Source organism: Salvia hispanica, chromosome 1 (genome assembly GCF_029641045.1).
Source record: "Salvia hispanica isolate PSC_SH4W2 chromosome 1, Shi_PSC_v1, whole genome shotgun sequence".
In the NCBI taxonomy this organism is placed as follows: domain Eukaryota; kingdom Viridiplantae; phylum Streptophyta; class Magnoliopsida; order Lamiales; family Lamiaceae; genus Salvia; species Salvia hispanica.
This window is the reverse complement of record NC_142692.1, coordinates 48778189-48836295: the sequence shown is the minus strand read 5'-3', so window position 1 is coordinate 48836295 and position 58107 is coordinate 48778189. Positions and strand designations below refer to the sequence as shown.

At 36.2% G+C, this 58107-nt stretch overlaps 5 protein-coding genes across 5 annotated transcripts; 2 read left to right on the top strand and 3 right to left on the bottom strand.

Annotated features, from left to right (window-relative positions):
* The first annotated feature begins 10100 nt into the window (after nt 1–10100).
* Nucleotides 10101–14151, top strand: LOC125223117 (ATP-citrate synthase alpha chain protein 2). The gene is made up of 12 exons (XM_048126106.2): nt 10101–10351; nt 10973–11149; nt 11231–11392; nt 11488–11568; nt 11765–11816; nt 12113–12227; nt 12320–12401; nt 12882–12977; nt 13118–13219; nt 13313–13429; nt 13513–13629; nt 13902–14151. The coding sequence occupies exons 1-12, from the start codon at nt 10253–10255 to the stop codon at nt 13965–13967; spliced, it is 1266 nt and encodes a 421-aa protein (XP_047982063.1). The 5' UTR covers nt 10101–10252; the 3' UTR covers nt 13968–14151.
* A 9540-nt stretch (nt 14152–23691) lies between these two features.
* On the top strand, nt 23692–25992 carry LOC125222860 (S-adenosylmethionine synthase 2-like). Its single transcript, XM_048125707.2, has 2 exons — nt 23692–23839; nt 24539–25992. The coding sequence occupies exons 1-2, from the start codon at nt 23708–23710 to the stop codon at nt 25709–25711; spliced, it is 1305 nt and encodes a 434-aa protein (XP_047981664.2). The 5' UTR covers nt 23692–23707; the 3' UTR covers nt 25712–25992.
* A 201-nt stretch (nt 25993–26193) lies between these two features.
* On the bottom strand, nt 26194–27943 carry LOC125219822 (anaphase-promoting complex subunit 11 RING-H2 finger protein). The gene is made up of 3 exons (XM_089062147.1): nt 27930–27943; nt 27635–27753; nt 26194–26493 (listed from the first exon to the last, which is right to left on the bottom strand). Exons 1-3 carry the CDS (start codon nt 27941–27943, stop codon nt 26378–26380), a joined length of 249 nt encoding a protein of 82 aa, XP_088918273.1. The 3' UTR covers nt 26194–26377.
* A 3798-nt stretch (nt 27944–31741) lies between these two features.
* Nucleotides 31742–40348, bottom strand: LOC148934037 (pleiotropic drug resistance protein 3-like). The gene is made up of 24 exons (XM_089063182.1): nt 39958–40348; nt 39748–39871; nt 39020–39105; nt 38098–38182; nt 37654–37813; nt 37503–37579; nt 37120–37173; nt 36945–37035; nt 36493–36794; nt 36131–36412; nt 35698–36011; nt 35372–35532; nt 35157–35260; nt 34853–35006; nt 34647–34784; nt 34465–34538; nt 34036–34368; nt 33651–33941; nt 33479–33562; nt 33234–33367; nt 32856–33083; nt 32524–32695; nt 32194–32448; nt 31742–32113 (listed from the first exon to the last, which is right to left on the bottom strand). The coding sequence occupies exons 1-24, from the start codon at nt 40305–40307 to the stop codon at nt 31847–31849; spliced, it is 4320 nt and encodes a 1439-aa protein (XP_088919308.1). The 5' UTR covers nt 40308–40348; the 3' UTR covers nt 31742–31846.
* An 8887-nt stretch (nt 40349–49235) lies between these two features.
* LOC125222560 (pleiotropic drug resistance protein 3-like) lies at nt 49236–57848 on the bottom strand. Its single transcript, XM_048125240.2, has 24 exons — nt 57437–57848; nt 57227–57350; nt 56522–56607; nt 55600–55684; nt 55156–55315; nt 55005–55081; nt 54622–54675; nt 54446–54536; nt 53994–54295; nt 53632–53913; nt 53199–53512; nt 52873–53033; nt 52658–52761; nt 52354–52507; nt 52148–52285; nt 51966–52039; nt 51537–51869; nt 51152–51442; nt 50980–51063; nt 50735–50868; nt 50357–50584; nt 50018–50189; nt 49688–49942; nt 49236–49607 (listed from the first exon to the last, which is right to left on the bottom strand). Exons 1-24 carry the CDS (start codon nt 57790–57792, stop codon nt 49341–49343), a joined length of 4326 nt encoding a protein of 1441 aa, XP_047981197.2. The 5' UTR covers nt 57793–57848; the 3' UTR covers nt 49236–49340.
* Between the last annotated feature and the right edge of the window lie 259 nt (nt 57849–58107).

Genomic DNA, 58107 nt, shown 5'->3' with positions numbered 1-58107 from the left:
TGAGGCTCAACCTTTGCAGGATATGTCATTTTTGCAGACGAAGGGAAATCTGGAGGTGAGGAAAGGTCCGGAAAGGATGGAAATTGAAAATGTAAGTGCTAAATGGGCAAAGTTAACAGAGATAAATCTGGAGGAGCAGCTTCTGGGTGGGAAGTTTTTATATGGGGAATTTCCTCCTCTTAATAAAGAGGCTTTTAAAAATGGAAAGAACAAGAAGGTGCCTCCCATGGTTGTGCAGAAGGGTAAGGAAACACAAGAAGGAGGAGAGGTGCAGGGAGAGGTGCCTAAGGTAACCAGACCCCCCGTGGCTCATCAAAATGTTAAGGCAGGGGATCCTAGAGGCAAAAATGGGGTTATGTATAGGCAGTTTGCTGATATCCTTAAGGCCGGTGAGAAGGAGCCGATTTTCTTTGAGCCAGAGAAGATAAGGAGGATGGGTATTGTAGAAGAATCTTCGGGACTTCCCTCTATCTATTTCTCTGGATCTGACACAGCCTTCCTAGCGGAGAAGCTTGGCATGCGGTGGTAGAAAAGTTCTCACACTCAATTCCTTCAGGACATCAAATTCAGAATGCTTTACAAGGAATGAAATTTTCAGGGGAGTTCTCTTGGAGCTATATTAATGCAAAACATATTCTGGTCCAGTTTAAGCTTCTTGCAGACTATGCCAAACTTCTCAATGGTCCGAATGACAGGCCGGTTTGGTTTATAGATAGACACCCCATGAGAATATTCAAATGGACTCCAGACTTTGATCCATTTTTTGAGTCACCTATAGCTCCTGTCTGGTGTAATCTGGTGGGTCTTCCAATTCACCTGTTTGAAAGGTCAGCGTTGTTTGCCATTGGAGGGCTGCTTGGAACCCCAATCCAGGTTGATTATGCCACAATCTCTCAAAAACGGCTTTCCTTTGCAAGGATATGTATTGAAATTGACATCTCAAAAGCTCCTCCAGAGGAAATTGTAATAGATATTCAAGGGAGAGAAATACGGCAAAAAGTCAAGTGGGATACTTTATTGTGATGAGTGTAAACATGTGGGGCATTCGAGGGAGACATGTTATGCCAATGGTAATAAGGAGAAGATGGCTAGGAGGAATTATAACAACCATTATGCTAAATGGCGACATCCGAAAGAGAAGGAGAAGGTGGAAAAAGAAAGGCAGTCGGTTGCGGAGGTAGAGGTTGCTGGGCCTCAACCTCCTCCGGGGGCCTTGGTGGTCATGAAGGACATGGGAGAAGGGGCTGCTGTTGAAGCAATGGAAGTTCAGAGGGAGGAGGTAGGGAGTGCTCAAGAGTTTGGTTTGGAAGATGCTGGCTTCGAGTTTGTTGGGGGTAAAAAGGGGAGTTCTGGAGGGTTCAGAGGTAGGTGTCAGGGCAGGGGTTTGGGGAGGTCCCTCTCCTTTGATAGAGGCAGGGGTGGGAGAGGGGGAGGCAGAGGGGATTATAGTTCTGGTAGGTTTGATGCTCTGATTGCCCTGTCTGGAAAGGAGGTGGGGGGATCTTCTGGGGCAATGGGGCAGAGTTCATTCTCAAATCCTATGTTCTGCAAAATGCTTCCTAATGGGGACTTTGAGGATAAGGTATATGAAGATGAGAAAGATTGGGAACCGGATGATGATCAGGGTGAGAATGAGGAAGAGGAGAGTGGCAGCCTGCAGGATAAAAGAGAGGCTGATCCAAGTGGCCTCTTGAGTCAGTCTAATGAAAGTCTACATGGAAAGGAGGTGGGGGAATCTTCTGGGGCAATGGGGCAGAGTTCATTCTCAAATCCTATGTTCCGCAAAATGCTTCCTAATGGGGACTTTGAGGATGAGGTGTATGAAGATGAGAAAGATTGAGAACCGGATGATGATCAGGGTGAGAATGAGGAAGAGGAGAGTGGCAGCCTGCAGGATAAAAGAGAGGCTGATCCAAGTGGCCTCTTGAGTCAGTCTGATGAAAGTCTACACGAAAAGGATGTGGGGGAATCTTCTGGGGCAATGGGGCCGAGTTCATTCTCAAATCCTATGTTCCGCAAAATGCTTCCTAATGGGGACTTTGAGGATGAGGTGTATGAAGATGAGAAAGATTGAGAACCGGATGATGATCAGGGTGAGAATGAGGAAGAGGAGAGTGACAGCCTGCAGGATAAAAGAGAGGCTGATCCAAGTGGCCTCTTGAGTCAGTCTGATGAAAGTCTACAGAAGAATGGGAGGTTTGAGCCCTCCGGGGAGTCCATGGTTTCCTAATGTCGTGCAACATATTAATATGGAATGCTCGAGGTGTTGCGAATAAGGGCACACAGAGCACCATCAAATTCTTGATCAAAGCTCACAAGATTTCGATCATGGCTATTATTGAGCCACTTATAAAACCAAAACCAGATTTTTTTAGCAGAATGTTTGGGCTTCAGTTCAAAGGAGTTAATGAGAATGGACAAATTTGGCTTTTTGCAGAGAATGGAATGGAGATTGATGGCTTGGATATTTCGGAGCAGGTCCTTCATGGCCGCATAACTTCTGAGCTCTTCCCGGTTCCTTTTCATATCTCAGTGGTGTATGGGAAATGTACGAGAGAAGGAAGATTTCCTCTGTGGGATAAGCTCAGGGATCTCTCTGTAAAAATGGAAGGGCTCCCGTGGCTGGTGGGAGGAGATTTTAATGTTTTCCAGAGGAGGAGAGGCAAGGTTCTAATAAAAACAGGACAAGAGAGATGGTGGATTTCGCCAATGCTTTATGCGACTGCCAACTCCTGGACCTTGATGCAGATGGAGCAAAGTTCACTTGGGCGAGAGGGAGTATTTTGGAGAAATTGGATAGAGCTTTGATTGGGGAGGGTTGACAGGATCTCTTTTCTTCAACAAGGGTTACTAATCTGCCTAGGGTGATGTCAGACCATGGCCCGTTGCTCACCCAATGCAAGTTGCCACGCCCTCCTACCCGACCATCGTTTAGATTCCAGAACATGTGGGTCAGACACTACTCCTTTTTGAGTAAGGTGGAGGAGAGTTGGACTGAGTCTACGGGGGAGAAGGGTATGTTGAACCTACAACTGAAACTAGGTCGGGTTAAAAAGTGCTTGAAGTGGTGGAATAAGAATGTTTTTGGGAATATTTTTGAAAAGATAAAGATGGCTGATCTCGCAGCCCAGGAGGCTCTTAAAAAGTTTGAACAAGATCAGTCACCCCTCTCTAAGGAGGAGATGAACAGGACAGCAGAGCTAGTGCTTTCTTTGAGAATGGAGGAGGACTACTGGAAGCAGAAGGCGACTATTCGTTGGACGGTTGAGGGAGAGAGAAATACTAAATTCTTTCAAGGATGGGTCAAGCAAGAGAGGGCAAGGTCTAGAATCCATGCGATTGAGGAGGAGGGAAGGATCATAACAAACAATGAGGAGTTATGTGCTTTGGCTGTCAGGTTCTTCAAAAATTTGCTAACGTCGAATATTGAACACCTGCAGGAACCGGAGTTGGAGCTTTTGGCGTCTCTGCCCCCTAATTTTGATTTGGAGGTGTTGGACAGCCTCCCCACGAAACAAGAAGTAAAGAAGGTTGTGTTTGGAATAAGTGCGGACAGTGCTTCAAGGCCGGACGGTTTTTCATCCCTGTTCTTTCAAACCTGCTGGGATATTGTGGGCTCGTACGTTACTGAAGTAGTTATTGATTTCTTCCAAGGATCTCACATGCCTAGCGGATTGGCGGCAACCATGATTGTTTTGATTCCTAAGAAGAAAAGCCCATCCAGTTGGTCTGAGTTCAGACCGATAAGCTTATGCAACGTCTCTAATAAAATTATCTCAAAGTTGCTGGCAATGAGGATGGCGCCCCTTCTCCCTGATCTTACCTCTCCAAATCAAAGTGGCATTATAAAAGGTCGTCTGTTGAGTGATAATGTCTTGTTGGCTCAGGAATTGTTCCATGAGTTATGGAAGAGCAATCCTTCTCCAAATCTGGCGCTTAAATTAGATATGGCTAAGGCATATGATCGCATTCAGTGGCCTTTCTTGCTAAAGGTGTTAAAGCAGATGGGATTCTCGGAGTTGTGGTTGGGAATGATTGAGAGATGTATAAATCCATGTTGGTTTTCCATTCTTATAAATGGATCCCCAGCTGGCTTTTTCAAATCCACAAGGGGGCTTCGGCAAGCTGACCCTTTATCTCCCTCGCTCTTTATTTTGGCGGCTGACTATCTTTCTAGAATTCTTGATCGTCTTATTCAGGGAAACAAGAGCATGAGATATTGTACGGCTAGATACACAATGGAGATATCTCATTTGGCCTATGCGGATGATGTTATCATCTTTACTCAAGCTAGGAGGGCCTCTTTAAGGAAGCTTAAGAGATGTCTTACTCACTATGAGGAAGTATCAGGTCAAAAGATCAATGAAGCAAAGAGCTACTTCTACATCGATAAGAAACATTTGGGGTGGGCAGAAGATGTGGCCACGGTTGGAGGATTCCAGCAAGGTAGCCTCCCCTGAACCTATCTCGGAGTTCCCATTTTTCGTGGCAGGAAGAAATCTAACATGTTTATGTTCATACGGGATAAGATATCCCAGAAAATTCTTAGTTGGTGCCACAGACACCTCTCCTTTGGGGGACGGCTTACCTTGGTGAAGAGCATTCTGGAAGCAATCCCGGTTCACATCTTTCAAGTTCTTGAGCCAACGAAGGGTGTTCTTCGAATGCTGGAGCAAGTCCTGGCCAGATATTTTTGGGGCTCCTGTAATACAACCAGGGAAACTCATTGGATTAAGTGGGCAGATGCTTGTAGGCCCACATCAGAAGGGGGCTTGGGATTGAGGAGTATGGCAGATTCTGTGGAAGCCTATAGCTTCAAACTGTGGTGGAGATTCCGGGAACAAAAGTCTTTATGGGCGCAATATATGTATAAAAAATACTGGTCAATCTCTGCCGCCTTAAATATTTACAGATCGAGTAGATTCAGTCCAGTTTGGAGAAGGATGTTCGGAGCCGGGATCAAATGCCAAAGCTATATCAGGTGGATGTTAGGTTCTGGTAAGATCAGCTTTTGGGATGATACTTGGTTGGAGGATCAGCCAATCAGCACCTTTTGTGCAAAAGCTGGGTCTCCTCAGTTTGCAAGAGTTTGGGAGTTATGGTCAGATTCTGGATGGAAGGAAGATGATGTTCTGGACCTGATGGATGAATGGGGTGTGCCAGGGGAGGTGAGTAAGAGAATTCTAGATACTCTGATTAACCTGGGGACAGAGGATATCAGTTGATGGTCCTTGACGCCGCATGGGAATTTCACAGTCTCCTCGGCCTGGGAGCTGGTTAGAAACAGAGGGGAGGAGTTGGAAGTGTATGGATTTATCTGGGGAGGAAACATTAGCCCCACAATATCTGTTTTTCTCTGGAGACTTCTTGCTAACCGGATCCCGGTTGATGTGAAAGTTCAATGGAGGGGAGTGTCTCTTGCCTCAAAATGTCGTTGTTGCTCTAAACCAAGTATGGAAACAAGAATGCATCTTTTTGTGAATGGTGAAGCAGCTTCTACTGTGTGGGATCACTTCTCAAGGTGGTTTCTGATGGTGCTGGCAGCGGAAGCGGGCGCATAAATAACAATCACATAATAATCAGATCTATTTAGCCGATTATTTAGACAAAATCTATTCGCGTAATTATCACATGTATCATGCTCATAACTTGAATAAATCATGCTTTAAGAATATTGAAACCTAAAACATGCTTTTCTACGGAGTAGATAAATACCTAATTAATTCTCCAAAGAATTGAAGATGGCTAGCTTCTTCTCCACGTGATGCTTTGGGTACTAAACCACAAATCTTCTCTCTGGTTCCCGAACTGTATCCCAATATCAGTGTGGGCTGATCTTACTAGAATACTAGGACTTAAATAAAGAAGACAGAAGAAATCCTTTTTGGAATAGGAGAGGAATTCGAAAATCCCTACAGCTGGAGAAGCTGTAATTTTTGAAAATTTCAACAAAATAAAAATTGTGTTTTCTGTCTCCTTTATTCTCCTATTTATATTAAGTTCTTTTTGGGCCCAGACAGGGATCTATGGAAGGTTTTGGATATGGGCTCATCCAATTTACTTTTTACTAATTAAATTGAACCCACAATTTAATATAAGTTATAATTGGAATATTACGAGCAGCCACTACAGAAGTAATATTGAACTCTCCCCATCCAAATCCGAAATTACAAGTAATCCGGGTTTCCGTTTAACTTTCATTTCCCGTGCTTAAGATTAAAATGTCCATTAATTAATTAATGTCTGCTACTGACGTAATTAATTAACTTCTTATTAATTCCAAGAGTGGACTTAGCATGAAACACTTATTTATTATTCATAGAGTAATCAAACTCCAACTAGCTAGGTTCCGAATAATAAAACCTTGTTTCGCGCTCCTCTTGAGGACATTATCAAACGAGACTCTCCTCGTGCACGATTCAATATAATAGCAATCCTAGCACCGCTAGATATTGATCACCACTACCCAATATATCAGGATAATTGGGTTACGGAAAACCCGCACCATTTGATAAGTCAAAGTAGTGCATAATCAACACCGTATGCTCAATGCTAACCTACATTGATTAAGAAACAAATATTATCAAGACCTCGCCTTTCAGTAGATAGCCCAAGGCAAGTCTTGCTGTTAGATCCGTTCAGTGCTATACCACACCAATGTCATCTTATTTCAGTAAGGCTTAGAAATATGCGGACTGACATTGCAACCTTTCTCGATGGATAGTCAAATTCCATCTAGGTTGTGAAATTCATCTTTTTCTTTGTTTAGAACTGACCGTGTTACCTTAAAGTGGACGACGCCCACAACAGGTCTACTAAAACAAAGACTTAGACTTTGTTAGGTTAACTTATACATTTAAACATGCATTAACATCCATTAAATGTAAAACATAACAACATTATGACAAAAATAATCTGTTTTATTCCTTGGAAAATAAAATAAGAGTTTTATAGTATTCAATCACTCGAAACGTGATTTCTAGTATACAAACTCTAACAGTTTCCTCAAGCTCTGGCTCTTGACAGGGGAGGGCAGAATTTGGAGCGTCGTTTGAGATGGTGGCAAAGGCACACAGTTAGCAGAAACAAACGTCATATCTGTGTTTTGATTCCTTGTGTGATTGTCTGGTATATTTGGACAGAAAGAAATGAATGTGTTCATCTTGATAAGGTCTTCAAAGTGGAAAATGTCTGTCAAAGGATTGTTAACTACTTGAGGAACCTGGTTTTGGCAGGTCGCCTTGGTCAGGATCAGTGGGTGGAATGTGACCCGAGAGTTGATTTCATGAATAAGCATATTAGAAATTAAAAGGGGAAAAGGGTGGAGAAGGTTGTATGGAAGCCCCCCGACTTATCTTGGGTTAAACTCAATTCTGATGGTACTTTCGAGGAGGCATCAGGTAGAGCAGGGGGGGGGGGGGGGAGGGAGTGTGAGGGATCACCCGGGGGAACCTATTGAGGCTTCAGGCTCTGGGTTCGAAGCGGAACTTAAAGCTCTTCTTGAAGGCGTGATAATCGCCAAGTCACACAGCAACAATATGTGGTTGGAGACAGATGTGGAAAGAATCAGTCTGATGCTGGGGAAGAGACAGTTGGGCCCGGCTGATACAAGACATATTATGGCGAGGATTGAGATGGAGCTTAGAGGAGTTCAATGGAGGATATCCCACATCCGAAGAGAAGGCAATAAGGTAGCAGATTTCCTGGCTTTAAAAGGGAAGGAGGCTCGGATGCTGGAGAGGTTTGAGGGGAGCGCAATCCTGTGCGGGCAAGAGCCTTGGCTAGGCTGGATCAGCTGGGTATGCCCAGCTTTAGTTTTTGAGATTTGTCAGCCTTTTGTCTTGTGTTTTTCCCGCTTTGTTTGATTTGGTGGTCGTTTGTAATGGTTGTTTATGGGCTTTCCACTTTTGGAAATGGTCTATGTATAAACCTTGATTTCATGATATATATGGGATGAGGGACCTACTCAACCCTCCACCGTGAAGGTGTTCTTTTTTTTCTTTTTAAAAAAAAAAAAAAAAAACCTCTCAATCTTTACAAAAATAATCCTAACTTAGAAAATCGCTGTCATTTTCGAGCATATTGATGAAGTCTCTTTAACATGAACTAAGGGTAAAATCTTTCTATTATCTCTCCATTTTTGTTCATATAGACAATAGTCATTTGCTCATTCACCGAGCAATCTCGAGACTCATCAACCATTATGGAAAATAATTCATCACCAAGTTTCTTTCGACTGCACATGCATTAATCCATTCTTTTTGAATTGATGGAGCAATCATTTGATTATTTTCAGGAGCATTTACCGATACAACTTGACCAACTTCATCAATCCTTAAACTACACACATATAATAACTCTAGAAAGTTGCCCCTATTTGAAGAAGTTGATGTCTCATCATATCCTCTAAAAGCCAAACCTTAATTCAAAAGGAAGCGAATAACATCAAGAGTTGCAGTCAAACGAATCCTATACTCCTTCTCTTGTTTTGAATAAAAGATGTTAAATTATCTTTCGAAAAATTAATTTAGTCGTACATTGCACGTGGATGGATACTAGTACAACCATAAACCTCATAAACGTATCCCCATAGGATCTTAACCAATCCTAAACCTCCCCTAAACATTTCATTCATATATGACATCTTAACCAAAATCCTAAATCTCTAAACCTTTTCCTCATACCCGAATAGGTACCATCAACACTCAGATGATTGCTTTTATTGGATGTATGTTTAACATGTTCCATGAGAGATAGACCTTGTTTCTCAACAAATATCACTAACCACATTGGCTAGGGTTTCTCCATTGATTATCACACTACAAACTTTGGTTTTGATGTAACAAACGCATGTACAACGTGTCCTCTATTTGTCGAGTACATACTCACAGCTTTTCTCTTTCAAGGATCTTCTAGAAAATACTTTGCTTATGATGTAATATGTGAATTTTTTTTTTGCCAAATTAAGTAAAAAATACTACCTACGTCCAAAAAAAATGGACCAGTTTTACCATTTTTGGCCATCCACCAAAATTAGACCAATTTCTAAATATGAAAATTTTTAAACGAGATATTGGTCTCTAAAATCATGAACTTTGCCCAAAATTTGGTATTTCCCATGAACTTTAAAATTGGTTTAGAATATCACAAACTTTGTATTTTGTTTTGTATTTCCCAAACTGGCCCAAATAAGATATTTTCATCAAAATCTTATTTTAAGTGGGCAACCGTGATGCATTTTATGGTATTTTAAACCACTTTTTAAGTTCATAACAAGTAGGATAAAAAGTCACGTAGAAAACGAGGTTGATTTGATTGTGTCAAATATGATAATAAAAAAAAACCTCATAAATTAGTCAAATATGATGATAGACATGCAGTGGTAAATATCAAACAAAACAAAGTTTGTAATATTCTAAACCAATTTTAAAATTTATGGAAAATACCAAATTTTTGGGTAAATTTCATGGTTTTAGAGACTAATATTCCAATTTTAAACATATAGATACTACTAATAATATGGACCTCGCAATCCATCAACACTACTTCTCTATTAACTTTTTCCGTTCTCTCTTTATTTATCAATTGCACATTAGAACTCATGTCATATGATTATTTTTTTTGGATGTAGTATAATTTTTTCTGCAAACAAGAACTCAAAAGTTTCGATAAAAAAAAAATATATATCACCATAATTGGAATATGACTAATGATATCAACTGATACTATCGTCGTCGGTTGTTTAAAGAAAAACAATTAATCTATGAAGAATACAACATGACATATGGATGGATCATAAAATCACTTGACACAAGGGAACAAAAAAAATAATATTGATAGAAGACATATATTCTATATTTTGTATAAAAATATAGTATCAAATTAGATTATTAACATAGACTTTGTATAGTACTAAATTTTAATATGAACAAATATAAAAATTTTATGGAAGAAAAACTGTATTACTATGGATAGTATAGACATTGTAAAATGAAGTGATTTCTATAAATTCTATTCTCTGTATTTTGAAAGGACAAAAATAAATTTATATGGATCCCAACAACTATTTATTCCCCAACAACTATTTATTCCCCAACAACTTGAGCTCTCTTGGCTTCCACTCCTCTCACCTAACATCTCACTATTTTCGGTCTAGCCGAGGCATCTCCCTTTCGGAGAGAATTTCTATATCTTCACCAGATCTCTCTCCCCCTCTCACTCTGCGTAAACTAGTTCTCGAATTAGGTCTGAGATGGCGAGAAAGAAGATCAGAGAGTACGACTCCAAGAGACTGCTGAAAGAGCATTTGAAGAGATTATGTGGTATTGACCTTCAGATATGCTCTGCTCAGGTATACACAAAAATTGTACTCTACTTATCATCTCAATTGTATCCTATGTTTTGTTTGAAATGGAATTACCTAGGAATGGATCGGATCCTTGCTCTGTTTATTCGGAATTCTTTTACTTAGGGGTTTTGATCCGTACCTATATATTTGTGTTTCAGAAAATTGTGAATCGCGATTTTTGATTCACTGGTCCCTTTAGTATGCTGTGATCACTGTGCTGTCACTTTATTCTGCATTAGATCAGGGATATGACTTATGAGAGTTGTTGGATGTGTGAGATGATGGACTTATTTATGAGTTTCGCACATTAGATCATGAATCTGTGATGAATTACTGGATAAACATTGACAAAACACATGAACACATCATTACGGATAACAAGAATTCTACAACTTGTCTCATGTTTCCTCTGTTTCCTTCCAAATGAAGATGATTCTGGATTTTAGTTGTTGCGGATGCCATATGGTCTGCTATAAGATTTTAAGCTCTGTGAAGTTACTAATATGCTGTGTTGTTATTCCCTTTTATGCTAGCGTTGTGTTTCCGCATTAGTCACACAAGTGTTTTTTTGCTTTGATCTCAGTACATGTCTAGTTGTGCTGATGACTATGTACTTTCCCTCAGGTAACACAGTCAACAGACTTTTCTGAATTAACGAACAAAGAACCATGGCTATCATCGACAAAGTTGGTTGTGAAACCTGACATGTTGTTCGGGAAACGTGGCAAGAGTGGTCTTGTAGCCTTAAACATGGATCTTGCTCAAGTAGCTGCATTTGTCAAAGAGCGCCTTGGTGTTGAGGTGACAGAAAAATCTAATAGATTGCTCTATTAGTATTAGTTATGCTACATTGGAAGCTTACTTGATTTTCATTTTTCCCAGGTTGAGATGAGTGGTTGCAAAGCCCCTATAACCACCTTCATTGTTGAACCTTTCGTACCTCATGATCAAGAGTATTACCTTTCTATAGTATCTGATAGGTTAGGATCCACCATTAGCTTCTCAGAATGTGGGGGCATTGAAATTGAAGAGAACTGGGACAAGGTAGACAGCTGCAACATGGTTTTGTTTGGTTCCCTACTTTCGAAATTATCATGGTGTATGCAACAATAGACACCAACTAATCTATTGTTCTGCAGGTCAAAACAATATCCCTCCCAACTGAAAAACCAATGACCTTGGATGTATGTGCTCCATTGATTGCTACACTGCCATTAGAGGTAGACATCTGAATCACCTTGTCTCTTTATTTGGTGTGAGATATCCTATATTAATTTGTTTATAATTATATAATATTTTAATTTTTTTCATCTTCTGATGAAGTGATGGTGTATAACCCAACCTTTTCATAATGAAGTGATACTATCCTATATTTTCATGTCCTCTTGATACTAAATTCTTCATCATTTGTTTCAGGTCCGGGGAAAGATTGGAAATTTTATAACTGGCGTCTTCTCTGTATTTCAAGGTATTACACTCATAATGGAACTGATTGTTAGTTTAATAGCACACTTCAACTTCATCAGTTGTTTTCGTACTACTACGACTTTGAATTATGAAAAGATCAAGTAGTTGGAACTATTCATCAAGGATAGAGAAACACGTCATTCAATTTCTCTTCATCCCTGTCCCTCAGCCGATACCATACCTCATCCCTTGTCTTCTGCTCTGTTATCTTTGTATTGATGCAATTGAAGCATATGATTTTTATCTTTTGATTTTTTAACCGGGTAAGTTGACATCGATCCTATTTATTATCCACAGATCTGGATTTTAGTTTTCTTGAGATGAACCCATTTACACTAGTGAATGGGGAGCCTTTTCCTTTAGATATGAGAGGCGAGTTGGATGACACAGCTGCTTTCAAAAACTTCAAAAAGTATGTTGATGCATGGTTCTCATAGCATGATTCAAATTACTTTGTTGCTAGAATATAAAGCTCATCTCTTTATAAATTATGATTTGTTTCAGGTGGGGTAACATCGAGTTTCCTCTACCTTTTGGAAGAGTTCTCAGTCCAACAGAGAGTTTCATTCACTCACTAGATGAGAAGGTAAATGCCCCCACCTATTGTGCTCCAAAGGTCATTCCATGTGCTAAAACTAGAAATGAGAAAGAAAGAACCTCATTTTTAGACCATTGGTTCAGTAATGATTGTTTTGTGGTTCTTTATTAAATAAACAATGAGCATGATCATTCACACTTAGATAGTTGAAAGAGAGTAGGATTTTTCTGCCCTGCCATCCCCAGGGTTCATCTATGTTGTGGCCTTGGCTAATGGTCATAGCTTTGCCTGTTTATTAACATGCTTCCCTCTGGATAATTGGAATATAACTTCAAAGATATATTATGGTCTTGTTGTACTTCAAGTTAAATATATGATCTTAAATCAACTTCATAGCTGTTAGAATAACAAAAGTGATCCTTGTTTCTGAAGCTTCGGTTCTGTATTGTGACTTGTGAACCTATATGTACATGTACTTGGCACATTTCATTGCTAATCTTCTCACCTGTATTCTTTATCCTGTTATAGACCAGTGCATCTTTGAAATTTACTGTCTTGAATCCAAAAGGACGTATTTGGACAATGGTTGCTGGAGGTGGTGCAAGTGTAATATATGCCGATACAGTAAGTATTCCAGATTTATCTTCACTGATGCCCATCCAAGTAACCAACCAAGCAAAAACCAAATTTTGCATTACGTTCTCTTATGTTCCATATTGTTTGAGAATACTTATTGATTTCTACTTGAAATTTCCCCAAAAAAGGTTGGAGATCTGGGCTATGCATCTGAGCTTGGTAACTATGCTGAGTATAGTGGAGCTCCAAATGAAGAAGAAGTTTTGCAATATGCCAGAGTTGTTATTGATGTGAGAACTATGATTTGCGTTCAAGTACTCCACGTCTCAACATTTCTCCCTATATACTTTTCTAACATAATTCTCTGTCATTGCTGCTTGCAGTGTGCCACAGCTGACCCAGATGGCCGCAAGAGAGCTCTTCTAATTGGAGGTGGCATTGCCAACTTCACTGATGTTGCTGCTACATTCAATGGAATTATCAGAGCTCTGAAAGAGAAGGTACTCAAACTGTTTTTTTGTTTAGGATGACATTCTGATTTTTACTCTTGAGGATGACATAAATTTACCCATCAATTGAGCAGGAATCAAAACTCAAAGCGGCTAGAATGCACCTTTATGTTCGTAGAGGTGGCCCCAACTACCAAACTGGTTTGGCTAGAATGAGGACTTTGGGAGAAGAACTCGGAGTTCCCATTGAGGTATGAAATCACATTTCTCCTATCCCATATTCATTCTATTTGACTTGTCATGCCTTCTTTTCTTACTGCGGTTATTCTCTACCTTCAAACGTCTGAGTTACTAGTTCATAGAAAACTTTGAAATTTAATTATTCTCTCTTCATTTAAGTCATTTGCATTTCCTATTGCTAGTTTATTTTGATCTGAGTAAGCTAGCAAATTGAATACTAAATGTGATTGAAATAGAGTCTCGAATAACATCTATCTGGGCTCTATGGTTAATACTGGTTTAGGTTTATGGGCCTGAGGCTACAATGACTGGGATTTGCAAGCAAGCTATCGAATGCATCATGTCGTAGCCACAACGACTCTCTGCTCTCTATCGTAGTGAAGATAATAGTCCAACCGGCTCAAGTCAGGCTGCAGATGGATTAATTCTCTTTGTCATGTGTGTTATTCTCTTCTTTTCGAAGACTATTTGTTCTTGTATTGAGAAAATTGTCTTGGAAGTTATGAATATTGTTTTTGCTGTTTGCCCCTGAATTTGTTTTGAAACCAACTTTTACATTGCTGTTTTCCTATTGGTTGATCTTTTAAAATGATGCCTTTCATTTTACATGCTCTATATGAGATTGATTCAAAGTAAAATGAAGACATCATTTTATCGAAGTTTGGGGAAAAACTAGAAAATCTTAAAAGTAAATTACATGCAAATCATCTTCTTTTATGAAAAAACGATATCATTTGCTAACATACACATGAACTTCAATTTGAAAGTCTCCTTTTGAAATTATGTGGAAAATTCTTACCTCCTATGTCGTTCTCACAGTTTTTCTTCATGATCCGATCATCAAAATTAATCTTGATTTATCTTAGGTTTCAATCTCTAATTAGGTGAGTATCATTTTTACTAATAATATTTCAATTACTTTATTCTCTATCGATCTTTTTTATTTTATCAATTTTGCATTAAAACCCGCACGATACATTATGTGCCGGTGCATTTCAATTTCTTATACGACGTAGAAGCATAGTACAGTAACAGCTATGGTGTGTTAAGATTTAAGTTGTTGCATAATTCTGATGAATCAGTTAGGTGAGAGATCTATAAATGCCAGTGAAGAGATGATATGCATTGTTAAAGCCAGCTCATAACAATGGAAACGTGTCATTTTTTTGGAACCAAAGAGACAAAAATGACTAGAAATGGTACTCCCAATTATGGGTTTAATAAAAAAAAGTTGACCCTAAAATTAGGCACTCATTGAATAGTTAGATAGCCTGAAATACGACTATACGAGCAAATTAATCATAGCACAAAAATGTAATAGGATGTACTGATGTACATCAGCTCAATAGTTTCGTAAATCATGAAAACATACATTGGAATTGTCGAAATTAATTCAAGCTAGTGGGCATCAAACCGTATACATTTTGGTAGTAGTTTATGATTTGATGATAATTTAATATTGCAATGTAAATTAATTTGTTTGAAGTTTATAAATTATATTGTTTAATTTAGTTTGTCCTGTATAAGAAAATTACTAACAAATTGTAAGTACCTATACATAAGTTTTGCCATAAATAATTTAAAATGTCCTATTACATGATTAAATTAATAATCTTAACAAGTTTCAGTTTATGAGTTTGTTATTCAGTACAAATATATATGTATTAGGTTAATATGATGTGACCTAGTAATTACTCTATTAATTATCTAAGTATTATTGTCTGGGCAGTTGAATACTTAAATGCTTCCGATTCCATCCCCACTCTTTCAAGTTTAAACGTTAAAATGAGATGGTGATGGTTGGATACTGCTCCCTTCGATAACGAAAATAGTCTGATGATACGAAGTTTTATAATAAATTGGTAAAGTAAGAGAGGTGGAGAATAAAAGTCGGTAAGTACGAAAGATAAGAAAAAAAGTAAGAGAGAGTTTCCACTTTTAAAATAAGGAGTAGTACTATTTTTGTGGACACCCCAGTAAAATGACAAAAATGAAACTATTTTTAATGGACGAAGAAAGTATGAAAGGAATATAGTAGTATGATTTTAACTATCAATAGTCATTCATGCATTGTTCAACCTAAGCAATCTCTATCGATCAAAGCTCTGTCATTAGAGCTGCCCAAGGTTTATCGAACCGGCGGTTAAAACCGAAACCGTAACCGCCGGTTACGGTTCCGAATCGAAACCGCGAGAAATATTCCGAACCGAAACCGTGAATTTTAGAACCATGGTTCGGTTCAGGTTTCAAATTTTTCGAACCGAAACCGCGATCGAACTGCCGGTTCCAGACGGTTTTGAACCGCCTGTTAACCGGCGGTTTCACGGTTCCAACATGAAATTATTCTCAAATTCGCACAAAATTCTCAAATATTTATGAATTAATATTGATTTGATTTCTACCAAAATTAAGAAGGGAACATGATTTATATTTGAACTTTTAAATGTGAACATTAGACTTGTGTGAATATTTATAGTTGTTTCTGTATATCATGTTGTTTTTCTCTCTCACAATTATAATTTAATTACAAGGAATAACTATTCATTGGAATAGATTCAAAATGACTGAAATGATTCAAAATAACTAATCACATTTAATACATTTTGATAGTTATTCCACATCTATTTTGCTAAAAATTGAAAAGGGGTGCTTTGTTGCAATAATTCACAAAATGTCGCAGAAACCAAAATGAGAACAAAATTTGTAATTATTAAAAGTAGCATTAATGTTGCACTATTTTCGTATATAAAAGCATTATATATGCAATCTCACCGTTTTTTAAGTATGATTATGTAGTATTCAAAATATGAATATGCATTCTTCAAAATTGATTGGTTCATTGGCATTGTTGATTATACATGATTTAGTTTTAGTTAATCAAGATCAATTAAATTCAATTAATTTAGTTAATGCAATCTCACATTTTTTACGTATGACTATGTAGTCTTCAAAATATGAATATGCATTCTTTAAAATTGATTGGTTCATTGGTTGGTGGTGGGTGATGGTTGCACTCTTCAAAAATGATGGCACAAAACACTATTTTTTTAATTTTTTTTATTTATTATTTAAATGCTGATTTTAAATTCAAATTGGAGCTCAAGCCCTTTTCAATTTTTTCTTTTTTCCCCCATTTCATGTTTTTTTTGTTTACGTTTAGACGAGTATGACACTTGTAAATTATATCACATTGTAATTTGTTTGTAAAGTATATCACATTGTAATTTGTTTGTAAATTATACTCCCTCCGTCCCAAGATAAGTGACCTACTTCTTTTGGGCACGGGATTTAAGGAATGGTATTTAAATAAGTTAAAGTGGAGATAGTAAAGTATGAGAGAGAGAAAAGTAGAGGAGAGAAGAGAGAATAAAGTAGGTGGAGAATAAAGTAAGAGAGATGACTTTTTGCTAAAAATGGAAATAGGTCACTTATAGTGGGACACCCTAAAAAGGAATACAAGTCACTTATCTTGGGACGGAGGGAGTATGACATTGTAATTTGTATATTGAAATTGTAAATTTGATATCATTTTCAACTTACTCATCTTAATTCAATTTAAACTATCTATTTTCTTGTTTCAATTTATTTTATAAATTCAAACTTCATGGCAAAAAAAAATAAAGGAAAAAAACCGCGAAACCGCGAAACCGAACCTAAACCGCTACGAACCGTCCAAAAATCGGTGGTTCGGAACCAAAACCGAAACCGTCGGTATTTTAACCAAAACCGGAACCGTGAAATGGCCTCACGGTTCAGTTCCGGTTCCATATTTTCCAGAACCGGAACCGGTGGTTCCGAACCGAAACCGCCGGTTCATGAACTGTGGGCAGGTCTATCTGTCATTGCCATCATCCAATTCGTGGGAGCTCGTTTGTCAGCGATGCTGCAACACTCGCGACGTTGCCGTTTATTTTTGGAGACGATTCGCAGAAAGGATGTTTCTCGTCTTGCGCAAAGATGACTCCTCGACCCGGCTGAAAATATAGAAAAACGAAATTCGGTAATTTGAGAATTCAAGATTACGAAAGGTTTGTGACATGTCAATCAAATTGAAGAAGTCTTAAAATATCGTATTACAAGTCTAATAATATTGAAAATATGTCATCTGGAACCACGCCCACTTATGACCCTAGAAACAGTACCATAATATAACACTGCAATTCTACACTACTAAAATAGGTACGAGCAAATAAATAATAACACAAAAATGTAGTAGCATGTACACTAGCTCACATTATATGGTTTCATAAATCAGGAAGACATTGAATGGTCATAAATTAAGAGTAGCTGCATTCAATCCCACACATCTACCACTCCATTTATTTCTTCATTTCCATCTATACTAGTAATTCAAAACCAACTTATATGACCAATGCACCATGCACCACCAACAATACAAATCCCTCTAATATAAATAAGGGTATAGCCTCAAGCAAAACACAAATATACACACACCACCTACACACACAAAAGAGTGAATTAACTAAAGATATTTGAAGAGATGGAGGTGGGTTTGGGTAAGGTGCTCCTAGGCCTCACCTTGTTACTCGGTGCACTCACGATGGATGTGAATGGAGCAAGAACTCTCAAGGAAGTCGATCAGCCTCAGACCTTCGGTAGTTTTGGCGGAACATCTCCTAGCTCGGGTTCTATTGGATCTTTTCCCGGCCCGAGCAGTTTTGCTTTTGGATCACCCTCTTTTTGCTCATTTCCTGGGGTCCAGTGCACCCCGGTCCTGCCCACCATCCCGTTTGTACCAAACGGGAGTGGCTCCCCAATCGGGGAAACCCCATGATTAGAATCATGGGGCTAGTTTATAATAATGTTTTAAGTATGATTTAGTAGGGTTTGTTGCCTTTTAATTTTTATCCATGTATTAGGGTTTCTCTACGTACTAGCTATGTAATAGGTTTCAAGCTAGGTCATGTTATTTAATTACGTCTATTTTTAATATGGCCGGATTGATGAAACTCTTTTTTATTTATTCATGTTATAATCGTCTATTAGAGAATATCACAACACTCAATGTTAACAACCAAATCAACTCAAGAGTGTTATCAAAATATTGTTATACACTCACACAGACTAACATAAAAGTTAATGTAGATATGCTCTTCTATAGTTGATTCGAGCTATTGGACTATTTGCTGGAGAAAGGGTTTTGCCGTTTATCAACTGAGTTACATTTCATGCTGACATCTCCTTCTCTTGATGCAATTGATTTTTAGAAAACTCTTTTTGGGAGTTAAATTATTTATGCTAACATAATTTGAGAGTTGAGAACTGCAGATATTTCGAATTTTCTATCAAAATTAATGGATACAGTTAAAAGTTCGATTGTTCTTTCTTGTGTTTAATTGTGAATGAAGGAATGGTTTCATGGGCTCAAACTGTTGGACTTGGATGATATATTGGGCTTTAACTATTGCGTACTATTCTGTATGGTTTCATCAATATTTTGTCAAACTTTAATTTATTTCAAAATGAGCAGTAAACTTTATGCTTATACTATCATTTAGTTATTTTATTTCAAATAGAAATTAAAATCATGACGTCACATAAAATATAAGAGATGTAAACTCATTTAAAAATGATGATGTGATTGGGGAGATTGTGAATTAAGTGAGGTTAGTTGGAAGTTACGTAAGCTAAGCCAACTATTATCACTTTTGTAAAAGCACATAATAATATAGAGTTGGTGACATGCAATCAACGTGGAATCCAATAACCTCGGCCGGCCTCCCCAAGAAAATACCATATTTTTGTTAATGAAATTCCATCATATATTGCTCATCAATTTGTGTAAGCTAATTTGTTTGGATTCAACTTTTTCCTAATAAAATAAATGTTAACTACTAACATAGTAACATGGGTTGAATTTTAAGAAGCCCCCTTGCATTCCTTCTCAAAGAAAAAAAGGCCCACCTACGTAATCCATGTGGTGGCATAATTTTATTGTTTTATTGAATGAATACACCATTGACCAAATAACATATCTCTAAAATCATCTCCAATCATATACCAAGTTTTATTTTTAGTGTAGAAATTTCTCCAATCATAATGCAAATTCAAACTTATTTTTGCATTTCTTTTATGAACAACACTAAATATAAATATGAATGTGTATTGTAGCCACTGCAAAATTTTTATGAGACATAAATATAAATTTGAGTTTGGTATAAATAATTGGCGTAAAATTACTTTTTGATATAAAACAACACTCAAAAATAGGTTTAAGTTTGATGTAAATAGTCCAAAATGCCTAGGCACCGATTGATCTTTCAATTCAATCGTATTAAATAACAAAATATTAAAATCATTAATCTTTTTCCTTTCCCCATGACGTAAATTTATTTCTTTCAATTCGATCGTATATTCGTATTGAATGTTGGTTATCGAATAATTAATCGTCTGGTATGACAGATAGCCATACTTAATTAAGTTTAGTGGGTAGTGAAGCTTGCATTAATGACCTAATTCATGCCTTTTACTCCTTGTTTATATCATGCTTTCTTTTATTGTGGACCCTATAGTATTAAAATGTTACTACTAATTAATGTTTTTATCCTTGACTGTTACTTCATTTATAAGAATGATGTCCAATAAAGATAAAATTCATGCATGGTTTCGTTTTTAAATATAATTCGAAGCGTGTTAATTTTACATATAAGAATTATGAAAATGTGTATATATTGACAATATGTTATGCGTCACAAACATGCATGAGGAGTCGACTTCAAGATTTGATTGCGGAAAACACTAGCTCATCTCTAAACCGACAAATCTACACACTTTGAAATACACCTCTCAACAATATTAAATTTTAATGATTAAATGCTTCATCTTTGTCGCATTGAATAGTATCATCCTCATTGCGGTGACGATGTATATATTCAAATCAAATAAATTTAATAATTAAATGCCCCATGCAAACACTATGAATTGCTAAAGTGTCGGCAACCCCCCAATAATACATTTAATTGTGATGATGTATTTTAGCAAATGTAAAAGTGATAGGATCTAAAACTCTCTAAATTACTACTAGTAAATTGTAACTTCACCTGATTTACTAACTTCGTATCTCCTATTTTGATATATCCGCATTGTGTTTATGTTGATTCCTATTTATCAGTTCCATAGATTTATTCCAAGTAAAAAAAAAGATTAAAAAATTCTACGAATAACTTAATTTAAGATTAAAATGAAGGAAATATAACTATGGATTTTCATATATCGATAGAGTATTTTGGAATTTCCATTTTGTCTCCCATCGGAAATCTCATTTTATAACTAACTACCAGTTTTTCATATTTATATTGTCGATTAAAGAAAATCTCAATTTTACGGTTCCTAGTTTTTTCTTTAATTTCCTAGAATCATTCATAAAAAAATTAAGTCACACCAATGACAAGACTTGATTCACATTTGAAGGTGAATATTACCTTCTCTACCTTCTTGTGGATGATCTATTTTTGCTCTGTTGTTGTTTTGTACTTTTGTAGTCTACCTCATCACTTGGTGGTTTGAGATTTTTGGATTATAAAAAAAAGACTTCTCCACTATTCTCACTATATAAGAAAGAATTAAACCGTGTTTGTTTGTTTTTTGTGATCAGCCACTATTTTTTTATTTGGTGGGAATAGGATATCCATTGGTTTAATCAACTCCTATTCAAATGATTTTCCCCTATCAACTTACCACATAAAAAATAGTGGCTGGTCATGAAAAATACTACTCCTATTATTTGATACAAAACGTTATGTATATATTGGTAAGGTATTAAAATATGAAGAACGAAAAGTCATAAGATTACTCAACAATTAAAATATCAGTCCACGTACCTATACACAAACACACACCCCATGACCCCAACCTGTCTATTTCATGAACTGAATCAATTTTTAAACGAGTGAACTACGTAGATGGTATCTGATCTTTCATTTTTGCACATAAATGGTATCTTATCTTTATTTTATATCGTTTTTGGTACCTTATGACAAAAATAACCACAGGTACAAAACATGTGATTTTTTTGTTATTGAGGATATTTTTAGAAATTTCAATTAAATAGTACCAAAATATATAATTATTTTTTCTCCCTTTCTTATTTCTTTTTTAGTTTCTTCTTCATTCTTTTTTCTTTATTTTCTTCTTTTTTTTTTAGTATTTTATATTTCTTTCTTCTCTCTTTTTTCTCCTTAGTTTATATTTCTTCTTCTTTCTTTTTTCTTTTATCTTCTTTTTCTTCTTTCCTTTTAGTTTTTTTATACATACATCAATTGCATTCATAATATAAATCAGGAATAAAATCTCCAATTAAATTAATTATTTAAAATAATTAAATCAATTGAATATTTTTTATTAAATTACTTTATACTCATTTTAAGATTGAAACACCTAACTAAAAATATTCAACTCTTTATATCATTATAAATACAATTCACAATTATTATTACATAATATTATATGATTCATAATTTATATAATTATACTATAATTATTTATTAATTACTACTACTTTTTAGTATTATAACAATAATATTTTTATAATAATTAAATATAATTATAACTATAATAATTAAATATAATTATAACTATAATTATAATTAATTATATTTGAATGATATTAAAAATAAATAAATTATTAATTTATAACATCAAAATAATAATATTAATATTAATTAATAATAATAGTATAAAGAGTGAGTAGAATGAGAGAAGATATTATAATATCACTTTTGATACTAATTTGGTGTATACCTAAAATATCCTTTATGGCATAAATGAGAAAATGTATTTGTTTAGAGGGCAATTTGGGAAGAAAATTGCATCAGGTACCAAAAATGTGATTTATAGGTACCAAAAGCGATATAAAATAAATATCAGATACCATTTACGTGCGAAAATGAAAGATCAGATACCATTTATATAGTTCACTCTTTTTAAATTTGACGTTGAACATCCACTTCTTATCAATAAATAAAATGAGTTAGTCTTGAATAGCAACTAGACATCTAATAAACCGTAAAAATCAATTGCCAGGATTAATAAAATCGTCTACCTAGCATAGCTACACAACACAACAAACAGATACACCAACTAATGTATGTCAACATGAATCAATTTTCAAACTAAATTTTGGTCAGCCTATATTCCTATTCCTGTATTAAAACTAAATTTTCAATATTCAAACTAGTTTTGGTCATCCTATATTCTTATTCCTACAAACTAAATTTTCTAACTAAATTTTGGCCATACTATACCAACAAACCCAACTGGAGAGAATCAATTTTGAAACAAAATTTTGGAGATCCTATGATAGGTATTATGGGGGAAATTAATACTAGAAAAGAGAGAGTTGAAGATAGAGCTAAGTGGTTTCTCTAGAATGATAAAAATAATTCATTCAAGAGAGCAATGGAGAATCGATGGAAGAGAATGATCAAAGTAATTAATTCTTAATAATGATAAAAAGACTCCACATATATTATACGAAAAATTGAAATAACTATTATCAAATTTTATCAAACCGATGTCGTCGGAACATATGCAATTGAGATATCGTTGTTATCCATATAAAATACCTTTGATTTGATATATTTTTTCCGAAAAAATAAAATTGAGTGAGTTACGTAAATTTTAAGTTTTGAGATGATTTTGAAGAGATAAATTGGTTAGTTTTAACCACCATATATATATAGGAATTGACATTAATATTCTTTAATTGTATTTACTAATTATTTTAATTTGAAATATAATCCACTTGACATTATTTCAACCTAAATCTTATAGTCTAATGGCTGAAAATGATTCTTAATTTTAGATTGCTAATTAATTAGCCATTGATTACAATTCACTCATCACATACTTATAATATAGAGATAATATTAAGTGGTCAAGGTATATCACATAAAAATATGATGTGGTATGTCCTCCCAATAATATTTTGACCAATAGACATATACAATGGTCTCACGAGAAAATATTTAGTGGTTAAGGAATACCCCATGAAAATATGAGATTCTAACTACTATAAAAAAAATAATAAAATTACTAAATCTTAACACTGTACATAATTATACAGAGAATATGAGAAGAATTTTGAAAGCCATCATCCTATTCCTCCCTATAAATAAGCCCAACTTAATTCACCAATACTCGCAAACATTTGGCAGAGTTCCAAACCATTCTCCTCTGCTGTTTGAGTTGAATTTATCTGAGGTACACATTCTCAGCCAAATCAATCATGGAATTTGTTTGATTTATTGCTAATTTTACTTGTGTGCTTCGCTTCTTGCTTTGAATTGTTCTCTGCTTCCTCATATTGCTTCGTTCGATTACACGAACTGATCATTTTACTGTTTATGTTATTTTGACTTGAAATTCTTCGTTATCATGCATTTCTTTTTCGTGGAGCAGTATGAGAGATCTTGTTCTGTGTGAGCTCGTCATGTTTTGCTATGTGTATCAGTATGTGTGTGTGATTTAAGTAGGCTTGCATATGTTTCATGTTTAAATTTAGGGATTCATGATCAAATTTGGGGTTTGATGATGCGGTGAGGTGTATTAGCGGCATAATCATGTTCAGTTCACATAAATAAGCACGGAATCAAAAGAAATTTTAACATCAATTTTTTTTTTCTGGATCTTGATCATTTGTATATCAATGAATCAGTTGTGTTTTTTGTTTAACTGAGATTTCCGCAAGAGTTTCCTATTCACATGCTGTTTGGCGAGATATGCCCTTTCTTTATTGATATTTGATTCTTCTTTAAGGCTTTACTTGATCTCCGAGTAAAGTAAAGGTTCTTCATGACTTCATATGTTGTCCTTTAGTGGCTTCAGTTAGGCTCCATTTGATGTTTTTATACGTGACAGATTCGTTGTAACGATAAGGTTCTTCATGATTTATATTTTCAGGTTAAGGAAATGGAAACGTTCTTGTTTACCTCTGAGAGTGTGAACGAGGGACACCCTGACAAGCTCTGTGACCAGATATCTGATGCAGTTCTTGATGCCTGCCTCGAGCAAGATCCCGACAGCAAGGTTGCATGTGAGACTTGTACCAAAACCAACATGGTGATGGTCTTTGGTGAGATCACAACCAAGGCCAACATAGACTATGAGAAGATCGTGCGTGATACCTGCCGTAGGATTGGCTTTATTTCTGATGATGTTGGTCTTGATGCTGATAAATGCAAGGTTCTTGTTAACATTGAGCAGCAGAGCCCGGATATTGCTCAGGGTGTCCATGGCCACCTGACCAAGCGCCCAGAGGATATTGGTGCTGGTGACCAGGGACACATGTTTGGTTATGCCACTGACGAGACCCCTGAGTTAATGCCTCTCAGCCATGTGCTTGCCACCAAATTAGGTGCTCGTCTCACTGAGGTTCGTAAGGATGGTACATGCCCCTGGTTGAGACCTGATGGAAAGACCCAAGTCACGGTCGAGTACTGCAATCAGAAAGGCGCCATGGTTCCGATCAGAGTCCACACTGTTCTCATCTCCACCCAGCACGATGAGACTGTTACAAATGATGAGATTGCAAGGGATCTCAAGGAGCACGTCATCAAGCCTGTCATCCCTGTGAAGTACTTGGACGAGAAGACAATCTTCCACCTGAACCCCTCCGGCCGCTTTGTTATTGGTGGACCCCATGGTGATGCCGGTCTCACTGGTCGTAAGATTATCATCGACACCTACGGTGGCTGGGGTGCCCATGGTGGTGGTGCCTTCTCAGGGAAGGACCCGACCAAGGTCGACAGAAGCGGTGCCTACATTGTCAGGCAGGCTGCCAAGAGTATTGTCGCGAGTGGGCTTGCACGGAGGTGCATTGTGCAAGTGTCGTACGCGATTGGTGTACCTGAGCCCCTATCAATCTTTATCGACTCTTATGGCACTGGGAAGATCCCCGACAAGGAGATTCTGGAGATCGTGAAGGAGAAGTTCGACTTCAGGCCTGGGATGATCTCCATCAACTTGGACTTGAAGAGGGGCAACAACGGGAGGTTCTTGAAGACAGCAGCATATGGCCACTTCGGAAGAGAGGACCCAGACTTCACGTGGGAAGTCGTCAAGCCCCTCCAGTGACAGAACTGAAAATCTGTCATATGGTCGAGGCATTGAATAATACTGCTCTTGTTGCTATAATGGCTTTTCACCTCAAGTGGTGCATCTTCTTGTTTGATGCTTTATTGTTTTTGGGTTTTGTTTTTAAGCTTCTCTTGTAGTCTGGTTTGAGCCTAAGATACATGTTATGGAATTAATGTGGTGTAGCAGTGTGTAAGAAGTAAGATTCATGTTTGAGTAATGTTACTATGGTATCAGCTGTTGGAATTTCTCATATCAATGGATGAATTGTTTGCGATTTTTTTCTTGCTCTCTGATGATGAAAAGTAAAATTTTTTCGTTGCATATGCTTCATTAATTGAGCTTATAAAGTGTTAATTTATACTACTCCATTTCTGTTGTATTGAAGATGAGTTAATTGGTTCACAAAAAAAGGAATTAATTATTTAATTAGTGCAAATTCCAAACAAACAATAATACATATAGAAGTGAAGTTAAGCTAATAAACCAAAAAAGTTGTGATACATCAAGAATGGAACTGAACGATTTGATTTACAATATTCCCACCGCAAAAAACATGATTCAGATTTGAATTTCAGTTGTGCTCAATAAAATTTGCCATTCTTAAAACACAGCTGTGGAGTTGAGACATACATATAACTATATATGTATAAAAATGAACAAGAATTATTCCTTGAATTGCCATTCTCTACGACACATGGGACAATGTGCTTGTGAAGTTTGTGAATTCACCCATTTCAAGATACAGTGAAGATGGAATGCGTGATTGCAAGAACCCCAAACTGCAACATAAATTTGTGTATGGATTAGATAGTGGCTATTCTAACATAGATTCATAAAGAAAGTGAGTGCAATATAATGAAATTCAAAGACAATGAAAATATGAATGGCTTCGGAAATCATTATTCGAACATCAAGAAGAATAGTTTCTCACAAAGTCATAAATAGAAAAACCAGCTATAATAGCTACTAATATTTCACTATAAGGGAGGACTTCATTTTCATTACAAGGGAGGACTTCATTTTCTAGCAGAAGTTTCTGGCAGATCAGGACAAGATAAAGGACATCAAGAACAAGGCACAACTGAGAAGGGGTCAGCAATTTTCTGCAACTTCAAATGATTTTCATCGGTCTAAATATATCATGCAATGGTGGTTTGAGTAATAAGATAATTAGGATAAAGGAGGTTAGAGGGAGAGAGGACATGAAAGAGCTCAGAGATGGAACGGAGGAAAGTACTAAGGACGTAGAAAGAAGAGTGGCCTAATGGACACCTTAGTCGTAATTCATATTTGTATATTTCAGTCCATGTGGCAACAATATGCTTCTATACTGAGCAAGTAAACCTACAGTCTACTTAGTTCATTACAGCAACCAATAATAGCCAAATTTATAAAGTATCCCAAGCTATTATACCAAATAGCATTCATTCAGTTGCATATTTTATTCAATGTAATATTTTTATGACCCAAAGTAGCAGGCTCTGTCAACCTATTAAACCAAAGTAGCAGGTTTTGTCAGCTCCAAAAGTCCTAAATAAGCAGTTGGTGAAATCCATCAGTGGGAATTTTCTATGATTGAAACATGCCCTGAGACTAGTGTTTGACAGTTGACAGACACCATGTTCATTTGTTAACTAGTTTATCTGTGTAGATCATACTGCTTTTGACATGCGATAGATAAGTGAATAGATCAAAAGTTAATTAGGACCTAGATGGTGGATAGGTAATTATGTATCCAAGCTTACCTCTGAATGGAACTGAGAAACTAACGGATTTTACTTACTATATGCAATATTGCAATTGACATAATAATTATATGAGTGAGCTTTTAACACGCCAAAAACAGGGGATAACCACTAAAACGGAAGGAATAAAAAGATAAGACAAACAAAAGGCAAGAAATGTAAAAAAAAAACTTACTTAAGGGGCAGTCATCTCCTGGGAGTTTACAATCAGGGCAACAACCATCAAATGCCATCCTACAAATACCACAAGTCTCGTCTTGGGCATCCCATGTCCAAGAAGCAACAGCATGCCATCTGGAAGTTCCAAAAAGAACATATTTTCAGCTTCTTAAAAATAAATCTCATAAAGAAACTGGCAGTACTAAGGATCAGATACATACTCTGTACATCACGCCCAGCAGAATTCACAAACAATACGGTCAAGGACAAACAGGCTTATAGCATGCCCTAAAGAAAAATATGATTGCTACATTGCATCCGTCATATAATCAATAATGTGCATATTTAGAAAATAAAATTAGTTTATTTATTGAACATCACACAGAATTGTACCAACAAAACCATTAAATTATTCTACCTAGTACCTACCAAGGAAAAGTACTCAGACAATTTCCTGGTATGCATGTATAAATAATACACATATGTAGGATACGTATAATCTTGACCTTCATTCTCTTGTGCCCTGCAAACACAACCACATATAAGAATATCAGGTCCGTTAAATCAGAATATACCACATACTATCATATACTACAATATTTTCCACTTTTTAGCCCACTATGACGCACTGAGCTCTTTGTATGTCAAGAAAGAGCAAATTGAAATAATTTGACTATTCCAAATCAATTGTAGTATTATAGGAACTTGAAAAAAAAATTATCTAATTGAACGCAATAGGAACTTGAGAAATTTAAATGTAAAGTTGTAAACCCTCCCCAAAAATGAAAAACTAAAACTAACAAATTATCACCAACCAGTCTTCAACAAAGGCAGAAGATCAGCCAGCTATGAGCCAAATTTCATGAAGCATTCTATTAGCACATCTTGTTTTCAATAACCATAGGCAAGTCGGCTAATAAAACAAACCGCTCCAATAATATTTTATGATACGTAGTGAAAGGCAGAATCACCAAATGTGTTCAATAATATGGATGCATATGAAACACAGCTCTACCGCAGACATGATAAAGTGGCTGCTGGATGACTGAAGATGTTCAATTAATTGCTCAAGTAAAACAATCTGAATAGGACGGTCAATGCACATAAGCTGTTTGTGTAAATGACAAATAATTGTGGTGGATGGATGAATTTGAAATTGGACAACGATGGTTATGTAACCAAGCGTTGAATTTATCAACAAAAATAGCATAGTTAAGCTAATTAGCACCATCGTTATCAGTATCTCTTCCTAAAAGCATAGCTCTAAGTGAACAATTATAGCACCAAAACCTACCAAAAATAAAATCGATCGAATTCAAGAGCAGAAAAACACATATTTGACATTAGCCCCTGCATTTTCAAAAACTGGTCGACATACATAAACATTATGAAGAAAAGAAAAATAGATGGAATCCACATTTACATGTAAGCATTCAGCAGAACAAACAAGCAGAGACAGAAAGAGGCGTACAATTTGTCTGTGTGCGAGATGGCGAGTCGACGGCGGTGAGGAGAGAAAGCGGCGTGGACAGGCGCTTTGGAGTGATGACTTCCCTTCACCCAACCTAGCGATACAAATTTAAATTTATAATTTTAAAAGTGTAAAACTCAAAACTGGTTCTTAATATGTTCCTATTTGATTTTGGTAATATACTTTTTCTTTTGTATTTTTGTATTTTGAATATTTTAACTCGGTTACAATTGATCCTATATTAACAATTCCATCAATTTTTAAATGGTATTAACCTGATTTTGACCGATTTTCATACAGTTTTAACCCGAGTGGGACTGTTAAAACCATCAAAATCGGTCAAAATCGTTTAAAAATTGATGAAATTATTAATGTAGGACCAATTGTGATTCGAATTGAAACATTCAGGATGCAAAATTCAAAAGATAAAGTATTTGACTAAAATTATAAAATTGGCATATGTTTAAGACCAATATTAGCCTTTATTCTTTAAAAAGTTTGACTAAACTGTTGAACCGGTTTCGGGCTAGACCATCCAGTTTTACGGATTCAGACGGTCTAATAAGAAGCGTTTTTCTTAATTCATAGTCAAATAGGCCGGTTCAATTGATTCAGTCTAGTTCTTTTTTGGTTTAGGATTGCTAGTTATTTACTTATTTTAATCTATCTGCATGATCAGGCAAGACATAAAACTGTAGATTATAATAATAAATCAATTTATTTTAACTTTCTCGCTCAATTATAAGTTATGTAGTACTCCCTCCGCCCCGACTAAGATGACATATTATTTAGTCGGCACAGGATTTTAGGAGTTATTGGTTAAAGTGTTTAATTGGAGAAAGAGAAGGTGTTTGTAAGTATTAAAGTAGTGAGAAAAAGAAAGATGAATATTTTAACATGAGTGAGAAAAAGTAGTTTAGTGTATTAATTGGAGAGAGAAAGTTACCAAAAAAGGAAATATGTCATCTTAGTTGGGACAAACTAAAAAGGAAAACGTGTCATTTTAAGCGGGACGGAGTGAGTAGTACGTTAACCAGTTTGCACTTTATCCCTTGAAAAATTGGCTTCGCTAGTTCCGCTGTGTATTTACTCCCTTCAATTTCTTGCTCATTAATCTTCAGCCAAATCTGAAGATTTGTACTACTACCACATTTTACTTTTTTTTTCTTGAAATGAGAAAAAAATTCACAGTAGCCATACTACTTTTTACTACTTCTAAATTAGCAATATGAGTTACTGTGTCCGTTTAATAATTTTTTGATAAATATAAATATATATAATATGGAAACTAATTGCGCCTCAAATATGGAAATTTTCCTCAATATCTTAGCCTTTATTCCTATTATTGAAATTTCTGATGAATATAAATTTATTTTTCTATGCATCTAAAATCAAATTTTCTTCCATCATTAATATTTTATTTTCTGATTTTAAAATTTTCTTTAACTTTTTTTTATGCTATCAAAAATATTAAAAATCAAATTATGGTCGTACTTTATTACTTGTGTAGATTTTTGGTGAAGCCAAAAATATTATTATCGTAGTAATAGTAATTATTTAATGGAGTGAACTACATAAATGGTACCTGATCTTTCATTTTCGCACATAAATGGTATCTGATCTTTGTTTTATAATGTTTTTTGGTACCCCGTGACAATCAAACATGTGATTTTTTTGTTATGTAGGATATTTTTGGAAATTTCAATTAAATAGTACCAAAGATGTGATTTTCTTTTCTTCCTCTTATTTCTTTTTCTTCTTCTTTCTTTTTTCTTTATTTTCTTCTTTCTTTTTAGTATTTTATCTTCATTTCTTTTTTTTCTTCTTAGTTTATGTTTCCTCTTTTTTCTTTTCTCTTCTTTTTTTTTATTAAATACCCAATTAAAAATATTCAACTCTTTATATCATTATTAATACAATTCACAATTTAAATTTTTTATTAAAGCTATATTGATTAGTTATTAATTTAATATAAAATAATAATAATAATTATTATTATTATATAATATTATATGATTCATAATTTAAGTAATTATACTATAATGATGTATTAATTACTACTAGTTTTTAGTATTATAACTATAATATTATTATAATAACTAACTATAATCATAATTAAATTTATTTGAATGATATTAAAAATTAATTAGTTATTAATTTATAATATTAAAATAATAATACTAATATTGATTAATAATAATAGTAAGAGTGAAGAGATTGATAGAAGATATTATAATAGTATCATTTTTTGTATATGCCCAAATTTTCCTTTATGACAAAAATAGAAAAATGTATTTGTTTAGAGGGCATTTTTGAATGAAAATTGTATAAGATACTAAAAATGTGATTTATATGTACCAAAAACGATACAAAACAAAGATCAGATACCATTTGAAAGATCAGGATAGTTCACTCTATTTAATATGCATCAAAAAAATAAGTTTTCGTCTTCCACCTCAAATTTTTTTGAGAAGTTGCGTCAATCGGACAGTGAATTCTAGGTCATGCGAACAAGAACATGAAAGGAGAAGCCATGCAAATCAGAAAGCAAGTCGACGTTTTCAGTGTTCCCAAATTTATTAAGAATGTCACTGAGAGAGTATCAGATTTTTCCATTTTAATATTTTGAAAAAATCCGAACAAAGTTCGTGATATTAGCAACCAATTACCTTCTTTATATAAATATAAGAGATACTATGAATTTGCTACAATAACTTATGACACAGATCAGACGGCGTGCCGTGTGATTAGATTACATTACCTCCTTTGAAAGTTCAACTTGGAAATACAAATTCCAAAAAGAGAAGCAAAAAGAATAGGAAAGAACAACAACATGACAGCAACAAGAGGTAGAAGATGGTGTCGATATCCAAAATAATCCTTCAAAAAGGCTGATACTGTTTTGGTCTCTCCAAACACCAAGATCTTCTCATCTATATCACCAAATTGTGAATTAAGCATGCCATTCAACGACCACGAAGTCGGAACCATATAATAAAACCATATCCACCACCTCGGAATTTGCTGCCACAAAAACAGATAATATTACAAAATCAAGCTTGCTTGTGGTTGTGGAGAGACAAGTGAGTAAGTAAGTAACTAACCGGGTGAGGGACCAAGAATCCGGCAAACAGATTGAACATTGTGTAAAAGGCCGACTGCGAAATGGCAGCCACTGGAAAGCTTGGTGTTATGGCAATCAGCAGCATTCCGAGGTAGGTGAAGTATAGCAGCGTGCAGAACATGGTGTAAATGTAGAAGAACACCTTGTATCCAGACCAGTGGTATCCGATCATCGGATATGTGATGACCGTAAATACAACTGATTGTGCAAACAGATATGGAATCTCGACAATGACCTGTAGAAATCAATACTCATCAGACATTTTGATAACATGTGATTTTGGTCACATTTGGCATGGCGAGCTGCATACCTGCGCGGCTGAGTAAGCCCACGAAGCATACATTCCAGCAAACTTTTCTCTGTAGAGAACAGTTCGCTCGGTGCTAACATATGGAAGGACTGAAGAGGAGTTGTTTATACCACAGAATAGCGTGGAGGCGTACATTGAGCCCAGCAGAGTTAATAGACTCTGCTGATTATGTCTGTTCACACACAAGGCAAAAGATGTTAAATAAACTTTTCATGTGAAGGGATAGGTTTCTCAAGAATAAGTTTCCAAAGGTTAGTTCAATTCAACCAAAATTTTATGAAGATTGCAGAAAGGCATAAAGTTTTGTCCATTATAGTATTGCAGGAACTTACACTTTTTTGCCTTGTTTCCAGAACACCAAGCCGAAAAGAAAAGCTGCAAAAATCATATGAAGCGAGCGCATCACGTTGTACTTAGGACTCCTCCAGTAAGACCAGTGCTGCTTCCATAGGCAAGCTTTGAATTGCTCCCAACCATTTTGCGGATAGCGGGTTGAGAAATGCAAATCTTTTGATCCAGCAGGTGGTACGCTGAGCTTATTTGCAAGCTCTTTGTTACTCCTTAAGCCAAAAAATAGAGAGAAAAGAGCATGCCTGATGAGTTGATGTGATAATTGAATAAAAGAGGAAAGGTATCACAATATAGGATAAAAATTTCCATGACTAGCTTCACTGAAGCTACATTAAAGATGTTATTCAAGACGGTCTTACTCATGCAAACTGGATTTCTTGTAAATCTCAGCAAAGTCTAAGCCAAGTTCAGCTTCTGAGGAAGATGAAGTGACTTCCAACATCCATGCAGCTGGATTGTAGTTATCTCTGATTTTTTCCACACCAGGGATTGCCTTTTGTGAAAATTGAAACCATAAAGTTAATAAAGAATTTTCTGCTAAGAAAGACACATCCATTACGTTCAAATAACAAGAAACATATAGAAATTGCAAGGGAAGACGCACCTCAAAATATTTAATCACTTCAGAAGAATGATGACCTAATGGCCCACAATAGATCATGCGACCTCCAGCTTTCAATAGTACTAACTAGAAGAAACAATGATATATTAATTAGCAAGTAAACAAGATTAACAAACAAACTAGAGATAAACAATAGATATACATTGCTGTTTACCTCATCAAATGCTTCAAAAATGTCAATACTCGGCTGGTGAATGGTGCACACAATGGTTCTTCCCGTATTTGCCACGTTCCTCACTGCCCGCATAACAATTGCTGCTGCTCTGGCATCCAGTCCAGTGGTAGGTTCATCCATAAAGATAATGGAGGGATTAGAAACTAGTTCCACAGCTATTGTTAGCCGTTTCCTTTGCTCAGTTGACAGACCATCAACACCCGGCAAGCCCACTAACGAATCTTTGATGTTGTCAAGCTCAATGGTTTCAAGGACTTCTTTGACAAATTCCTATTAGATTTCATAACAAAATTATGGTATTATACTGATGGGGAAATTGCTACTAAAACTCGAAAGTTTGAAGCTTCAGGACATGTTATCGTACATATTTTGTTTTTTCCTCAACTTGTGGATCAAGACGAAGCCATGCAGAAAAAATAACTGATTCTTGCACAGTAATTTGCGGAGAATGTATATCAGTTTGTTCACAGTAACCTGAAATCCGAGAAAATGTACTCTGGACTTTAGGATACCCTCCAATTTTTATTTCTCCTTCGATGGTGCCACTAGTTTTCCTGCCAGAAAGTACGTCTAGAAGCGTCGTTTTCCCAGCCCCACTGACACCCATGAGTGCTGTGAGAACACCAGGCTTGAATGCACCAGTGATATCACAAAGGATCTGAAGCCTTTTTTGAGTGTAACCATGGTCCTTCATGGCCTAAAAGGAAGCAGATAGCAAAACAAGCAGTTAGATTAGTATCTCTTTATATCTGATGCTAAGGAAATTTCCTAGTAAATCAGTTTCCAGATTTACCATTGGGGTGTCCACATAGTACTGGACATCTTGGAATACCATACTCAATGGTTGAAAGGGTAAAACCATTCTGTCTGCATAAATAGATCATCAACCAATGAAAGAACACAAACCATTTCTAGCCTTTACAATTCTGATTAATGTACTTTTATAGGATATAGATAAAGGTGAAAATGCCTAACCTCCATGAGGTTTTACACTGGTTCTAGGAGAAGAAACTTTGGAATGCCCTTCAATACTAGCTTTTTTATCCAGTTCTTTACTATTACCCTTTAGCTTTGCAAGTTGGTCGCTTGAAATAATAGCACGAGAACCAGCAGCTGATGCATTTGGAATTCATTAGTACAAGATCATGCATGCATTTGTAATGTTTAAGTAATATTCGTACGTTTTAAGTAACTCAATGCCATTGCAAAACCAAGGTTCAAGAGCAGTGTTAGCCCGATAAGGGCCCCCACGGATACCCAAAAGAGATCTTTACTGAAGTGTAATCCACGGTTTGCAAGTGTTTGGTCTCCTATGGTTGTATTTCCTGTCAGATCCTACCAAAACATGATAAATATGAAACACTGAACGTCATTATGGTAGATAGTCACAATTTGATTAATTTATCGAATTGAGAGTTTTAGATCATAAGAATATACTATTGCTTAGCGAGAACTTTGAAGTTTTCACGCGCACAAAGCACCCACCTTTTGCCATCTCGGAGCAAGAAACTCATTGGATGAAAGGCCTATCTCACCATATGAAAGAGGAGAAACCCAAAATGCCCACTTCAACCAAACTGGCATAGATGCTGCAAAAGCCATTTCTTCAGAACATTGTGTTTTGAGGTAATATTATGCGACTAATAAATGCATGGAGGATACTAAATTTTAGTACTACTATGGCTTAAGAAATTACTCACGCCGTGGGATTATAAAGCCACTGAATAACATCACAAACAGTATGGCCAAACTTCCAGCTGTTGTAGACGCAACTACAGTCCGAAAGAGAGCTGCTAGGAATCGGAACATAGATGATGAGGTCAAGTGCACAGCAAAAACTAAAATCATCTGGCGAAAGAACCTGTAAAACAGTGAGGGTCAGGATTGCTAGCTTAATATTAAGCATTAATCTTGATGAGCTGTTTACTGATGCTGAGCTGGTCAAGTCCTATGAATCAAAGACAACCATACTCCAAGAAAATATAAGCAGAACGTAAGAATTTTAAGCGTTTCATCCACTACTAACCTCCCAGCCTCAGGGCTAAAACCAATAACGTAATAAGTAAGACATGTCCAGATTAGAGCTTCCAGCAATGACATAGGAATTTTCAGGATGGTTGCTGGAATCGCGTATGCCCATGCAGGGTAAAAGTTCAAGTCCCTTTGTTTGTAGAAAACTGGAAGCCTTGCTATAGTCATGGAGAGCTCTGGCATTCCATCTATAAGAAGAATAATGAGAGTGTAAAATAGAGCTCCCAAGTAATCATTTGCATGGACAAGATCAACGTGCATTTGCGTCCTCAGGAATACAGTCATTGTTACAGAAGCAATGAAGACAAGCTGCAAATGAGTGATACTTCACAAAGTTAACAACCGTTAAGGAAGAAAGTGCAAATTGATGTTGTCAGTGACTCAGTGCAGTTGAAGAGAGGAAGAATCAGAAAATAAGTTTGGCTAACCTGAGCTGATTTGAAAACATACATAAAAGCATTTCGTTTCATCAGAAGAAACTCTCTCGACATACAAGCTCTTAAAAGAGTCCATCTGGAAAGAGAATACACACTAAAACTAATGGCACTCTTGTGGCTATTCGACTTATCAAATGGTACAGAAAGTTCCTTAGTAAGATTCTTTCCATGCACAGATTCCTTAAATTTCGTCGCAAACATATCAACTGACACATAAGTGTAAGGTTGTCGTGTCTCCAGCCAGTATTGTTCCTGATCTTTCTTAGAAATAACCTGGGAAGACCAGTCAATAGTTCATTGTCGTATCGTATCAGGCAAAAGATAACTTTTGTAGCACTTTCTGATGCACTTACCTCCTGGAGAAAATCAGCCACTCCTTTCCTCTCAGGGCACCCAAATCCGCAATTTCTAAAGAACTCTAAGACATCACTTCGAGGTCCATGATAAACAATTTTTCCCTCACCCATCAAAATTACGTCATCAAAGAGATCAAATGTTTCTGGTGCAGGCTGGAGAAGAGAAACAACTATTGTAGCATCTGAGATGTGTGCAAGTTGTTGAAGACAACAAACTATCTGATATGTGGTTGAGCTGTCTAGACCATTCGAGATTTCATCCATAAATAAGGCTTTTGTTGGTCCAACTATCATCTCACCTGCATGATACTGTTCATCTTAGCTACTGAAATATATACACACAGCAATAACTAATTTTTAGGATACAAAAAACGTTTTCAATTTTGCGATAATCCTTAAGCATCAATTGTTATAATAGAAAATATAAAATGTATTGGCATCAAATTTACCTGTAGTAAGTCTCTTCTTCTGGCCACCAGATATTCCTCTTCTCATGGCATCTCCAAAGAGTGTATCAGCACATATATCAAGGCCAAGAATCTGAGAATATGAAAATTGTCAAAGGCAATTGCACCAATAACGATTTCAAAAAAATAAATAAATTACTAAAGCTAGATCAAATACTTTCAATATGTAGTTTGTCTGAAGAGAAGTCCTTTGTCCTTCCACAGAAATTGCCTGCACAATGATGCCGATATCAGGACATAGCAACATGAAAACTAAAAACTCAAAAGATAGATTAAAAGATTTTATATTCAAATGTTGTAAACTGGAACGTAATCCAGTATTGGTGTTTGGGATCAATGATCTTGGGTACATTTTGAGCTCACATTTTTAATTTTTCTTTACTTGAATTTTAAATATTTATTTCCGGGTCTTAGAATTTAATTAAGGTGGTATAGTGGCCCTATAGAAAGAAGGTAGCATAAACAATTCGCTTTGAAGATTGATATCAAGGTCCGGTTAACAAATCAAGGAAAGTTGCAATATGAGCTCTCATTATGCACCTTCATGTAAGTATCCACTTCTGGATCAGGAACAATTTTGGCTTCTTTCTCCTTTCTGCTAACCTCAGCCATAATTTCTTTAGAAGAAAACAGCATATCAGAACAACTAATTATAAAATGAAATCTGAGTTTCCTCATTTAAATAGCATACCTGCTCTGCTACCAATACCCTGACAGCGAGCTGAAAAATCAAGTGTTTCCCGTACAGTCATTTCTGGGATATGCAAATCATCTTGGCTTATATAAGCTGATGTCTTCTGAGGTACAAACTCATCAAGTTTATATCCATTGTACGAGATATCTCCCGAAACCTGTTGACATTCTTACATGTTATCTATAGCATACCAGAAGATATTGAGATCAGTTATAATTCTCCTTCAGAACATCATTACCATAGTAGATTAGAAATTACACAAACAAAGAGTGAAGTTCTTCCTGAATTTCTTTGAGATTTCACATTCAAAAAGGAGAAGTTCAGAACATTTATTTCAAACTTAACAACAACAAGAAGCTACATATTCTCTTTCATGTTGGACCTTATCTTTCAAACATCTCTTGTTCATTAAAGTTTGGAGGAAAAAGTAAGTAAGATTACCTTGAGCGATTTGTCTAAATTTCCTGTTAAGGCTTTCAAAAGGGTAGTCTTTCCGCATCCTGGAGGACCAAGCAATAGAGTCATTCTGTATTTAAAGGAGTCCAACATTAGATATGGAAGACCATAACTAAACTAAGCAGGACTGCCTTAACCAGCAACTGTAATGAATAAATCTGAATGTTTGCCTCTATCACTGAGATGATATTTGGAAAATTTTAGCAGATAGTTTATAACTTCATTCTAAATGATAGTGATGACAGCATTCTCAGCACCACATAAGTCCTGACAATAATGAACGAGATTCTCTTTGTCTATCAGAAATTTATCACGAATATATATCTTTTATTATATCTATTGCTGCAAAGAGTCTGTTATCAGCATATGGACTCTAAATCACGCAATCCCAAACTGAATGGACACTCCTTTTTGAGTTTGAGAGGAGTTAACATAAAGGCTGTATTGACAATCTTGAAGTTGCAAGTAAGAGGTAGGGATTGTCTTGCAATAGTAAGATGAAAAGTGTGAGATTCCAAACGTCACAAGTATATCACACAACAACATAATGACAAAGAATAATTGAACCATTTATGACTATTTACAGATTTTAGATGATTTGAAAGGAAAAGGGAATATATCAGGCGGAGTATCTGCACAATCTGCATAATGTTATCCAATCTATAAACCGACATATTCAATATTTTAGTTGTGGTACATTGAAGGACCATGTAAACAAGACTATTCATGGTACATTGAAGGACCCTATAAACAAGACTATTCAAACTGAAATGCATATGGTAAGACACAATGGTCAGATAAATATAGTATTAAGCAGAATTTGAAAGAAGCATCTCTAGAGAAAAGCAAGTAAGAATCCTCAGAATCTTAGTAACATATGACGGCATGAAAAGCCTTTTCACTTCACCTTCCAGGGTTGACGATGCCACTGACATCCTTTATGATTTCCACATGGGCCTCTTGTGTTGGCATACATGGAAGCCTGGTGACATCCTACAAAAGAAGAGTGGATATTTTTAATTACAGTTCATTTGAGTAGAAAAACTGAAGGTATTCTGATTTTGATGCAGAACATCCAAAGCACATAAACAGCCTAAAATCGATTGTACGTGCTCCAGAAAACATGGTAATAACTTAAGCATGTTCTCAACGGAATATGAATGTTCAGATGCAGTATTGCTGATTATCACAAGTAGAAGCCCAGTACAACATGAAGATTTGGCAGGAGGCCTAATATTCATGTGGTTCACTGCTCATCATAGCTAGGCAAAACAGTCAAGTACTACATCTCAAACAAACGTCATTTTTTCATCGCTGTCATGAACTATCGACTTTGACTCACTATTCACTAATACACAAACTGCATGGAACTACACAAGTCAATCCCCCAATAATTTTGCAGTAACTAAAAGCTGATAAGAATGGTTCGGAATATCCCCGAGATTTTTTGTTATAGTCTGCGTGAAGTTCACGACGATCTTACTCATTTCATGCACCCAAAAAACTTTTCCAGTGATAGATTTGCATAGCTTCGGTATTAGTTAGTCTAGGTCGATAGTTAACGATATAATTAAAAAACGGTGATACAAACTGTTATGCTTTTTTCTATTTAAAATAAAATTGAAGCCTACTTACAGAAACCAAACTTTTGAAGGAGTTCCAAAGTGTAGGCAGGGGCTTCCCATCAACAACCTCACACTCGGCAGCTATGCACAAGTTACTGTACCTAACCTCAATAGTAGGCTGTTTCACCCCAACTCTGCACCAAAATTTTCAAAATCTAATCAGCCTTCAGCAATAGACACGATCCAAATATGAGCATAAATTGACAAACACAAATGTTACCTATCCATTCTCTTCCTGATTTTCTGCAGAAGACGGAGGTTATCGTGCTCAATGTGCTTGAGAAGCTTTTCGATGAACATGTGCCGCTCCGGCGCGCCAAGCTTCGTGACATCAACCACCTTTCTAGCTCCGGCTTCATCGAAGAGCGAAGATCTCAGCCGATCATACGTCGGCAGCCTTTCAATCTCCGCCCACTGAGAGACTACTTCATCGGCGATTACAGAGCTCAAGGCGGAATCGTTGCGAAAGTTCGATGAGTGGCGGCGGATTGACGATCTGAAGCTTCTGCCAATCTCGGAGAGCTCGTTCCTGAACGACTCGATCTCGTCCCTGCCAATGAAGTTATCCATTTCCTCTCTCTAAGCTTGCATTTCTTGTGGAACAGGAAATGTGGAGAATCCGTTACTGGCATTTTGCCGTAGCTGAAAATGTTTAAATACACACTTTTTCCGTTGTGTTACATCCCAGGGTGGAGGTCGGGGTCGAGGTAGGGGTAGGCTTAATGGGGACCTGAGACTATCGTGAGTGAGGTAAGGCAATGCATCATGCTTGCCGCCATTGTCAACTGAAACTATTGTGTAGAGTAATTAATGTTCGAAATCAAAGATTTTGCAAATTTGAGTGCTTTCATGTTATTTAAATATAATCACGGATACCCTCGTGCCCTAAAAAGGGCATTTTTGTCACTCTATTAAATTGCCGATATATGATTTTCTTATGTAATTCTTTAATAAGTTTTTGTACTTCATACGTAATTAAAATTTTGTCATTATTTACATTTTCTAATTTTTTTTATAATATACTACATATTTATCATTATCTGCATTAATTAATATGAACATAATAAAATAAGACAATTTCTTCCTTATTAAACTCATTTTTTGGTACTTTTTTCGTGTTTTTATTTCCCGTAATTTATTTTATTTACATTGATTATGGATTAGTTTTATTTATTACGAAAATATCCTAATTTTGCAGTATTAATTTATAAATTTATATTGTCTTATTTCAAATACTATTAGTTAATAAAAAATCTTGAAGGATTAAATAGCTAATATCACGTGCTTGAATTTTTTCAAAATATTACTCATGTTTCAATTTTATCATGAATGACAAGAAACTATGCAAATTTATATCTAAAGATTGAATGTTCATATGATGTTAAAAATTTAAGTTTGAACTAAATTAAAATTACATCAATAAAATATCAATCATTAAAACCATCTTAAGGTTAGGCTTAGAGTAACAAATTAGTTCGATGATATATAATGAAATAATATTTAAATGTCAATGTTTTCAATAAAATAATTATTGTATCATTTAATTAAAGGTGAAATATTTTTTATTCTGTGTATTATTGATTCGGATTTTATTGCATAAATAATTTCACTTTTCCATATTTTTATTTCTCAATGAATTTTCTACATGATGTAAGTATTACTCCCTTCGTCCCTAGTTACTTGGGGCATATCTTTTGGGCACGGGAATTAAGAAAGTTGTATTTAGTGAATTAAATATAGATAAAATAAAGTGGGGGGAAGAATAAAGTAGGAGATAAAATAGAGAGTAAAGTAAAACAAAAAATAAAGTAAGTGAGATTAGATGTTTTGTTTTTAGCCAAAAAAGGAAATGACTCAAGTAACTTGGGACAACCCAAAAAGGAATACGACTCAAGTAACAAGGGACGGAGGGAGTATATTGTTACCACTAACTAGAAATAAAGAGACATAAGAATTTTTTTTGGTATAGATATTGAAAAAACTTTAATCACGTATGAAGTACCAGAACTTATTAGGAAACCACTTAAGAAGCTGCTGATAGAAATGTGACAGAATTCATATATCAGCGGATCTAGGGATTGCCAAAAATGCCCTTCAAGCTATTTGGGCATTTTCGTCCGAAAAGTGGTTAAAAAAACATGATTCGTGATTATATTTAACGTTAGGTCCTTCTGGTGTTATTTTTATTTTGTTAGGGGTCACTGGTATTACAATTGCAAAAGTTAGAGGCCTTTCATGCAATCACTCTTAAATCTATTGTGGGGAAGGCGATTTGATTAGGGCTGACAATTTTTGGCACGACACGATGACACGACATGAACCCGCACGAAATTAATAGGTATGTGTCAAAGCTTATTGGGTTCGTGTCCTTATCGTGTCGACATGATAATGACATGAAAACTTCGTGTCGTGTTCGTGTCGTATTCGTGTTACACGTTAAGAAATAATATTAATATGTTATATGTTAGGTTTGGTATACTGAAAAACATGTTTCGAGCAAGTTTCGCGCGAATAGAACATTGCTTGTATACGTAAAACTCTACAATCCACTTTTAACCCGATTCAGTATTATTCGAGCAGTTCCGCACGAATAGAATCACTATTATTATTACATTGTGTTTGCTTGTGCATTTATAAGATGTTTTATAAACATTTAAATGTATAAGAAGTAAACAAAGTCTAAGTCTTTTGCTTAGTAGACCGGTTGTTGGCGGTGTCCACTTTAAGGTAACACGGTTAGATCTATGCAATGTTTTGCAAAAGAAAAAGAAGAATTTCACAACCTAGATAGGCTTAGACTACCTATCGTGAAAGGTTGCAATTTCAGTCCGCATATTTCTAAGCCTTACTGAAATAAGATGACATTGGTGTGGTATAGCACTGAACAGATCTAACAGCAAGACGTGTCTTTATGCTATCTACTGAAAGACTAGGTCTTGGTAAAATAATATTTCTTAATCTACATATGTTAGCATTGAGCATACGGTATTGATTATGCACTACTTTGACTTAACAAATGGTGCGGGTTTTTCGCAACCCAATAATCCTGATATATTGGGTAGTGGTGATTAATATCTAGCGGTGCTAGGATTGCTATTATGTTGAAACGTGCACGAGGTGAGTATCGTTTGATAATGTCCTCAAGAGGAGCTCGAACAAGGTTTTATTATTCGGAAAACTGGCCAGTTGGAGTTTTATTACTCTATGAATAATAAATAAATGCTTCTTGCTAAGTCCACTCTTGGAATTAATAAAATGTTAATTAATTAAGTCCATAGCAGACATTAATTAATTAATGGACATTTATATCTTAAGCGCGGGAAATAAATAATAAACAAAGTGGAAACCCGGATTACTTGTAATTTCGGATTTGGATGGGGAGAGTTCAATATTACTTCTATAGTGGCAGCTCGTAATATTCCAATATAAGCTTGTATTAAATTGTGGGTTCAATTTAATTAGAAAAAAGCTAATTGGGGGAGCCCATATCCAAAACATTCCATAGATCCCTGTCTGAGCCCAAAAGGAACTTAATATAAATAGGAGAATAAATGAGACAGAAATCATTCATTATTATTACTCATAATTTCCGTTCCCCTCTACCTAGAGGAGTTCGAATTTCTCTCCTGATTGGAGAAGGATTTCTTCTGTCTTCTTTATTCGAGTCCTAGTATTTTGATAAGATCAGCCCACCCTGATATCGAGATACAGTTCGGGAACCAGAGAGAAGATCCGTGGTCTAGTATCGAAGATCATCACGTGGAGAAGGCGCGAGCAATCGACGATTATTTGGAGAATCAAATCGGTAACTCTAAACCGTAGTATTCATGTTTAGGATTTACTTTCTATGAGCATGAATTATTTGCGTTCTAGCATGCAATTATCTGTTTAACATGTGAATAGATTAAATCCATAATCGGTCAAATAGATCCTACATCTGCTTTATTTGTTTTGTACAAGTCTTCCGCTGTGCAAGGGGCACCAAACCCCATCATTATATTTATTTTAAAATTTTAAAATTTAAATTTAAAATTTACTATTAGAAATAATATTAAATTTAAGAGTGAACTGCATAAAAGGGCCCTAACTTTTCGGCTTGTAACACCATTGACCTCTAACAAAAAAAAATCCCACCACAGGGCTCTAACAAAATATAGAATCACAAACCATGCATATTTTGCCATTTTTCGGATGGAAATGTCCAAATGGCTTGAAGGGCAATTTAGTCTTGTTATTCTTTAAATCTGCAAAACTCTGCACACCTACGCTTTGACTACAAGCTGGTGTGTAAGAGATGTCAAAAATCAAACATGCTATTTGAATCACCTACCTGTTTTCATTAAAATATGAAAATCATTAATTTATGTGTTAATGGTGACTTGAATTTGAATTTGTTGTCTTGTTGTATCTAAATTTGCCAGCAAAGCCTTTGCCCTCACACAAATTGATTCATTATTTTATAGTACAACAATAATTATCAGTCAAAAATCTACTAATATTCTTATTTTAATATTTTTAGCTAAAGTAAGACCCAACATTCTCAAATGTCAATCCATTAACTACCAACGGCTAAAATTATTTAAAATAAGCGACCATAACTATTATTGTCACAATTAATAGAAATATATTATTTTCAAAAACAAAAAAAAAACCAAAGCAGCATTTATTTCGCTAGTATAAAATTCTAACTAAAGTAAATCATGCGTTTTGGAGAGAAAGAGTGAGCTTCCTAATATCTTTTGTTTTTGTTTTAATTTCAAAATCCTCAAATTGAAGATCGAAAAATTCCACAAACCCAAAATCCCCAAATCCAGAAACCGTCCCCCGACATGGACGGCCACCGCCGCCGCACCTCCGCCACAACTCATCATTGTTCTATTCCCACCTCCTCACCTTCGTCTTCCTCTTCTCTCTCCTCCTCACCTTCCGATCCAATGTCCCGAGCGCCTCCTATTACCTCTCCTCCCTCATCGACAGCGACCCCTCCTTGAAATCCCTCCTCTCCCACCTTGATTTCTCCGCCTCCTCCTGTAACATCCATGTCCTAATATTTTGGGTATTGAACCCTTCACACTGAGTCGGTCCTTTCGTTCTTTTCTAAAAAAAGGGAACCTATTCATTTTTTTAGAGGGGTTCTCTATTCTTATTTTGAGAGAGGGAACAGAAGAAAAAATTGATAGCGCTCAATAGAAATAAATATTGGAAGGGTTGGTTGAGAAGACAAGTAAATAATAAAGGGGAGAAAGAAGGATTAAAGGTAGTAGAACGAGGGAGATGAGTCAAGCAGATGGTTAGATTATTTATTGAAATAAGGTGTGTATACATCACTCAATTTTACATGTGGTATATGCTTCTTTGCTATGTGTTTTATTAAAGTGAATAATTAGATGGTGATAATTGGATTAAATGATGTGCATATGATATAGTAATGTGTTATGCGATATCATCAATTGTGTAATATTATAGGAATATGCAAGTGATGCAATTAATAGGTTTTACTTATTATTTTTGGACTTATTTAAATCATTGGATTAAGGAGGATCTGTAATGGGCAAGTCTTGCCCTGGATCTGATATACAATGGCAATGGACCTACGGGTCACATATACAATGGCAATGGATCTAAGGTCATATATACAATGGCAATGGGACATACGGGTCATATATACAATGACAATGGACCTACGAGTCACATATACAATGGCAATGGACCTACGGGTCATATATTCAATGGCAATGGGACCTTCGGGTCATATACAATGGAAATTCCGGGCAGATACCATGCTTGATTTGTCACAGAATAATAAATTGAGCAGAGATGCATATGCATATGGATCTGAAATTATTTATGATATTTGATGTTTATTTATATGTGCGGATTTTGAATATTTGTAAATAAGTCTAATAAATGATTGATTTTCTAATTATAGTGTTCGGTTGGTGAAATGATTAATATGTGAATTCTTTACTTTAATTTGTATTTGTTTATTATAAACATATATGTCAGAGAGGGGTTGGGGTGTGACACCTCCCATCTCCACCACCGCCACCACCCCGCTCCGCCGCCGCCGTCGTGCCTTCCTCCACCTCTCCCGCGTTGGAACCCTCGACGACGACTTCTTCTCCAGCAATTCCAATTTCGATCGCTCGTTATTCCACCCTTCCTCGAGGAAGCACGTCTCCAATTCCACCTCCGTCGTCCTCTCCTATTCGGAAAACCTCTCGGGATGCTCCTCTGTTAGGGTTATTAGAAAAATTATATAAATACCAAAATTAAACAAACAAATATAACATATAAAGTCTAAATTCATAGCACCAAACGGGAGTGGAGTGAGATGAGAGAGCAAAAATGACTACAAGTGAAGGTGAATAGGAGGGAAGTGAAAAATATGTGATTTAATTTTTGTAGAAAATCAATTCAGGTAGCACTAGATAGTGTGTGGGAAGCCAAGCGTCTGCCTAGAGAGAGAGGAAGAAGACATGACATTTCAGTCACATCATTGGGCGGATGTCAGCCAAACTGCAGGTGCATGCAGACAGCTCTGCACATGCGGCGTTGGTAAATAGGCGAGAATGCCCTTCCAGGGCATAAGGGTGTTATTGTCCGAAAAAACTTGGTTTGTGATTTTATATTTTGTTAGATCCCTGCTGTGGGATTTTTTTTTGTTAGGGGTCACCGGTGTTACAAGCCGAAAAGTTAGTGCCCTTTTATGCAATTCACTCTAAATTAAATACTATTTAATAACAAAAATAATATTAATATATCATATTATTAGTATTAGTATTATTATACTGTCGTTATTGTGTCGTGTCATATATGTGTTGTTATCGTGTCGTGTTGACCCGAAGTGGTTTGTGTCGTTAATGGGTTCGTGTCGTGTTCGTGTCTGAGGGTAGCGGATCGTGTTCGTGCTTAGAGTTTTCTTAACGGGGTTTGTTGTTACCGTGTCGTGTCGTTATCGTGTCGACACAATAACGACACAACACGTACGATTTGTCACCCTTAGATTTGATTATAAATAGTTAGATACTAAGTTGTTCATGAAGACTACTGACATTTAGCATTTGGGTTTAAGTGCCAAATTGTAATTTAAAACAAAATTATCAGCGAATTATGCTTATTTTATGCTTAGGAAGCAGCCTCGTCTATTTCTACTACAATAAATAGTCTCTGTTTAACAACATGATTTACCTACTACAATAAAATAGTCTCTGTTCAACTTAAATGATTTACCTATCCATCATAGATGAGTTAATACACGCAAAATCACATAATTTAATCAAAATGGATCATGTTTCCTAATTAATATATGATTTAATTACACGTAAATCACAAAATTTAATCAAAATAGGCCATGTTTCCTATTTTTCAAGATTTGAATGAGAAATTACGAGATTTTAAAATTTTGTAACCGTCATGCGATGATTTTTCTGGAAAAATGCAATGTTGAGTTCACTCACACATGAAATATTTTGGATGGTGAATTTGATAAGTTTCGAATGCGACCTCACTTCCTTTAACTTGAGTTTTACTCTCTCGACTATAAGCCTCAGCGTGCTTAGGAGAGAGGCACTCTCGGTTTGGTCCCACAATAGCCATATTAACACACACCCACATCCATCACTTCCCCGCCCCATCTTCATGCTATCCTCGTCGCCTGCCATCCTCGTATGCAATCTTCATATCTTGCCATTCTCAATGTGGGCAACCCATTATCTTTGTTGCCCTACTACCACATCTGATTTCATTGAAGCTACTGTTGATTAATGCTATCAAAATGTGTGTTCCAATTTTTTTTTATGTTCACATGAAATATGCACAATACAAGCTTATAGACTATTGTACAAGTATGTAAGCTTGTACTATTACGTAGCTAAAACTGGCTTAATGCACTCTTATACGCTAGCTTGTATGGCCGTACGTGCAAGCGTATAAACGCGTGCATGTTAGCAAAAATTGGCTCAATGCCTCAAATGAACAAGAACACATCGACGATAGTTTCTCTTACCCACGTGATGGAAGCCCATTTCTAATAATCCACACTAATTAAATATACACCGTGAATTTGTATATTATAGTAGGGGACGTAATTTTTTTTTCATTATCTCAATTGGATTATTTTTCATTTTGCCTCTATATAATATCTCTGAAACATGTATTTAATACAAATATATAGTTGCCTATTATTCTTGATTCTTTTAATATTTCATCATATTAGAATCATTATAATTTCATAATATCGTAAAACGTAGAGCATGTTTTCAAAATTTATATGATTGGATGGTAACGGGGCTATACATGATATATGACAAAATAATGTGTTTCGCCTTTAGTTATGGAGTATTACTCTTCTTAATTAATGAAACATGATATATACTAGACTTATAAAATGGATACATTGAAAGTAATCCACACTCATCAAATGAATTAATGTAAGATACAACTGTTATACGTGTGATGTGATGCTCGGACGCACACAAAATATAATCAACGTAATAAAAATTAGTTATCCTAGCTAGGGAGTAGCCAGCAATGGACCTTAATTAGATAATTGCACTGGATTAACTGTTATATCTATTTATAGTGTCCCTTGCTAAGTTGCTATTATAAATATATAATATATTAATTTACTTTACAATTGATAACAAACCCCACACTATGCCTGCATCAAGCTACGAGTCAAAAGTTTATTAATACTGCATGAATCAATCGACTAATTATGATATCATTGATTACTCTATATCCAAGACTAACTAGCCAAAATGTTGCATTTTTTCAAACTTCAGATCGATTTGGTTAATAAAATCATCAAATAATTTATGGTTTGGGACCCAACCTGCCCCGACTTAACTCACTTAATTAGGCCAAATCAAAACAGATATGGAATTATGGAATGTCAACTTAATTATAGCTATTTGTATACCTCTAAGTGAACAATTATAGCACCAACACCTACCAAAAATAAAATCGACCGAATTCAATACATAAACATTACGAAGAAAAGAAAATAGATGGAAGCCACATTTACGTGTAAGCATTCAGCAGAATAAGAAAAGAAGAGACAGAAAGAGGCGTACAATTTTAGAGAGGGATATGCAGGAGAGTTGTCTGTGTGGACGGCGGTGAGGAGCGCCCATCGTGAAGTGGAACAAATTTAAATTTAAAAAAATTGACTAAATTGTTGAACCGGTTCCGGTCAAACCATCCAATTTGTGTATCAAAAATAAAATGCATATTCTTTGGGGGCGGATGAAGTATTTAACATGCATCGAAAATTAAGTTTTCATCTTCCACCTTCAATATTTTTGAGAAATTGTGTGAATCGGACTGCGAAGTCTAGGTCATGCGAACAAAAACTTAAAAGGAGACGTCAAGCAAATTAGAAAGCATGCCACTTTTTCGGTGTTTCCCAATGTATTAAGAATGTCATTGAGAGTATCAGATTTTCCATTTTAATGTTTTGAGAAAATCCAAAATCTGAACAAAGTTCGTGATATCAGCAACCAAATACCAATTACCTTCTTTATATAAATATGAGAGATATGAATTTGTTACAATAACTTATGACACAGATCAGACGGCATGACGTGTGATTAGATTACATTACCTCCTTTGAAAGTTCAACTTGGAAATACAAATTCCAAAAAGAGAAGCAAAAAAGATAGGATAGAACAACAACATGACAGCAACAAGAGGTAGAAGATGGTGTTTATATCCAAAATAATCCTTCAAAAAGGCTGATACCGTTTTGGTTTCTCCAAACACCAAGATCTTCTCTTCTATATCACCAAATTGTGAATTAAGCATGCCATTCAACGACCATGAAGTCGGAACCATATAATAAAACCATATCCACCACCTCGGAATTTGCTGCCACAAAAACAGATAATATTACAAAATCAAGCTTGCTTGTGGTTGTGGAGAGATAAGTGAGTAAGTAACTAACTAACCGGGTGAGGGACCAAGAATCCGGCAAACAGATTGAACATGGTGTAAAAGGCCGACTGCGAAATGGCAGCCACTGGAAAGCTTGGTGTTATGGCAATCAGCAGCATTCCGAGGTAAGTGAAGTATAGCAGCGTGCAGAACATGGTGTAAATGTAGAAGAACACCTTGTATGCACTCCAGTAGTATCCGATCATCGGATATGTGATGACCGTGAATACAACTGATTGTGCAAACAGATATGGAATCTCGACAATGACCTGGAAATATCAATACTCATCAGGCATTTTGGTGACGATTGAATTTGGTAACAGTTGGCATGGCGAGCAGCATACCTGCGCGGCTGAGTAAGCCCACGAAGTATACATTCCAGCGAACTTTTCTCTGTAGAGAACAGTTCGCTCGGTGCTAACATATGGCAGGACTGAAGAGGAGTTGTTTATACCACAGAATAGCGTGGAGGCATACATTGAGCCCAGCAGAGTGAATAGACTCTGCTGATTATGTCTGTTCACACACAAGGCAAAAGATGTTAAATAAACTTTTCATGTGAAGGGATCGGTTTCCAACAAATAGACAGCAAACTCTGAACTCAAAATCTCAAGAACAAGTTTCCAAGGTTAATGTTTTGAAGATTGCAGAAATGCATCAAGTTTTGTATTGCAGGAACTTACACTTTTTTGCCTTGATTCCAGAACACCAAGCCGAAAAGAAAAGCTGCAAAAATCATATGAAGCGAGCGCATCACGTTGTACTTAGGACTCCTCCAGTAAGACCAGTGCTGCTTCCATAGGCAAGCTTTGAATTGCTCCCAACCATTTTGCGGATAGCGGGTTGAGAAATGCAAATCTTTTGATCCAGCAGGTGGTACGCTGAGCTTATTTGCAAGCTCTTTGTTACTCCTTAAGCCAAAAAATAGAGAGAAAAGAGCATGCCTGATGAGTTGATGTGATAATTGAATAAAAGAGGAAAGGTATCACAATATAGGATAAAAATTTCCATGACTAGCTTCACTGAAGCTACATTAAAGATGTTATTCAAGACGGTCTTACTCATGCAAACTGGATTTCTTGTAAATCTCAGCAAAGTCTAAGCCAAGTTCAGCTTCTGAGGAAGATGAAGTGACTTCCAACATCCATGCAGCTGGATTGTAGTTATCTCTGATTTTTTCCACACCAGGGATTGCCTTTTGTGAAAATTGAAACCATAAAGTTAATAAAGAATTTTCTGCTAAGAAAGACACATCCATTACGTTCAAATAACAAGAAACATATAGAAATTGCAAGGGAAGACGCACCTCAAAATATTTAATCACTTCAGAAGAATGATGACCTAATGGCCCACAATAGATCATGCGACCTCCAGCTTTCAATAGTACTAACTAGAAGAAACAATGATATATTAATTAGCAAGTAAACAAGATTAACAAACAAACTAGAGATAAACAATAGATATACATTGCTGTTTACCTCATCAAATGCTTCAAAAATGTCAATACTCGGCTGGTGAATGGTGCACACAATGGTTCTTCCCGTATTTGCCACGTTCCTCACTGCCCGCATAACAATTGCTGCTGCTCTGGCATCCAGTCCAGTGGTAGGTTCATCCATAAAGATAATGGAGGGATTAGAAACTAGTTCCACAGCTATTGTTAGCCGTTTCCTTTGCTCAGTTGACAGACCATCAACACCCGGCAAGCCCACTAACGAATCTTTGATGTTGTCAAGCTCAATGGTTTCAAGGACTTCTTTGACAAATTCCTATTAGATTTCATAACAAAATTATGGTATTATACTGATGGGGAAATTGCTACTAAAACTCGAAAGTTTGAAGCTTCAGGACATGTTATCGTACATATTTTGTTTTTTCCTCAACTTGTGGATCAAGACGAAGCCATGCAGAAAAAATAACTGATTCTTGCACAGTAATTTGCGGAGAATGTATATCAGTTTGTTCACAGTAACCTGAAATCCGAGAAAATGTACTCTGGACTTTAGGATACCCTCCAATTTTTATTTCTCCTTCGATGGTGCCACTAGTTTTCCTGCCAGAAAGTACGTCTAGAAGCGTCGTTTTCCCAGCCCCACTGACACCCATGAGTGCTGTGAGAACACCAGGCTTGAATGCACCAGTGATATCACAAAGGATCTGAAGCCTTTTTTGAGTGTAACCATGGTCCTTCATGGCCTAAAAGGAAGCAGATAGCAAAACAAGCAGTTAGATTAGTATCTCTTTATATCTGATGCTAAGGAAATTTCCTAGTAAATCAGTTTCCAGATTTACCATTGGGGTGTCCACATAGTACTGGACATCTTGGAATACCATACTCAATGGTTGAAAGGGTAAAACCATTCTGTCTGCATAAATAGATCATCAACCAATGAAAGAACACAAACCATTTCTAGCCTTTACAATTCTGATTAATGTACTTTTATAGGATATAGATAAAGGTGAAAATGCCTAACCTCCATGAGGTTTTACACTGGTTCTAGGAGAAGAAACTTTGGAATGCCCTTCAATACTAGCTTTTTTATCCAGTTCTTTACTATTACCCTTTAGCTTTGCAAGTTGGTCGCTTGAAATAATAGCACGAGAACCAGCAGCTGATGCATTTGGAATTCATTAGTACAAGATCATGCATGCATTTGTAATGTTTAAGTAATATTCGTACGTTTTAAGTAACTCAATGCCATTGCAAAACCAAGGTTCAAGAGCAGTGTTAGCCCGATAAGGGCCCCCACGGATACCCAAAAGAGATCTTTACTGAAGTGTAATCCACGGTTTGCAAGTGTTTGGTCTCCTATGGTTGTATTTCCTGTCAGATCCTACCAAAACATGATAAATATGAAACACTGAACGTCATTATGGTAGATAGTCACAATTTGATTAATTTATCGAATTGAGAGTTTTAGATCATAAGAATATACTATTGCTTAGCGAGAACTTTGAAGTTTTCACGCGCACAAAGCACCCACCTTTTGCCATCTCGGAGCAAGAAACTCATTGGATGAAAGGCCTATCTCACCATATGAAAGAGGAGAAACCCAAAATGCCCACTTCAACCAAACTGGCATAGATGCTGCAAAAGCCATTTCTTCAGAACATTGTGTTTTGAGGTAATATTATGCGACTAATAAATGCATGGAGGATACTAAATTTTAGTACTACTATGGCTTAAGAAATTACTCACGACGTGGGATTATAAAGCCACTGAATAACATCACAAACAGTATGGCCAAACTTCCAGCTGTTGTAGACGCAACTACAGTCCGAAAGAGAGCTGCTAGGAATCGGAACATAGATGATGAGGTCAAGTGCACAGCAAAAACTAAAATCATCTGGCGAAAGAACCTGTAAAACAGTGAGGGTCAGGATTGCTAGCTTAATATTAAGCATTAATCTTGATGAGCTGTTTACTGATGCTGAGCTGGTCAAGTCCTATGAATCAAAGACAACCATACTCCAAGAAAATATAAGCAGAACGTAAGAATTTTAAGCGTTTCATCCACTACTAACCTCCCAGCCTCAGGGCTAAAACCAATAACGTAATAAGTAAGACATGTCCAGATTAGAGCTTCCAGCAATGACATAGGAATTTTCAGGATGGTTGCTGGAATCGCGTATGCCCATGCAGGGTAAAAGTTCAAGTCCCTTTGTTTGTAGAAAACTGGAAGCCTTGCTATAGTCATGGAGAGCTCTGGCATTCCATCTATAAGAAGAATAATGAGAGTGTAAAATAGAGCTCCCAAGTAATCATTTGCATGGACAAGATCAACGTGCATTTGCGTCCTCAGGAATACAGTCATTGTTACAGAAGCAATGAAGACAAGCTGCAAATGAGTGATACTTCACAAAGTTAACAACCGTTAAGGAAGAAAGTGCAAATTGATGTTGTCAGTGACTCAGTGCAGTTGAAGAGAGGAAGAATCAGAAAATAAGTTTGGCTAACCTGAGCTGATTTGAAAACATACATAAAAGCATTTCGTTTCATCAGAAGAAACTCTCTCGACATACAAGCTCTTAAAAGAGTCCATCTGGAAAGAGAATACACACTAAAACTAATGGCACTCTTGTGGCTATTCGACTTATCAAATGGTACAGAAAGTTCCTTAGTAAGATTCTTTCCATGCACAGATTCCTTAAATTTCGTCGCAAACATATCAACTGACACATAAGTGTAAGGTTGTCGTGTCTCCAGCCAGTATTGTTCCTGATCTTTCTTAGAAATAACCTGGGAAGACCAGTCAATAGTTCATTGTCGTATCGTATCAGGCAAAAGATAACTTTTGTAGCACTTTCTGATGCACTTACCTCCTGGAGAAAATCAGCCACTCCTTTCCTCTCAGGGCACCCAAATCCGCAATTTCTAAAGAACTCTAAGACATCACTTCGAGGTCCATGATAAACAATTTTTCCCTCACCCATCAAAATTACGTCATCAAAGAGATCAAATGTTTCTGGTGCAGGCTGGAGAAGAGAAACAACTATTGTAGCATCTGAGATGTGTGCAAGTTGTTGAAGACAACAAACTATCTGATATGTGGTTGAGCTGTCTAGACCATTCGAGATTTCATCCATAAATAAGGCTTTTGTTGGTCCAACTATCATCTCACCTGCATGATACTGTTCATCTTAGCTACTGAAATATATACACACAGCAATAACTAATTTTTAGGATACAAAAAACGTTTTCAATTTTGCGATAATCCTTAAGCATCAATTGTTATAATAGAAAATATAAAATGTATTGGCATCAAATTTACCTGTAGTAAGTCTCTTCTTCTGGCCACCAGATATTCCTCTTCTCATGGCATCTCCAAAGAGTGTATCAGCACATATATCAAGGCCAAGAATCTGAGAATATGAAAATTGTCAAAGGCAATTGCACCAATAACGATTTCAAAAAAAAAAAAAAAATTACTAAAGCTAGATCAAATACTTTCAATATGTAGTTTGTCTGAAGAGAAGTCCTTTGTCCTTCCACAGAAATTGCCTGCACAATGATGCCGATATCAGGACATAGCAACATGAAAACTAAAAACTCAAAAGATAGATTAAAAGATTTTATATTCAAATGTTGTAAACTGGAACGTAATCCAGTATTGGTGTTTGGGATCAATGATCTTGGGTACATTTTGAGCTCACATTTTTAATTTTTCTTTACTTGAATTTTAAATATTTATTTCCGGGTCTTAGAATTTAATTAAGGTGGTATAGTGGCCCTATAGAAAGAAGGTAGCATAAACAATTCGCTTTGAAGATTGATATCAAGGTCCGGTTAACAAATCAAGGAAAGTTGCAATATGAGCTCTCATTATGCACCTTCATGTAAGTATCCACTTCTGGATCAGGAACAATTTTGGCTTCTTTCTCCTTTCTGCTAACCTCAGCCATAATTTCTTTAGAAGAAAACAGCATATCAGAACAACTAATTATAAAATGAAATCTGAGTTTCCTCATTTAAATAGCATACCTGCTCTGCTACCAATACCCTGACAGCGAGCTGAAAAATCAAGTGTTTCCCGTACAGTCATTTCTGGGATATGCAAATCATCTTGGCTTATATAAGCTGATGTCTTCTGAGGTACAAACTCATCAAGTTTATATCCATTGTACGAGATATCTCCCGAAACCTGTTGACATTCTTACATGTTATCTATAGCATACCAGAAGATATTGAGATCAGTTATAATTCTCCTTCAGAACATCATTACCATAGTAGATTAGAAATTACACAAACAAAGAGTGAAGTTCTTCCTGAATTTCTTTGAGATTTCACATTCAAAAAGGAGAAGTTCAGAACATTTATTTCAAACTTAACAACAACAAGAAGCTACATATTCTCTTTCATGTTGGACCTTATCTTTCAAACATCTCTTGTTCATTAAAGTTTGGAGGAAAAAGTAAGTAAGATTACCTTGAGCGATTTGTCTAAATTTCCTGTTAAGGCTTTCAAAAGGGTAGTCTTTCCGCATCCTGGAGGACCAAGCAATAGAGTCATTCTGTATTTAAAGGAGTCCAACATTAGATATGGAAGACCATAACTAAACTAAGCAGGACTGCCTTAAGCAGCAACTGTAATGAATAAATCTGAATGTTTGCCTCTATCACTGAGATGATATTTGGAAAATTTTAGCAGATAGTTTATAACTTCATTCTAAATGATAGTGATGACAGCATTCTCAGCACCACATAAGTCCTGACAATAATGAACGAGATTCTCTTTGTCTATCAGAAATTTATCACGAATATATATCTTTTATTATATCTATTGCTGCAAAGAGTCTGTTATCAGCATATGGACTCTAAATCACGCAATCCCAAACTGAATGGACACTCCTTTTTGAGTTTGAGAGGAGTTAACATAAAGGCTGTATTGACAATCTTGAAGTTGCAAGTAAGAGGTAGGGATTGTCTTGCAATAGTAAGATGAAAAGTGTGAGATTCCAAACGTCACAAGTATATCACACAACAACATAATGACAAAGAATAATTGAACCATTTATGACTATTTACAGATTTTAGATGATTTGAAAGGAAAAGGGAATATATCAGGCGGAGTATCTGCACAATCTGCATAATGTTATCCAATCTATAAACCGACATATTCAATATTTTAGTTGTGGTACATTGAAGGACCATGTAAACAAGACTATTCATGGTACATTGAAGGACCCTATAAACAAGACTATTCAAACTGAAATGCATATGGTAAGACACAATGGTCAGATAAATATAGTATTAAGCAGAATTTGAAAGAAGCATCTCTAGAGAAAAGCAAGTAAGAATCCTCAGAATCTTAGTAACATATGACGGCATGAAAAGCCTTTTCACTTCACCTTCCAGGGTTGATGATGCCACTGACATCCTTTATGATTTCCACACGGGCCTCTTGTGTTGGCATACAGGGAAGCCTGGTAACATCCTACAAAAGATGAGTGGATATTTTCATTTACAGTTCATATGAGTAGAAAAACTGAAGGTATTCTGATTTTGATGCAGAAGATATGAAACATCCAAAGCACCTAAACAGCCTAAAATCGACTGAACGTGCTCCAGAAAACATGGTAATAACTTTAGCATGTTCTCAACGGAATATGAATGTTCAGATGTAGTATTGCTGAATATCACAAGTAGGCCTAATGTTCATGTGGTTCACTGCTCATCATAGCTAGGCAAAACATCTAATACTACATCTCAAACAAACGTCATTTTTTCATCGCTGTCATGAACTGTCGACTTTGACTCACTATTCACTAATACACAAACTGCATGGAACTACACAAGTCAATCCCCCAATAATTTTGCAGTACCTAAAAGCTGATAAGAATGGTTCGGAATATCCCTGAGGTTTTTTGTTATAGTCTGCGTGAAGTTCACGACGATCTTACTCATTTCATGCACCCTAAAAGAACTTTTCCAGGGATAGATTTGCATAGCTTGAGTATTAGTTAGTCTAGGTCGATAGTTTACGATAATTGAAAAAACGGTGATGCAAACTGTTCTGTTTTTTTCTATTTAAAATAAAATTGAAGCCTACTTACAGAAACCAAACTTTTGAAGGAGTTCCAAAGTGTAGGCAGGGGCTTCCCATCAACAACCTCACACTCAGCAGCTATGCACAAGTTACTGTACCTAACCTCAATAGTAGGCTGTTTCACCCCAACTCTGCACCAAAATTTTCAAAATCTAATCAGGCTTCAGCAATAGACACGATCCAAATATGAGCATAAATTGACAAACACAAATGTCACCTATCCATTCTCTTCCTGATTTTCTGCAGAAGACGAAGGTTATCGTGCTCAATGTGCTTGAGAAGCTTTTCGATGAACATGTGCCGCTCCGGCGCGCCAAGCTTCGTGACATCGACCACCTTTCTAGCTCCGTCGCTGGATTCGTCGAAGAGCGAAGATCTCAGCCGATCATACGTCGGCAGCCTTTCAATCTCCGCCCACTGAGAGACTACTTCATCGGCGATTACAGAGCTCAGGGCGGAATCGTTGCGAAAGCTCGATGAGTGGCGGCGGATTGACGATCTGAAGCTTCTGCCAATCTCGGAGAGCTCGTTCCTAAACGACTCGATCTCGTCCCTGCCAATGAAGTTATCCATTTCCTCTCTCTAAGCTCGCATTTCTTGTGGAACAGGAAATGAGGGAGAAACCGTTACTGGCCTTTTGCTGTAGTTGAAAATGTTTAAATATACACTTTTTCGTTGTGTTACATCCCAGGGAGGGGGGTGGTAGGGGTAGGCTTGATGGGGACCTAATGAGGTAAGGCAATGCATCATGCTCGCCGCCATTGTCAACGAGCTTCCAATTACTCAACTTAAACTATCGTGCTACATTAAAATTCTTAATATTTTGTCCCACATAGATTCGACTTGGTAATGACCCTAGCTCACCTATAAAAATATGTATAACCCTCC

Coding starts and splice junctions, on each gene's coding strand:
- LOC125222560 (XM_048125240.2), bottom strand. CDS start 57,792: ATGGATAACTTCATTGGCAGGGACGAGATCGAGTCGTTTAGGAACGAG. Junction 54,296..54,445: donor GAAGAAGAGACTTACTACAG/GTAAATTTGATG, acceptor AGTATCATGCAG/GTGAGATGATAGTTGGACCA. Junction 53,513..53,631: donor ATGTTTTCAAATCAGCTCAG/GTTAGCCAAACT, acceptor ACTCATTTGCAG/CTTGTCTTCATTGCTTCTGT.
- LOC148934037 (XM_089063182.1), bottom strand. CDS start 40,307: ATGGATAACTTCATTGGCAGGGACGAGATCGAGTCGTTCAGGAACGAG. Junction 39,106..39,747: donor CCTTCAAAAGTTTGGTTTCT/GTAAGTAGGCTT, acceptor CTTCTTTTGTAG/GATGTCACCAGGCTTCCATG. Junction 32,449..32,523: donor GGGCTTACTCAGCCGCGCAG/GTATGCAGCTCG, acceptor TGATTTCTACAG/GTCATTGTCGAGATTCCATA.
- LOC125222860 (XM_048125707.2), top strand. CDS start 23,708: ATGAGAAGAATTTTGAAAGCCATCATCCTATTCCTCCCTATAAATAAG. Junction 23,840..24,538: donor TTGAGTTGAATTTATCTGAG/GTACACATTCTC, acceptor TTATATTTTCAG/GTTAAGGAAATGGAAACGTT.
- LOC125219822 (XM_089062147.1), bottom strand. Junction 26,494..27,634: donor AGGAGATGACTGCCCCTTAA/GTAAGTTTTTTT, acceptor TTTATGTTGCAG/TTTGGGGTTCTTGCAATCAC.
- LOC125223117 (XM_048126106.2), top strand. CDS start 10,253: ATGGCGAGAAAGAAGATCAGAGAGTACGACTCCAAGAGACTGCTGAAA. Junction 11,393..11,487: donor TTGAAGAGAACTGGGACAAG/GTAGACAGCTGC, acceptor ATTGTTCTGCAG/GTCAAAACAATATCCCTCCC. Junction 11,569..11,764: donor TTGCTACACTGCCATTAGAG/GTAGACATCTGA, acceptor CATTTGTTTCAG/GTCCGGGGAAAGATTGGAAA.